We start from the raw sequence: 72089 nt of genomic DNA on the forward strand, positions 1-72089 counted from the left end.
GTTCATGTGTTTGTCTCTATTTCTTATGTTGTTGATGCATGTCTATGTGTATTGATGCTATAGATCTAGAGATTGTCAAGACATAGTGCTTAATGGCATGTTCTTGTGGTTTATTTGATGGTTCATACTCATTTCTTGATGGATTGTACCTCTCCCTTAGTTTAATTAGTTTAATTTCAAGTCATTAGCTTAGTTGTAGTGTAGTTATTACATGGGAGGACAATCCATGCTTGTTGTTGATGTTTTATACTTATGAAAGCAAGTAACATATATCTCTAACCTTGTGATGTGTTTGGATTCTGAGCTTAAAGAAAGGATTAATGGCTTAATTTGATATGTTGTGTTATCCACTATATTGTTTAAACAATATACACTTAATTTGTCATCCATGCTTGTTGGAACAACCATACACACACACTTTGTTGCAATACATGTTTTTCCCCTCACTAATCATTCATTAAGGGTATAGAAAAGCTATGCCTAGTGGTGATCTCTAAACCCCAAGATCTCTCTCTCTCTTTTATTCTCTTTATTGCATTATTGTTTACTTTAGTTTAAATTGCATCTTAGTGTAATTCAACTACCAACCACTACTTTGATCACCCGACCTACTAACCCTAATCTTGATTCCTCAACCTAGTACGACCATCAATCCCTTGGGACGATCCCTTCTCATTCATACTACATAGTATACGTGTTAAGTGGTTTATAAATTTAAACTATGATGCTCACTTGACACTAATTTCCAAACTCAAAATGTTGTGCATTATTTTGTGCACACCCTCGGGAGTTCATCATAGTTTTTGGCACCGTTGCCGGGGATTGATTAATTGGCAACATCGTATTTGTGGAATCAATTAGGAATTAGTACTCTTTTGATCATGTTTTTACATTATTTTTAATTTTTATTACTTGTTGTGTTGGTTCTTGTTTGACTAGGAGCATTGGGCTAAGAAGGTGAGTATAGGAACATCCAAGCAAAGGAGCTAAGCAAGCAAGGAAAAAGGCTAAAATCATAAATAAAAAAAATTACTAAGCTAAAAACTAAAAATTTGGAGTTGCAGTGCTAAAGGACCTTTGTGAGCTTTTTCTTACTCAAACCCTTAGTTAAATCGTCGGCCCGCGTGGAGGCAATTTACTTTTCTTGCATACTGTTGTTAAAGCATGGGAGTATGGGAACATTGTATGTGGAGGAAGTTTATTGATTGTTGATTTGTTGTGAAGGAGAAGTACTTGCTTATTTTATTGTGATTCGTGTGTTGCTAGAAGTCTTAGGTAGTCCTTGTCATATCATTCGTCCTAGGCATTCACATGGAAAATCTAGAGGGTAATCTTGGGTACTTAGATCCACGTGTCATACAAAACCCACCTCTTAATCAACATGGCCCCGGAGTTCAAGCTCCAATTCCTCCAATGGTCCTCCATGATCATTACAATCTTCATGCATATCATGCACCTACTTGTATTGTGTTGCCTAATTTTGAAGCAAATCAAGATGAAATCAAGCCCGAGACTATTCAAATGTGTCCACTCTTTTATGGCTTAGATGATGAGGAACCCTACAAACATCTTAATGAATTCTTTGAAATATGTTCCACTGTAAGATATATAGATGTCCCGGAGGAAGTTCTTAGGCTACTTCTCTTCCCTTTCACACTCAAAAAAAAAAAGCAAAGCATTGGTTTAATACTTTGGGGGCAAAGTCAATAACACCTTGGGCACAAATGCAAAATGAATTTTTAAAAAAAATTTACTCCATAAGTTTAACTAATGTAATGCATGCTTCAATTAGAGAATTTTCTCAAACGGAAGGGAAGTGGTTATATGAGGCTTGGAAAAGATTGAATGACTTGCTAAGCAAATGTCCACATCATAGCATTCCGAAATAGCAAGTGGTTCAATATTTTTATGAGAGCCTATCTGACATTCATAAAGATATAGTCGATACATCATGTGGAGGATCATATTTTGGAAAACATGAGGATGACATATGGAACCTCTTTGAGAAAATGAGCGAAAACTCATTGCAAAAATATTATACTTCTCAGTTTGACCATAGTTCAAAGGAAAAGAAAAGAGATCTACAAGTATGTCAAGTAGAAAGTCCATTAGAGATTGTAGCTGAGGTTAAGACTCTCTCTCAAAAACATGATTAATTCTTGTTGAGTCAAAAACCGGTTATAAAATCACTTTCTTTTCATCATACTTCTCATCTTAGTGAGCCATGCATGACATGTTCAAGTGTTTTACATACCACTTTCGCTTGTCCCCATGGACATGCATTTAATGAGCACTTTGAACAAGTCAATGCTACGTTCGCTCACCCTTACTCAAGTGCATATGTTCTAATGTGGAATGAAAATCCGAATTTCTATTAAGCTAAAAAGTTTCAAGGCAAATATATTCCACCTCATAAAAGGGAAGGAGGTCACCAAGGATTTGTTTCTTCTTCATCTCATCAAAGAACTAATCACTTTTCACATCCTCAAATGTATGATTCGCAAATTTGCTCTCATTATCCTCATGCACTTTCTAGCAATTATACATTTGAAGATAAGGTTTTGGTAGCTTTGGGTAGCTTAGAGATGAATACCAACTTGTTGCATTCCTATTCTAATTCCATATCAAAGCTAGAATCCCAAATAGGGACCATAGCTAATGCATTGAATGCAAGAGAAATTGGGAAATTACCTAGTCAACCCAAGAGGAATCCAAAAGCCCAATTTGAAGTGGAAGCAAACCCTACATCGGGGTGTTCTTCCCAAGCTTAAGTGCAAGCCATCACTATTTTGAGAAGTGGTAAACAAGTGGACAATAGGGTTGAACTACCAAAGAAAGATAGTGAATTGGTACAACCTAAAGTTGTCACCCATCCAATTCCCAATTCCCAATTCCCAATTCTATTCCTACTTCCTTGAATGAAAATGTTCCTAACCAGAATTCTCAATCATCTCCATCATCTCCTCAAATTGCAAAGTCTTATGAGCCAAAAGCTCCATTCCCTTATGCTTTAAAAGAAACCTCGCCTTATGGGAGGCAAGAAGGGAAAATACATGACATGATGGAAGTTTTTAAGCAAGTAAACATCAATCTTCCTCTTTTGGATGCCATTAAGCAAATTCCACCTTATGCAAAATTCTTGAAAGACCTTTGCACACAAAAGAGGAAGAGCAAGGAACCAAGCCCTAAAAAAGTGTTCCTCACGGAGCAAGTGAGCTCCATTATTCAACAAAACACTCCACCTAAGTTCAAAGATCTCGATGCTCCGACCATTTCATGTGTCATTGGGAACCATGAAGTTCGTAGAGCTCTTCTTGACTTAGGAGCGAGTGTTAATTTGATTCCTTACTCCGTGTATATCCAACTAGGTTTGAATGAGTTAAAGCCAACCTCAGTGGTACTTTAACTGGCCAATAGATCCATCAAAACACTTAAGGGCATGGTTGAGGACATCCTCGTCAAAGTTGATAAGTTTTACTTCCCGGTTGATTTTGTAGTTCTTGATGCCAAACTGGTTGCCAATCCCACCAACCACATCCCAATCATCTTGGGAAGGCCATTCCTTGCCACTACAAATACAACCATCAATTATAGATCCGGGGTTATGGACCTTTCATTTAGTAACATGATGGTCAAGCCTAATGTTTTCAATGCAAGTCGACATCCCGTAGATGAAAACGAGTGTTGTCTTGTAGATGTGTTGGATAAGATTGTTGAGGGATTAATTCTTACCATGGTCATGAAACAAACAATTGAGGATAACCTTTTATCTCTCCTATCCGATGATCCTCTTGCTTCTTGTCTTCTTGAAATGTATAGAAATTATGGGTTTGATGATGAAAAATCAGTGGATGAAGTAAGTAATCTCACGGAATCTATTGCAAGCTTGGATTTTCCATCATGGAAAACTCCAATGGAACCTCTTCCTCCACTCTCTAGCACACCACTGGTCTCATCTTTAGTTTCTCCACCAACTCTTAAGCTTAAAACTCTACCTTTTAATCTCAAGTATGCATTCTTAGGACCAAAAAAGACTCTTCCGGTTATCATTTCTTCAAGTCTTGAAAAAGACCAAGAAGACGCTCTCTTAAATATGCTTAAAGAAAATAAGGAAGCCATAGGATGGAGTGTGGCGGATCTTAAGGGAATTGACCCTTCTATTTGTATGCATCGCATACTTATGGAAGAGGATGCAAACCCCTTTAGGGATGCCCAAAGGAAACTTAACCCTAACATGCAAGAGGTAGTCAAAAAGGAAATAGTCAAGCTCTTAGATGCCTGGATCATTTACCCAATCTCCGATAGCAAATGGGTGAGTCCAACTCAAGTAGTTCCTAAGAAATCAGGGATTACTATGGTTGAGAATGCAGAGGGTGAGGAAATGTGATACCCCCGGATTTCCGGATGCGGGTTGGCCAGGCCCACGCCTGATTACCCGAGGATATCAAAACAATTAGCAATTTAATGAACACAGAATACAATATAGAAAACAAGAATGAATAAAATTTTGCTGAAAAGAACCTAGAATGATAATCCAATAATTGAAAACCTCAGAATAAATAATTTCATTGATAATTAAAACTATTTTGATACAACTGATCCACCACGAATGGAAATCGTTCTCCAATTTATACAACTCGGGAATCCATCTAGTGGACCCCTAAAATATCCAATGGTACTCAAAAGACTGGAACAAAACCCAAGTCTTAACATGAAATAAAATCCTACGCCATCAGTAGAGTGAATAACTGTATCTGCCCAGCACGATCAGGCTCTACAGCCTAGAACTGACGAACACCTGAAAAAAATAATAAAAGGGTGGGTCAGGCCCACGAGCAAGTTCTAATCTAACTGCAATCCATACAGTGACCCGATACGCAGATACACCATAGATACCTCACAATATCTATCTAGTATATACATATATATATCCACACTATGGGACCTTCACTGAACTACAGTAGGGATCTCAACCTGAATAGAAGGCAACATGCGAATACGCACCCAAAGGTGGGCATGAGTACCTAGACCTAACAAGGTACACCCAACCTACTATAACCAGCTACACATCCACTGCATATACGCACCCTAACCAACAAGTTTGAGACTCAAGCTCAACTCGTGGTACCATAAACATATATATCTAAACTCCGTTCCTAACCATTCACAAGAAATCCAATAAGTCATTCGGCGTATTCAACCGTACCGACTTATATATATATAAGGAGGATTTATTTAACAACCCGTTCCCTTATTCTAAAATAGGTAGGACTGAGTATTTTAAATCAGTCTGTCCCTAGTATGCCACCGTCCCATACCGGTGCATACAATCCACAAAGTCCATATAATTGATAGAACCAGTCATACTGTTCACCAATTAAAATCCATAAGGTAGGAATTAGCATTTTGAGCTAAACCATACCTAGTATGCCACCGTCCCATACCGGTGCATACCATCCTCCATATCCATGTAAATTACAACATTCAAATGATAAGCAAGTAATTTACAATGCAAAACCAAACCCAGATAATTGACAGAATTTTAATGTGAGAATTCAGCAATTAAAATCCAATACATAATTCCAAATAATTGGTCAAATTTAATATAAGAATTCAACAATTATAATCCAATATATGATTCCAAATAATTGACCGAATTAAGTATAAGAATTCAACAATTATGTTCCAATACATAATTCCAGGTAAATTACAAGGCATAAATAATAAGCACGTAACTTGTAGTCCAAAACCAACCATCCATATCATTGCAAAATAGTATTTAGTATTCCAATAACTTAAATCCAAAACCATGTAAATTACAGGCTATAAATAATAGTACAATAATTTAAAATCCAAAACCAATATCCAAATAATTACAGAAGATTTTTAAGTGTTTTAGCAATTTAAATCCAAACAATTAACCATATAGTTGCAGAAGATGATTTAATAAATCAACAACTAACATCCAGAGCCTGCATAGATCACATCTAACACATCAATGACCCTGTAATATATTTAAAACCATTTTATAAATATATTAAATCCCACTAGAATGCCTAAAAATAAGCTTAAGTATTTAAAACTTCTTCTATCCACTAACCATATAAAATGTACATAAGTGTTATACAGTTTGATCCGTTAATTTAGAATTAACCTTAAATCAATTTAGGGTCTTAATAACACCCAAAAATTAACTATTTAATCCCTCCGTGAAGTCTCATTAAATTTCTAAAATTTAATCAAGCCATTTAGTTCCTTTCTTCTGTTAGTAGCATACACCGTTGTATATTTTTACACTGCTTCATCCTTTGTCTTAGAGACTTAAACCATACAACAATAAGTTTAATAATACTTAAAATTAACTACTTAGATCCTCTGTTAAGTCCCTACAGTTCATTAGCATCACTCAGAAGCTCAAACAGTGCTCAAAACACCAAACAGTGCCCTAGAAAACACTTTCTGGACGTAAAACAAATTGGAGCCGGCTCTTGGAATGGAAGAGCCGGCTCTTCCCCTATTGGAGCCGGCTCCAATTCCCTAGGAGCCGGCTCTTGCTGAAGGGGAGCCGGCTCTTGACTTTCTAGAGCCGGCTCTCTCCCTCTTGAGAGCCTCCAGTTCAGTCTCTGTTCCGTTTTTACCTATCTGCTCGTTCTCTGGTCAGTCCCTACCCTTCTGTTTATTTCTTAAACTGATCTTAAGGGTTTATTATAACTCTATTAACATCTCCAAGATTTGATAACAGTAATTTAAATCAATTACAAAGCTTAAGGTTGCTATTGAACTTACCAAGCTTTTAGTATCAAAACTGAAACTATATGCAGAAATAGAAACGGAACAGATTGCACATGTATTTAAAATAGAATAATAACATCCCTATGAGTTTTGTATAACCCCAGTAGAGTTCCTATATTTTGTCTACAAGAGTTGCAATCAAATACAGAGACTAAGGCTACGATAGAAACCACATGCTTAAAGTACAGAAAACTGAAACAACACTTACATACACTGTAACAGATATTGATTTCAACATATACAGACCAACAATATAACACATAATAAACATATCAATTCCAGTTCCTGCTTGATTAAACCCTAGAGATTATCTAGGTGCACAGAACACGGCCCAAAGGGAAAGAGGAAGACAGAACTTGCCTGAATAGGTTTGCAAACAAACCCTTGTTGCCGTTGGTCTCAGTTTTTTCCGACATCCACTGAAACTTGTCTAACCTCCTAGAACCTCTGCTCCTTCCTTCTCCTTGGTTAAACCTTGGAACCCCAGTCGAAATTCTCACAAACTGCTCTGTTCTCACCAAAACTCCCTCTGTAACTCTCTCTATTTGGCAGACTTTTCCGTGTAAAAGCTACGACAATATGTAATCCTAGGTTTAACATATACTGAGGTATTTATAAGTGCAAGATTAAAACCCTAATCCATAGAGCCCTAACTTCGTCGGCCCACAAAGTAACCCAGTTTAGTTACATATCAGATGCTTATGAGACGGCTCCAAAAAAACCCTAACTAAAACGTATCTAAAACCCCAGTTAATGGAAATTACATAATTACCCTGTTCAAAAATTTAAATACTTAATAAATAATTAATTTAATAGAACCCATTAATTAAATCAAATAAGCAAGCAACGAATCACTTAAAACACATAAAATAAATAAAACAATTAATTAAAATAAACAAACAAATAAAGAATTACACCCTTAATTAAAATAAACAAACAATTAAAAAAAAAATAACACAATGAATTAAAATAAACAAACAATTGGACACATAAGCATATAGATACAAAATCAATTTAAAATGCACAAAAATAAAATTTAAATTCCATTTTTATCCCTTTTGAAATTAGGGGTATTACAGGAAATCTCTAAGCGTACCACCAATTCATGGCGTGTATGCATTGATTATTGCAAATTAAATGCTGTCACTAGAAAAGATCACTTCCCCTTGCCATTCATTGATCAAATTCTAGAAAGATTGGCCGGACAACAGTATTATTGCTTCCTTGATGGCTATTCGGGTTACAATCAAGTAGCCCTTGACCCATTGGACCAAGAGAAAACCACATTTACTTGTCCATTCGGCACATTTGCTTATAGACAAATGTCTTTTGGTTTGTGCAATGCCCCTGCCACATTCCAAAGGTGTATGATGTCAATTTTCTCGGACATGGTGGAAGAGTATCTAAAAGTGTTTATGGATGATTTTTCTGTCTTTGGGTCCTCATTTGATGCATGCCTTAAAATTTTGAATCTCGTGCTTAAGAGATGTCGTGAAACAAACCTTGCTCTTTGTTGGGAAAAGAGCCATTTTATGGTTCAAGAGGGTATCGTTTTGGGTCACGTCATCTTAAGGAGGGGGATTGAGGTAGATAAAGAGAAAGTGGAGCTTATTGCTGAATTGCCACCACCTTCAACTGTGAGAGAGGTTCACTCCTTTCTAGGTCATGTTGGCTTCTATCGCCGATTCATACAAGACTTTAGCAAAATTGCTCGACCCTTGTGCAATCTCCTTGCCAAGGAAACTCCTTTTGTCTTTGATCAAGCATGCCTAGACGCTTTTCATAAATTGCGTGATTTATTGTCATCTGCTTTTATCATGTAACCTCCCAATTATCATTGCCATTTGAAATTATGTGTGATGCTTCTGATTATGCCATGGGAGTTGTTTTGGGCCAAAGAGTAGGAAAGCTTCCTTGCGCCATATACTATGCAAGTAAAACTTTCACGGGAGCTCAATTGAATTACTCCACTACCGAGAAAGAATTACTTGCCGTAGTGAATGCTCTTGATAAATTTCGATCCTATCTTTTAGGTTCTAAGGTTGTTGTTTACTCTGATCACGCTGCCTTAAGACATCTTTTGACAAAGAGAGAAACAAAACCTAGATTGATTAGATCAATTTTGCTTCTTCAGGAATTCAATTTTGAGATCAAGGATAAGAAGGGCACCGAAAATGTGGTTGCCGGTCATCTCTCTAGGTTATCAATAGAACCTTTCCCTAGTCCACCAATTCATGATTATTTTCAGGATGAACAACTTTTTCAAGTCTCTAATGGACAAATGCCTTGGTTTGCCGACATTGTGAATTATTTGGCAATAGGCAAACTTCTAACTTCTTGGTCAAAGAACGAAAAGAATCATTTCTTTGGCACTATCTGAAATTACTATTAGGAAGATCCTGTCTTGTACCGTTATTATTTGGATCAAATTATGAGGAGATGTATTCCAGAGAGCGAGATTCCAAGTGTTCTAGTGTTTTGTCACACACTTGCATGTGGTGGGCATTTTAGTGCAAAGAAGACCGCCTTGAAGGTTCTTTAAAGTGGGCTCTTTTGGCCCACTATCCATAGAGATGCCTACAACTTTTGCAAGTCGTGTGAGAGATGTCAAAAGATGGGGCCCATGTCAAGAAGAGATATAATGCCCTTGACCAATATACTTGTCGTTGAAATCTTTGACATTTGGGGCATTGATTTTATGGGTCCATTTCCTATGTCCTATGGTTTTCAATAGATTCTTCTTACCATAGATTATGTTTCCAAGTGGGTGGAAGCATGTGCTACCAAAACAAATGACCATTCCGTGATTATTCAATTCATCAAATCCAATATCTTTGCTTGTTTTGGTATGCCTAGGGCTATGATAAGTGACAGAGGAAAGCATTTTTGTAATCAATTCCTAAGGCATTTAATTCTTAAGTACCCCGTTACTCATAAAGTGACCACTCCCTACCATCCTCAAACAAGTGGGCAAGTAGAAGTGTCGAACTGGGAAATTAAGTATATTCTTGAGAAGACGGTTTACACCACCCGGAAAGATTGGTCACGGAAGTTAAATGACGTTTTGTGGGCTTAACGGACGGCATATAAGACTCCCATTGGCATGTCTCCGTATAGACTTGTATATGGAAAGCCTTACCATCTTCTAGTTGAGTTGGAATATAAAGCCTTGTGGGAGGTTAAAAAGCTCAATCTTGACCTTAATAAGGCCGGAGAGAACCGGTTGTTACAATTGAGTGAGTTGGAGGAGTTGAGACATAATGCTTATGATAATGCCATACTCTACAAAGAAAGAACTAAAGTTTTTTATGATAAGCATATTGTGAAGAAGTCTTTCGAACCCGGTCAAAAAGTTTGGCTCTTCAACTCTAGACTAAAACTCTTTTCGGGGAAGTTGAGAACCAAATGGGAAGGTCCTTATGAAGTCATCTCTGTTGCACCGCATGGGGCAGTTAAAATTCAAAATTTGAAAAAGGGGAACATTTTCAAGGTTAATGGACAAAGACTAAAACCCTACATTGAGGGACAGGTCTTCCAAAGACATTTGGAAGCTGCACATCTAATAGACCCTGTGTATGAAGATATCTAGGGATGCAATGCAAATGGAAGAGTTTTTGCCCGTTCGATCTATCTCAATGGAAGTTCGATCGATCGAACATCATGCCTGCATCAAACCTGCATCCAAGTCCCTCTCTGTCCAATCGTTTGAACAAAACCTACATATTTTAGCTATCTGTCCCATCATTCAAACTTGTTCCTAGATCAATCTAAACTTCTTCGATCGATCCAACTTCATCTTGGATCGATCTGAAGTTCCAACACTAAGAAAAATATTGGACTTGCATCCACCTGCATCCAAAGACCTCTTTGTCTTATCGTTCAAACTTATCTGCAGGTTCATGCATGTTCGATTGATCGAAAAAATTTTGCGATCGATCTGAACTTGATCGATCTGAGCATCTTGGGTTGGACCTTTTTCTTCCCTTTTTGGATTTCAAATTTATTCAAAGCAACATTACATCTAGCTAGAGATGTTAAACTTAGTAATCATTGTTCATACTTTCTTGAATTCCTTTTTGTTTATTCAAAAATAAATAAATAAATAATATCTCTCTTGTGCCCTTATGTGTAGTCATGCTACTTTTCTATCGGGTTTGATCTCATATCTCTCTTTCATCTTATGTTGTATTACTTTAAAATGCATAATTTGATCATTCTTATCCCGCTTGAGATTTAATGTGAGTTTGCTAGTGTGGTTATTCAAATAGGTTGTTGATTCCAAGTTTGGGGGAGACATCTTTCGAATTTGGTCACTGCTAGGCTTCATGTCTACATCACCACGGTAAATTCTTTCCATGTTTTCCATTGTTCTCATTGCACATTGAGGATAATGTGTAGTTTAAGCTCGGGGGTAAGGTGTCCTGTTGCATTCTACTTAAAGTTAAACTTTAATTGCATGATTGAGATTTGAAATCCATAACTAGCTATGATTTTGATCTTTTGAGGACTATATTCCTTAAAATTTAAAAATTGTTTGACTTGAGAGTCCAATACTCCTTGTATGCCTTGTGGATGCCATTTAGGAGTAAATTTTTCGAAAGATTGATATCTTGCTTGCACTTGTGGTCCACATCATCCTGATTTTGTGATTGTTTTAATTCACTCTAGGATTCTACACTAGCATAGACGTACACTAGCATTCATTTGTGGGGTACATGCTTTGTTGATTATTGAATTGGTTATATCCCAATTGGGCTAGTAGTGCATTGAAAGCTTTCATTCTTGATAAAGGTGGAAAACAACCCCTTTTCAATAAGTAGCTGGGATTCTAGCCTCATCAAGCACTGAACTTCTCACGCCAAAAGATGGAGGGCCCAAACTCTAGGTTAATAATTGAAAAAAAAAAAAAATTGTTGCAAAAGCAGTAAAAAAAGTGAGGACTTCTCCCAAAAAGGTGAGAAGTGGGAAATGATTAAATGGAGGTTGTCTTGATTTGTAGCCTAGTTGATTTGAGTTTGTAAGTCCTTAGGGATGTTTGAACACCTAGTGCACTAAAGCCGTCTAGTTTGGGAGTCATTGACCTAACGCTCGACCTCATGGATCGCTAGAAAGCTTAATAGATTAACACATTGCACTATGCTTCCATCTTTGATCCTATAAAAAAAAAAAAATTATCGAGTGAAAAGAATAAGCACACCTAGAATAATAAAGCTTTAATAAAAGGTTCACTTTTTGTCTTGATGATCGGTACTAGATTTGTGTGCTAGTTTGAGGGTAAGAATGTGATTAATTCTTTAGTTAGTTTAGATAGAAACGCATTTAATGATGATCCACTCAAAAGGATTCTACAGTTGTTTTGATTTTTATGATCATTTTCTTGATGTGTAGAGGACCATATTTGCTTGCTTGATGTTGAAATTTTGGGAGATTGCTTGGAAAGGGTTGAAAATTTGCATACTTGAGGTAGTTTTCTCCCAAAGCTTGTTTGCAATATTGGTAACACTTTTGTGATAATGAGCTTAATGTTTGTGGGTATCATTTCTGGAAACCCTCATGAGACTTCACTTGTCCACTAGGGGTAACCTAGGGGTTTAAAAGGCCTGTTGCATATGCTAAATGCAATCGTGTTCCCTACGAAAGTAGCGTTATCCATTTATTGCTTTCTAGTTCGTAGTTGTATAGTTGTTCATTTCATTCATTTACTTTCTAGTTCATTGCTAGGGACTAGCAATATTTAAGTTTGGGGGTGTGATGAGCGCTGAAAAGTGCGCATTTAAACCCCCTAAGGGAGGGTATTTTAGTCCATTCATCTATCTTATTTTCCTACTTTAGATTGATTTCATGTTATTTCCATTTTCAGGTATTTATCCCTAAAATAAGCTAACTCAACCAAATAAGAGCAGAAACGAAACAATTCTGGGATGAATCAAAGAAAGGAGCAAAGTATAGCAAAAGGAAGCAAAGGGTGGAATTTTAGCAACTTCGATTGATCCAACTTTCATCGATCTCAGCACCTCAAGATAGATCCAGGCCATGATGTCATCTTCAGAGATCCCAAAAGTTCGATCGATCCAACATCATTCTTTGATCGATCGAACTTTCTTGTCCTTATCCACATGCCAGATCTTATCCAGCTGTAGCACTCTACCAACCACTTTTGTCCTTTTCCCAAAAATATATTCAAAATATCTCAAATTTGTTTTTATCCGAAAAGGCGCTGCCATTGAGGATCGATCCAGCTTCAATTCGATAGATCTCAGCCATATTCGATTGATCGCACCTCAAATTCGATCAATCAAACTTCCCAAATCCCGAGAAAAATCCAAATTCCAGCTCATTAAAAGTTGTCTCATATCCAATCATTAGAGGATTATTGGTGTACGAGCCCAGCTCATTTGGGGTGATTTTTAACCTACCTATATAAGGAATATGAGCCACTTTTACATATATACACATACTTAAAAAAGATAATACTTAGTGAGGAAGCAAAGGAGAGGATGAGGCTAGAGGCACCATTGGAGACTCTTCATCAACCAAGGAGCAGATTTCTTCCATGGAGCTTGCCCTTGAGGGTTGGAGGACATCATCTATAAGTGGCTAGACATCCTCTTGGGGCTAGAGTTAGCCCTAAGCATGCTTTCTACTTCTTGATTTATGTATTTTTAAGGGGATTTGTATTGTGATACATGTCTTGACACTTTCATATATATAGATCTTGTTTATTCAATGATTTGTATGGTTTAATGTTTCCAATTGATCATTTCATTCTATCCATATGTCTATGTATGCTAGAATAGATGTTCATGTGTTTATCTCTATTTCTTGTGTTATTGATGCATGTCTATGTGTATTGATGCTAGAAATCTAGAGATTGTCAAGACATAGTGCTTAATGGCATGTTCTTATGGTTTATTTGATGGTTCATACTCATTTCTTGATGGATTGTACCTCTCCCTTAGTTTAATTAGTTTAATTTCTTGTCATTAACTTAGTTGTAGTGTAGTTGTTAAATGGGAGGACAATCCATGCTTGTTGTTGATGTTCCATACTTATGAAAGCAAGTAACATATATCTCTAACCTTGTGATGTATTTGGAATGTGAGCTTAAAGAAATGATTAATGGCTTAATTTGATATGTTGTGCTATCCACCATGTTGTTTAGACAATATATGCTTAATCTGTCATCCATGCTTGTTGGAACAACCACATACACACACTTTGTTACAATACATGTTTTTCCCCTCACTAATCATTCATTAAGGGTGTAGAAAAGCTATGCCTAGTGGTGATCTCTAAAGCCCAAGATCTCTCTCTCTCTTTTATTCTCTTTATTGCATTATTGTTTACTTTAGTTTAAATTGCATCTTAGTGTAATTCAACCACAAACCACTACTTTGATCACTCGACCTACTAACCCTAATCTTGATTCCTCAACCTAGTACGACCCTCAATCCCTTGGGACGATCCATTCTCATTCATATTACATAATATAGATGTTAAGCGGTTTATAAATTTAAACTATAATGCCCACTTGACACTAATTTCCAAACTCAAAGTGTTGTGCATTATTTTGTGCACACCCTCGGGAGTTCATTAGCATGCTTGATCAAAGACAAATGGGGTCTCCGTGGCAGGAAGATTGTCTAGCAATTTTGCTAAAGTCTTTGATGAAACGGCGATAAAAGCCGACATGACCTAGAAAATAGCGGATTTCTCTCACCGTAGAAGATGGAGGCAATTCAGAAATAAGCTCAACTTTTGCTTTATCAACCTCAATACCCCTTTTTAAGATGACATGTCCCAAAACAATCCCCTCTTGAACCATGAAATGGCTCTTTTTCCAACTAAGAACGAGGTTTGTTTCATGACATCTTTTAAGCACCAAAAATAGATTTTTAAGGTATGCATCAAATGAACACCCAAAGACTGAAAAATCATCCATAAAAACTTCCAGATACTTTTCCACCATATCCGAGAAAATTGATATCATACACCTTTGGAATGTGACGAGGGCATTGCACAAACCAAATAGCATCCGTCTATAAGCAAATGTGCCAAAAGGATAAGTAAAGGTGGTTTTCTTTTGTTCTAAGGGGTCGAGGGCTACTTGATTATACCCCAAATAGCCATCAAGAAAGCAGTAATTTTGTTGCCCGGCAAATCTTTCTAGAATTTGATCAATGAATGGCAAATGAAAGTGATTTTTTCTAGTGGCGGCATTTAACTTTCAATAGTCAATCCATACACGCCATGAATTGGCGGTACGCTGAGAAATTGCTTCACCTTTTGAATTTTCAACCACCGTAATCGCCGAATTATTGGGAACTACTTGGGTTGGACTTACCCATTTGCTATTAGAGATTGGATAAATGATACCCGCATCTAAAAGCTTAACAACTTCCTTCTTAACCACCTCTTTCATGTTTGGATTCGATCTCCTTTAGGCATCTCCAAAGGGTTTCTCATCCTCTTCCTTAAGAATGTGGTGCATACAAATGGGAGGGTCAATTCCCTTTAAATTAGCCACACTCCATCCAACCGCTTCTTTATTTTCTTTAAGCACATTCAAAAAATTATTCTCTTGGTCTTCTTCAAGACTTGAAGAAATGATGACCGGAAGAGTCTCTCTCAGGCCTAAGAAGACATACTTAAGATTGGAAAGAAGAGTTTTAAGCTTAAGAGTGGGCGGGGAGATTAAAGATGGAACCGGTGGAGTGCTAGAGAGTGGAGGAAGAGGTTCTTTTGGAGTTTTCTAAGGTGGAAAATCCAAGCTTGTAACGGATTTCATTAAATTGCTTACCTCATTCATTGATCCCTCATTGTCGAACCCACAATTCTCATACATTTCAAGGAGACAAGTCGACAAGATGCAAGAGGATCATCAAAAAGGAGAGATAAAAGATTATCCTCGGTTGGTTTTTTCAAAATCATGGAAGGAATGGACTCCTGAACAACTTCATCTAAGATATCTATAAGACAACACTCATCTTCATCGATAGGATGTCGACTTGTATTGAAGACATTAAGCCTAACCATCATGTTACCAAAAGAAAGGTCCATAATCCTGGATCTACAATTGATGGTTGCATTTGTAGTGGTAAGGAATGGCCTTCCTAAGATGATTGGGATATGGTTGCTAGGTTTGGCAACTAGTTTAGTATCGAGAACCACAAAATCAATCGAAAAATAGAACTTGTCAACCTTGATGAGTATGTCCTCAACCATGCCCCTAGGTGTTTTGATGGATCTATCGGCTAATTGAAGCACCACCGAGGATGGCTTCAAATCATTCAAACCTAGTTGGACATGCATGGAGTAGGGAATCAAATTGACACTCACTCCTAAGTCAAGAAAAGCTCTACGAACTTTATGGTTTCCAATTACACATGAGATGGTCGGAGCACTGGGATCTTTGAACTTAGGTAGAATGTTATGTTGAATGATGGAACTCACTTACTCTGTGAGAAACACTTTTTTAGGGCTTTGTCCCTTATTCTTTTTCTTTTGTGTGCAAAAGTCTTTCAAAAATTTTGCATAAGCCGAAATTTGCCTAATTGCATCTAAGAGAGGAAGATTTATATTAACTTGTTTAAACACCTCCATCATATCATGGATTTTTCCTTCTTACCTCCCAAAAAGTGAAGTCTCTCTCAAAGCATATGGAAATGGAGCTTTTGGTTCAAAGGATTTTGTAACTTGAGGAGATGAGGAAGAAGATTGAGAATTCTCATTAGGACCATTTGTCATCCAAGGAAGTAGGAATAGGATTGGAAACTGGACGGGTGCTAACTTTGGGTTGCACCGGTTCACTATCTTCACTTGGTTTTTTAACCCTATTATCAATTTGCCTACCACTTCTCAAAGTGGTAATTGCTTGCACTTGCTCTGGGAAGGGTATCCCGATGTAGGATTTGTTTTCACTATATATTGGGTTTTTGGGTTTCTTTTGGGTTGGCTAGGTAGTTTACTAATTTCTCTTTCATTTAAGGAATTAGCTATCATCCCAATTTGGGATTTAAGCTTTGATATCAATTCAGAATAAGAATGTAACAATTTATTGTTCACTTCCAAACTATCCAAAGCCACCAAAACCTTATCTTTAAATGTGGAATTACTAGAAAGTGATTGAGGATGATAAAAGCAATTTTGAGAATTATAAACTTAAGGGTGAGAATAATGGTTCATTCTTGGGTGATAAGAAAAAATAAATCCTTGAGTACCTTCATGTCTTTTATGAGGAGGAACATACCGACTTTGAAAATTTCTAACTTGAAAAGGACTTGAATTTTCACTCCACACCAGAACATAAGCATTTGAATAAGGGTGAGCAAATATGGCATTGACTTATTCATAAAGTTCATTAAGCGAATATCCATGGGGACAATTGGAAGTAGTATACAACACGCTTAAACATGTCATGCAAGGCTCACAAGAATGATGAGGATGATGAAAAGGAGATGATTGGGTAGCCAGTTTTTGACTCAATAGAAATTGATCAAGTCTTTTAGTGAGAGTTTTGACCTCGGCTACAATCTCCATTAGATTTTCAACTTGACACACCTTTAAATTTTTTTTTTTTTCAAAAGAATGATGACTCACCCGAGAAGTTTGAAATTTATGCAATGAATTTTCACTCATTTTCTCAAAAATATGCCTAACGTCATCTTCATGTTTCCCAAAATATGAACCTCCACATGAAGTATCACCTATGTCCTTATGAGTGTCGGATAAGCTTTCATAGAAATATTGAACCACTTGCCATTTTGGAATGTCATGGTGTGGACATTTCCGTAGCAAGTCATTCAATCTCTCCCAAGCCTCATGCAAAAGCTTTCCCTCCCCATAAGGAAATTCTCTAATGGCGGTTCTCATTGAATTGGTCAAGCTCGCGGGGTAAAAAATTTTCAAAAATTCATTTTTCATATATATCCAAGATGTTATTGAATTTGCCCCCAAATTGTTGAACCAATGTTTTACCTTATTTTTTAAAGTGAAAGGGAAAAGAAGTAACCTAAGGACTTCTTCTGGGACATTCATGTATCTTACGATGGAGCATATTTCAAGAAATTCATCAAGATGTTTATATGGTTCCTCATCATCTAAGCAATAGAAAAGTGGACACATTTGAATAGTCTCAGGCTTAATTTCATATTGATCAGCCCCAAAATTAGGGAGCACGATACAATTCGGTGCATGGTACTCATAGAAATTATAATGATCACGAAGGATCATTGGAGGAATTGGAGCAGGAACTCTAGGAGGAAATTAGCCGAAGGGAGGATGTTCCATGAAATTTGGGTCTAGATAACCAAGATTACCCTCTAGATTTTCCATTTGAGTGGCTAAGATGAAGGGTATGGAAAGGACCACACAAAACTCAAGCAATGCACCAACAAAAACAACAAAAACAAGCACTCCTCCTTCACAACACAAAGCAATCAACAACAAACATCCACATACATTGATCCCATACTCCCATGCTTTCAACAAATGCAAGAAATAAATTGCCTCCGCGCGGGCCGACGATTTAACTTAGCAAATAAGAATTGTCTCCACGCGAGCCGACGATTTAACTAAGCAAAGAGAGTTAGAAAGCTCACAAAAGGTTCTTAAGCAACTTCAAATTATTTTTTTTTTAGCTTTTTGCCTTGCTTTGCAAATTATTTTTATTTTTGTTTTTTATGTTTTGCTTAGCTTAGCTTGCTTCTTTGCTTTAAAGTTCCTTTGTTTTGCTTCCTTGGCTCCAAGTACCTAGTTAATCAAAAAGAAACACAATAAGTAAAACAAGTAAAATAAAGTAAAGACAAGATTAAAGGACTACAAATTCCTAATTAATTCCAAATAAGGTGTTGCTCATCCCTGGCAACGGCGCCAAAACTTGGTGTCCTTGAGCTTGGTGTGTGATAAAATGTAGCCAAGTTTAAATTTTTAAAATGCCACTACCACTACTAACTATTAAAGTAGCAAGAGTGAGTAGGGATCGTCCCAAGGGATGAGAAATGTATTTCAGAATCAATGTTGGATTAATAGGTCGAATGATCAAAAGAGAGTTTTGTTGGTTGAATTATATACTACAATGTAAGCTAAAATAGTGCAATGTAAAACAACTAAAACAAGTGAGATGCAGAGAATGAGAGAGGGTTCTTGGAACATAGAGTTCACCACTAAACATTGTCTTCCTAGACATTTAACATTTGACAAATTAGGGGGATTATATGTTGTAAACAAAGTGTGCAATTAATTGAAATATTAAACTTGGATGGCTAAGCAAGCATACATTATCTAATCAATCTAGTGAATAGCACAGCATATCAAATTAAGCCATTAATCTTTCCATAAGCCCACAATCAATGCACACTCAAGAATCTAGCGAAATATACTACTTGTACTCATAAGCATGGATCATCAAAAAATAAGAATGGATTGTCCACCTATCTAGGAAATTAAAGTAATTATACTACAACTATGCTAATGACATGGAATTTAAACTAATTGAACTAAGGAAGTAGCACAATCTATCAAGACATAAGTATGAACCATCAAATAAACCACAAGAGTAATCCATTAAGCACCATGCCTTGACCCACACTAGACTCATCAACTTAACACACATAGACATGCATCAAGTGTAAAGCACATAACCATTCATTCTAACATACATAGACATACGAATAGAATTAAAAAAAAAAAAAAAAAAAAAAAAAAAAAAAAAAAAAAAACAGTTAGAAGTATTGAACAACACAAATCATGTAGAAACAAGATGTATATATATATAAGGTCAAAACAAAAATTACAACACAAATCTCCATTAATTACAAACATCAAAGTCTGTGAGGCATGCTTAGGGCTATCTCTAGCCTCAAGAGACTAGTCTAGCCACTCATGATTGGTGTCATCCAACCCTCAAGGGCTTTCTCTATGATTGTATTCATCCTCCTCCTTTGGTGTTCTTGGTAGAAACCCTAGAAGAATGGAAGACCTTTCCCAAAATATATTTTCTCTCTCTAATCTCTAGTCAATTCTCTCTTTAACTAACCAACCTCTTTGCTAAAAATAGCCAAATTCCTTATCTCGGTAGCTCAAATGCCATACCCAATGGTCAGACCTGGTGCACTAGGACCTCCAAATGATTGTACCACGAGTACACCTTCAATTCAGCTTGAAATATGTTTTGCACGCATTTTGAGGCAGTTGATCGATCACATGGTTGCTCTGATCAATCGAAGTAAGGCAGCACATTTATTTGAATAAGGACAAAGGCTGAGATTTTTTAGGAAAAGGACAAAAGTAGTTATGAGGATAAGATTAAAAGGTTCGCATAATCGAATGAAAGGTTTAATCGATCGAATAGGAAATTTTTCTAAAGATAAGGACAAGGGGTTCGATCCATCATGGCATGGTTGGAACAATCGCAATGTGATCGATCATAGCTTGGTTCGATTGATCGAAGAGGACTTTTTCACACTTTGCTTCCACTTTGCTCCTTTCTTCCACTAGACTTTGGATTGCTTCCTCTAATGTTCTAACTCAGCTGATTTGACATGTTTTGAAGATAAGTGCCTGAAAAGGGGAATAACACAAAATTAGACTAAAACAGGAAAATAAGATAAAATAAGGTTCTAGAACATTCAAGATTAAGGGGTTTAAATATGCACTTTTTAGCACTTATCAAAATCATTGCCTTAATAGATACAAGTGTAGATCTTACTTGCATCCAAGAAGGACTCATACCAACCAAATATTATAAGAAAACTTCTGAATAATTAAATTCAGCAAATGGAAGTAAAATGGAAATAAAATACAAATTGTCAAAAGCACATATCTGTCAAAATAATGTGTGCTTTAAAACATCATTTGTCTTAGTAAAAAATGTGACTAATAAAGTTTTCCTAGGTGTACCATTTATCTATCTCCTATACCCATTCACGACGGATAGAGAGTGTTTAGTCCCTCGACCCTTTGGACAAAAAGTCCAATTCAAATTTCTAAGTCAACCTTCTCGAAAAGAATTGAAATCTGTCATTGATTTCTCTATCTCCAAATCCATAAATTTGCTCCATGGTAAAGTCGAGCAATTACAATTTCTAAAAGAAGAAGTAAACTTTAAAAGAATAGAAACTTAGTTAGCAGATTCCGTACTCCAAAAAAAAATTAAAAATTTTGAAGAACAAATCAAAAGTAAAGTTTGTTCTAATGTCCCTACAGCATTTTGGCATAGAAAAAAACATTCAGTTAAATTACCATATGTCAAGGGGTTTAATGAAAAAGATATCCCTACTAAAGCAAGGCCAATCCAAATGAGTCCTGAAATAATGGAATTCTGTAAAAGTGAGATCATTGATCTTCTCAAAAAAAAAAAAAATGATCATTTGGAAGGGCAAGCCACCATGGTCATGCCCAACTTTTTACATTCCAAAAAATTCTGAAATAGAAAGAGGTATTCCAAGGCTAGTTATCAATTATAAACCATTAAATAAAGTATTAAAATGGATTAGGTATCCCATTCCTAACAAAAAAAGTCCTAATCAGTAGGTTAAGCCAAGCAGTCGTCTTCTCTAAGTTTGATATGAAATCAGGATTTTGGCAAATCCAGCTTAGAAAAAAGGACAGGTATAAAACTGCATTTACCACACCCTTTGGCCATTATGAGTGGAAAGTCATGCCTTTTGGACTAAAAAATGCCCCTCGTAAGTTTCAAAATATCATAAATGATATTTTTAATCCTTTCAGTCATTTCTCAATTGCCTATATTGACGATGTACTTATATTTTCTAAGTCAATTGATGAACACTAGAAACATTTAAAATCATTTCTGGCAATCATAAGAAAAAGCAGCCTTGTAATATCTGCCTCCAAGATACAGTTATTCCAAACGAAGGTCCAGTTTCTTAGTTATTATATTTATCAAGGTCAAATACATCCAATAGATAGGTCACTCTAATTTGCAAACAAGTTTCCTGATGAAATACTAGATAAAACCCAACTCCAAAGATTCATAGGATCCCTCAATTACATTGCTGATTTTTATCAAAATCTTCGAAAACAATGCAAAACCTTATTTGATTGCCTTCAGAGTAATCCTCCACCTTGGTCTCCTTTCCATACGGATGTTGTTAAATCAATTAAACAATATATCAAGTCTTTACCTTGCCTTGGTATTCCTACAGCCAATTCGTTCAAAATCAGTGAAATGGATGCCTCTGACATTGGTTATGGTGGCAGTTTAAAGCAAAAAGTCAGCCCAAACTCTCCTGAGCAACTGGTTCGTTTCCATTTCGGTGTCTGAAACAAAGTGCAAAGTAATTATAGTACTATTAAAAAAGAAATTCTATTTATTGTTTTATGTATTACTAAATTTCAAGATGATATTTTAAATCAAAAGTTTTTGGTCATAGTTAATTGTCAAAGTGCTAAATATGTTTTAGAAAAAGATGTTCAAAATATTGCTTCTAAACAAATTTTTGCTAGATGGAAAGCTATTTTAAGTATATTTGATTTTGATATAGGATATATCAAAGGCGGTAATAATTCTATCCCAGACTTTCTTACCAGAGAATTCTTACAGAAAACTGATGGTAAGTAGGCAATCCAACAACAAGGCTCCCCAAGGGAGACAACAAATTCAACCTTTTGATATATGCCCAGGAGCTTCACTCCCAGTAAAACAAGAACAGTTTTCCCCTACTCTTACAGTAGTCAACAAGTTCCAAGCTCTTGCCCAGCTCCCACATTCAAGTCTGCCTTGGTCTCACCTCGTCCAAATCCATTCCAAGTCACCTCCTCTACCCTCAAGAACCTCCAACAACTGCCACCCAAAAAGTCATTATCTGAATATGTCCAGATGCCTTTTACTTCCAACCTATTTTACATTGAACCCCATCAGAGTCACTTAAAAGACCCCATCACTTTAATCAACACCTATTTTCTAAGAAATTGGAATTTCTGCCCAGTCCATCCTAGTAAATCCCATACATTCTACAGAGACATCCTCTATCACATTGAGTCAATTATTATTAAACCAATCATGGACCGTAATGATTCCTCCAAAGTTATTTACCATTCATTGTACATCCAAAATATCATCTCCATGTCTGAATGAGGTGCTCATCCCTCCCTGCTCAAAACCTTGCCTGAATATAATATTCAATATAATTATTATGATTATATAGAGTCATGGACAAAAATCCTTTTGTATCAAAATGAGTCATTTTCTCATTTATGGTTCCTCAATTTTGATAATAAATTCAAAAGTTAGTTACCAACCTGGTTCTTGAAATGGTGGTCCCAATATGGATCCATCCTTGAGATTCTTCCTTCTACCCTTGCAAACCAAGTGAAATACTTCTTTACAGTCTATAAAGTCAACCAACATAATTCTTAATTTCCTGCGCTACTTCTCTTTCCTAGTAAATACAAAGTGCCATGGATATTCAAATAGCAATATGAAATCCAAAGTAACACAGTCATTAGGCGCCATTTTGTTAAATGGTGGGACTCTTTTAAATTTGACAGGATCATTGGTTATGTAGAAGATGAATTCCCAAGACAGCTCTAATCCCAATCTAATGCTTAGCCCCTGAAATAGTTAAGTCAGCCTACTTCTGTCGACCCAGTCCAAAATCAGGTCCACAAACAAGTTAAACTAGAGAAGTCTTCTTCAATAGAGACATCTCGCACCAAAACAACTTTCAAGTCAAAAGTAGCAGAACTCAAGGAGCTTGCAGCTGACCTCATTGGTCAGATATAACATTTATCCGAAGAAGAACAAGAAGAAGATGATAAAACATCCCCTGCCAGATCCAGCTATCAGGCTACTCATGCAATGGATCCTTATTCCAGTCAATTATTTCAAGATGGCTATATATCATAAATAGATGCATATTTGACATTTTATTTCTAAATGTTCGTGGGTATAGAATACTGTTAAAGACTAGTATCTGTTGGTAAACAATTAGGTGTCCCTTATCATCCTTATGCTTATTGTTTCCAATTCATACATATATGGGATTAAGTGCAAAAAAAACCGTTCTACTATTCATGTAGTGTAAAAAAGTCCATGTGTAGTATAAAACCCCCCTATATTATCAATTTGGTGCAAATACCCCCCTGTTCACATAAAAATACATTAATACCCTCTTATCAATAAAATAAAATAATAATTAAAAATTCAAGCAGTGTAAAATTATCATTTTAGATAAATTCCAAACTCACCCACAAACTTAGAACCACAACAGACGCAATCATCTCTTCGCCACTAGCAACCCGAACCAGAGAAAACTAACCACAAATGTTCCAACCTTGCTCGTCGGCATCATCATCACCGTCGTGAGCCATTAATCATGAACTTATCGTCGTCGAACTGACCTGTAGTGGTGGTGGCCACTGATTCGTCGGAGCTGAAATTGAAAGTAAGGTGAGTCCGTAGCTGAGTCAACTCAGACTCGGCATGAGTGAACTTCTTCTCTACAACCATCCTGATAAGAAAGGTGTAAAGCCCTAAGCCCGGGGGTCTTGATCGCTACCCCAGTCCTTACCCGAACCCGATGTCACATAAGGGTACTATAGTCATTTCACATCATTATAATAATTATATAGTCCCCGGGGGAATAATAGTCATTTACCGTGGTCAAATATTAGGTTAGAACCCAAAAAGGGTAAAATAATCCTTTTCCATGATCATTCTATGCTTTGGTTGAAGTCTGGAAGTCGTTAGGTGATTATACAAAAAAATTGGGGTCAAACAGTAATTAACAGTTCATCTAACCGAGTAGATGAATTCTTCAAACCGGTTAGATAACTAGTCCAGTGTGTGTCTCAAAATGGATAGATTTTTTAATCAGGTAGATAGGGTCATCTAACCGGATAGATAGCCCATTAACCGGTTAGATGGTCCTTTTCCAACCGGTTAGATAGAAGAACCCATCTAACCCCTTAACTGTCCCATTCATCTAACTGCTTAGATGAATGAATTCCATCAAACCCTCATTCTACCCATTCATCTAACCTGTTAGATGATGCCTCATGGGTGAAAGTGTTGAAATATTTGCTTCCCAAACCTATTCAAATTTAACCCCAAAGCATCTAAACATGTAAATACAGCCCCATGGACATCATTAACCTCAAAACATCGCATTAAAACACCAAAATAAGCTCATACATTCATCATTGATAATTGAAGCATCATTTAAACTTTTATACATCTTTGATATGGTGAAATGTAATCAAAAGAATAGGGTTACATGCCAAACCCTTCGTGACCACAAATACAACGGTTTCGCTTGAAACAGGCAAAGGAATAAGGTCATTCACATGTCATAATATCCAAAAGAATGCCTTTACATAATGATTACAAAAGATAATATCAAGCTAGAACTAAGCTTATGGTGGCACATCATCTATCACGTCCTTGCCATTCCCAGAAAAATATTAAATCTCGGGTGAGCACAACGGCTCAATAGAAATAGCCTAAAATATGCCTCTTGAAGCCTCGTGAATCGTACACAAGCATATAGTACAAGAAAAAAGGGATCATATGTAGTTTGGGAGGAAGTAACAATCACGCCTAAACATTAAAATTCCATGCTTATCAATGACGGGATGGATGCTATGAATGCACTCTCACCATTTCCCTAAAACCATTTCCATCATAACATAACCCACACCAAAAATGTTAACACAACCCGACCATAGGCATCTCCTAGGCATCACGAAGGGAATTAACTAGCTATCCCTAACCTAGGGCATCTCCTTAGCGTCATTCAGGGCTCAGGTAGTTCAATTATACACGTTCAAGCCATCTCGTGCCCCCTTTTAGGTTGGCTAATCCCGGATCACATGGCAATTCCATTGCATATGTTTTCTCAAAACCATTTCCAAATCTTTATTAAAATTTTCAAAATCAACATTTGAAATCGTTGGAAACAATAAAACATCATTTCCAACCCAACCCAAACAATGGCCATGATATACATGTTATGCATCATTCATCATCATTTCCTCAAGAATTTAATAAGCATCAACATCATCATTATTGAAATTCTCAAGAAACTCAACATATAATATCATAACATTTCTTGAGGAAAATTACATATACATATCATTAACATCACATTAGCATGCTTTTCCACACAGTCACATACATCTTCACATATACATATAGCATGAACTTGTGTGAAGCAAAACAAATCTCATGTAAATAGAACACATTTTCTACATAGCATGCTATTCACAAAATCATGTAAGGAAAACTCACAAAAACTCAAGACCTTTTAGCTTAGACTTCCCTACCTCAAATGAAGACTCCTAGCCCAAGAGCCAAACTCAAAATTCACCCAAAACCTTGCAAGACCAGTGCCAAAATGATCCTCTTGCCAAGATCTACAACTTTCCCAACTATGGCCTCTCAAGAATCTCCCTCTCACTTGAAGATTTTCTAGAGAGGAGGAGGAGAAAAAGAAAAGAAGAAATGAAGGAGAAGAAAGAGAGAGAGAATGGCGCAAAAGTGAGGGAGGAAAAGATGAAAAGTGGTGGGGTGATGAGGTTGGTGAGTGGTTAGTCAAAGGGCCACTCCTAGCCACTCATTTGTGTGGCTCACAATGTGTCTTACAACTTTGACCAATCAAAGTACCAACTAGTCCTCCCCTCTTTACAACAATTATGTGTCCCATAAATATCCTCCTCCACCAACCTCTAGTAACACATACACACACACACACACACATATATATAACACCACATATGTTTATATACAACATCTAAATGCCATGCATTGAATAAAATAATGCAATAAAATGTACCGACCCCACATGAAATAAAAATAATGCCGATAAAATAAATAAAATAAAATAAATAAAATACTGAAAAATCCGGGACACTACAAAGGGTTAATGTAATGACCCTGTCATTTTTTTCCTTTTCTGATTTTTCGTCATTTAATTTTATTTTTATTTTTATTTTTATATTTTATTTTATTTATTTATTTGATTTATTCTTTTTCCGCGTTGCCTTAGGGTTTTGTTGCACCCAAGGTAGGCTTCGGTGTTTGGAAACGATTTCCAGCAATACGTGCATTACATTATTTTGTCTTTTACAACCCGCGTATGTCTTAATTTCGTAGAAATGCATGTTCGTTTATTTACATTTTCTAGGGGTATGGATGCATGGTTTATTCGAAAACATTTTTGTTTTGTGGGGTACTTTGTGTAATTATGTTTTTGAGATATTTTGCCTTAGGGACTTTTATGCAGTTATTTTATTGAGATATTTAGAATAGGGACTAAGTTGCAAATAGGAAAAAAAATTAAAAAATTAAAAAATTAAAAAAATTAAAAAAAGTGACAAGTGTCACTCATTCATTGGGCAACATGTTGACTAACCATTGGTACACTTGTCAGCTTGGATTGGTAACAAGTGTAGGCTTATGATTAAGCCTTGTTAGGAGGCCTAGATGGGTGACAAATGGAGGGTGGATGTGTGTGTGAGAGAGAGGTGGTGTTGGGGTGTGTGTGTATGTGTTTAGCCAACAAAAGGGTGAGAGTTAGTGGGAAAAGTTATAAAACTTGTCTTCCACACTTAGCCACCATTGAAGCACCTTGAAACCCTAGCCGCCATTTTCATAATTAGAACCCCTTCCTTAAAGAATTTGGTCTTCCACTTTAAAAATCAAATCTTCCTCTCTTCCATATCCAGAACACATTTTTTCAGTTTCTCCATTTGTCCTTGTTTGCCTTGGATTTTAGAGGGACAATCCTCTAGTGAAGCAGTTTGCGAAAACCTAAAACCCTAGTTGCCATTTTTGAAATTTGACCTCCTTCCCTTCAGAATTTGATCTTCCACTTTGACGATCAAATCTTCCTCTCTTCTTTCTCTAGAATACATTTTCACAGTTTTTCAATTTGAGTTCGTTTGCCTTGGATTTTAGAGGAACAATCCTCTAGTGAGGTAGGGGTTGTCTTATGTTTATCCTCTTGTTGTTTCTTGTTTTCTTTGTTGTTAATATGCATTGTATGCATGTAATATGATGTTCTAGGGTTGTATTAAATGAATATTGATTATATCTAACCTAGGGTGTCATTTTTATACAAGCTTATTATATGATTATTTTCTTGTATTGTTGTGGGCTTACTTAGTAGATAATGAAATTATAGCACTTCTTGTTGTTGTTACTAAGTTGTTCTAGGATTATTATTGTCATTATTTGTATTGTGATATTTGACTATGTCATTGTTAAGTTAGGGATTTAATAAATACCATGATAGCATGACTAAAATCTCTACATTGATTACCTTGTAATTGTGCTGTATTAATCTTGTTTTATTTGGTGTTGATTTGAAATCACATGATTTGGTTAGTGTAATTTTAGAGATTTTATCTAATTAGTGCCAATGATTTAATTGTGTAATTAACATTATGTGTTGTTAAATTCATGGATTTGAAACTCACTTCATACTAGCTTGAATTGATTTCATATATTGATAATGTTGTAGTAACTTGAAATGATATTCATTGAGAACTTGACATTGTGTATGCCATCAAAGCTTGAGGACTTAGGGTATATCTTGTGTGAGGTTCAAATTTTGGATGTGTGTGGAAGGTGACTGCATGCATTATATGACTATGTTGTAGTTGTAATGTTCTTGATTGATTTTCGAAATACTTGGGGCATAGAAAATATTGAAATTGCTAGGGTAAGGTTCTAGTGTGGGAGGTACGAGTTCTTCCCAAATTAAAGTGCGCACTTTGGTGGTTCTATGAGGGTTAATAGCCCAAAATAACCAATTGTCTTGCGTTGTGATGTTCACAACAGGATGTCGTGTCCAAGTTTTCCACATTGTTTGATTTTGCGTTCATTTACAAGTTGACGTTACTTTTGAAGTTGTAGCTTGCTATTTTGATTGAAAGTTCCAATATGTTATACAATATACCTTTGTGGATTGTTTTTAAATTGTCTCAATTATGGCTTAGGATGATCCTTTAGCTCTCCCATTGAATATAAACGTTAGGTGGCATGAACCACATGTAACCATTTATATTACGTTGCAATGAATCGTTGAAACTTTAAGGTATACGCATATGCTTCTTCCTTTGAGTAATGCAAGTTACTCACCCTAGTTGTTTGGGTCTTTTTCAAGAAAGGAGACCTTGTTCTTGGATGCTCAACATCCATAGTTGTCTTTGTAGCAATTGGATATCTTTTTGTGTACATTTATCATGCAAGTGTTAGCATGCTTAGTTAATTTCTATGTTGTAAAGTATAACCTATTTAGAAGCATGGCATGCTTCCTTTTGTGTTGTAATATGAACTTAAGTAAAGTATTTTGACTTTACTTCAACATATATGTAATGAGGCCAAGGGCCAATCCCTATTGATGAATGTATTTGAATGTATGCAAGTTGCAACATGTTTTAGCTTTTATGACATTGTATTAAATTAGGGGAATTTTTGTCATTTTGCTTTGCTTTCCAATTGCGGTTTGGACCATGGTTGATCAGAAAAACATGATTTTGGAGGGGGGGTTACTTAGCTAACTTTTTCCAAAATAGTTCATCTTTAGCCTTAAAAACCAGCATCTTCCAAAACGAAACAAAAACTCTTCTTTTGAAATTTAGGGCATGATTACTATTTATCGACTTTTTTTTGAAAACCGAACCAACCATTCTAGGACTTTCGGAGGTCTTGTGGATGTATTTGGACATTGCAAATTAAATTTAGACATTTTAAAAACCATCCCGAGACCCTATTTCATCACTTTAGCAGCACCTCAAAATTTTGGCGTTCGCCCGCAAGTTTTGGCTTCCCCCATAATGCAAAGGTGGAGGACGCCCACAGGTCTTGGGGTCCGCAATGTAGGTTTAAGGATAAAATTTGGCAGCTTTGCAACCTGATTTTGTTTCGGCCATAACTTCTTCATCCGGATTCCGAATCAAGTGATTCTTGAGTCTAACTTTATTAATTTTTCGTTGTCAATCCAATGGTATGCACGGTAGCATCTATTTCTGTGTGAAATGACCATATTTCACCTAGTGGTTCATTTTGTCCATTTTAAAACCCTATTTTCCACTTTTATTTTCTTTTGAGTTTCGTAACTTCATGGGAAGTCACTTTGTCGTCTTAGGGATGATATACTTCTCTGGAGACTTTGTTCTTTTATTCGCTTCCGCATTTGGGATCCGTTATTGGGTCAGTTTCAGGTCCTCGCTGACGCACCGAGTTTTGAAAACTTGGGCCGTCACAGTCCAAATCTGACGCTGGAGTTGTCAAAGATTGAACAAGCGAAGAAGTTGGCGTTGGACTTGTTAGAGAAAAAACTGGCTAAGATGATGGTGGAGAGAGGACCGATCCTCTGGTGTGTTGCTGTCATCGAAAGGGAGGTATACGGTAAGGAAGACGAATAGGATTACCCCACAAGACCAGATATCGGCATTAGCGCTATTGTAGCCTTTTCAGGTGAAAACCTCTGGTGCGGTGTACGTCGAAGTTCTGCAAGCAATGTTAAGGAGGTCATTTTTGAACTGATCCGAGAGGGCAGAAGGCCAAAGTCAGAGATCTTAATGGTGGTGAGGATGGTGATGTACAACAGTGATGATGGTGAGGATGGTTATGTATGACGTGAAGGTTGTTGGGATCACTGTGAGCACAAGATGGTGGACTAACAGCGGATTGACAGTGGTGAGGAAGATGGAGGATCAGCGAGGGCGATTTCACCACCATAGAGAGAAAGAGGTGGGTTACATTTGTAGCGCTTGCAGATCATGAAGCACCGGTTGGCGCGTCTGATGAGTAGGATGGTCTGAACGTAGAGGACAGTTTGTTATGGATGTTGCTGGAGTTGGTTTCACCGATGTCTGAATCTCCACCGATGACTAACTTACTAAATCGGTCTCTAGTTTCTACCAAAGGGTAGGAAAAAAAAAAAAAAAAAAAAAAAAGGCCAAATTAGGGTTTTTAAATTTATTTATGTCAATTTTGACTAAAAAGTGGTCAGATGGACTTATTTGCACATTTTTCTGAATTTTATGGACTAAAATGCACATTTTCAAAAAGAATGGTCTATTTGTGCACAAAACCTATATTACAGGGGTGTTTTATGCACTTAACCCTTCATAGATGTCACTTAAAAGATGTGATATTTTTTATAAAAAAAAATTACACCTAAGGATCATTATTTCCCAACATATATTGGTCATATTTATAATTTAAAACTAAAATTTTATTATTATTTTTTTTAGCATGAAATATAAATGAACAATTGCAAGAAAAAGAATGAAAGATACATACATAAAAAATGCAAAACAGTCTATCTGCATGCGAAACCTAGTTAGTAAATTAAATTATATGTGTATGTACGCTCCCAGGGATATAACAGTGTCGGCAAGGATTCGAGAGGTAAGTCCTTGAGGTCTTTCTTACTCTAAAAAAAAATAATAATAAATAAAAATATAAATAAATAAATTATATGTGTACATACAAATTTTAGGAAAATACTTCCTTTTGTCATTCAGGTTTAATGACATGGTAAAATATAATTTTACCACCAACCCGAATGAAACGATTTTAAATAATTTGTGTATATATCAGTAAATTTTTGATCCCAAATTTTTAATTCATACTACGTATTATACACGTACATATCAATATTCGAATTTTTATGTTTTTCTTTTTTCTATAGAATTTTTATAACATATTAAAAAAATAAAAAATTGGTCGTTTGTTTCTGAATCCTTTTTTTATTCGTACCATATTTTACTATTTATGAAAGTAAAATTACGTATATTTAATCCTCCTCAAACCTTGTAACATCGGAGTCTTGTGTACTCATTAGGGATATCAATTCTTACCACCCCGTCGGGGCCCCGCCTCGTCCCGCTTCGTTAATAACGGATATGGGAACACTTTTTATACCGTTGGGGTGAGCATGGATACAAATTTTGTACCCGTCGCGGGTCACAGGGCGGGTAAGGGTTTAGTATACATATCCTAGGGGCCCCGCCCCGCCCCGCTAAGCATATAACTATATTTAATATATATATATATAATATTAATAACTTATTTTAGCGGCTTACCCAATTACCCATCTCTTACCATCCTAATTTGGGATGTAAACTTGGTATTAAATTTGCTTTTGTTTTGGTTATGGTGGAAGTTGGGATTAGAATTTCTTGTGATTTGGTTGTATTAAACTTTTATTTTTGTTTATTATATTATCTGAATTATGTTATGTGCATGTTATTTTTTTATGTTTATTGGGATACATAATTTCATTTATATTGTGCCATTCCTAAACTTTTCACATTTAAATAGCAAGAGCTTAAGTTCCAAAAAGTGGGAGAAAAAAATTTGTTAGCGGGGCGGGCACAAGGCACAGTATTTTCTAATGGGGCGGGGCTGGACATGAAAATCTAACCCGTCGCGGGTCTCGGGACGGGTATGGACTTGACAAAAATTAAAAGGAGCGGGGCAAAATTTAAAGAAATTCACTCCAAACCTGCCCGTTACCATCCTAATACTCATCTAACCATTTTTTACAATAAAAAAATTGTAGAATATCCTCTCTATTTTTTTTCTTTTTTTTTTTCATGTATTGGTAGTGTTTTATTTTTCTACTACACTTTGTCAGTGTCCATGTTGTGTCAGAGTGTCCATATTTTTTAAATTACATTTGATCCTTGACTTATTATTATTTATTATTATTATTATATTGCTCCTATCATTAGCTGTCAACATAGTTCTATCATTTTTCGTAGATTTCCTTCACAACAAAATGGGATATTGCTTTAAAGAAAGACCAATTATGCTGTCACTATTATATCTTTTTCCAACTGTTTAAAGTTAAATGCAAATAATAGACTAAAATACCTGCTTTTCTGTCCACCATTTTTGCAGCAGACAGAGAGACAGCCCAACAAATTAAATTGACCTTATGGAATCATATCACACACTAATCAATATTATGTGTCAATTTAATAATTTATGCTACACAAACAGTGTTTTGTCCAAAGGATGATTCTGTTTGTTGGGAGACTTTCTCATATCTATATAACCACATGTTCAGGCCAGTTGAGCTGTTTTCTGTTTTGTTCTTTTCACCACAATCAACTACAAAATTAATATGTTTGTATAAACACATATACAAACATTATATAATACAGATGTTCTATTTTTATTGGTAAAGAATATAACTTATCATGTGACACAATACATGATATGTACGTATGTACGTTGGATTTTAGTTTTTCATTTAATAGGGGTGGGTGAAGGTGGGGTCCCAAAAAAAAAAAAAAAAACAATTTTACCATACTACTTTAAGCCCATCCTAAAAAAATTAATAAAAAAAAATATTAATAGTAGCCCACCCCAAATTAACCCAATGCAAAGGTAGTTCACCCCATTCAGAAATGCTGGATTCGCCCTTCCACGTATGTGTGTGTGTGTATATAATTCTTATAAGTCCAAGATCTCCATTCAGATTCGATGTTGGACAAGAATTCTTTACAACTAACAAGACTCGTGTATCTATACCAATAACTATTACTATTTTTAATTCAATAAATAATTTATATTTTTTTGAAGGTTACAGTAACATTGTTCTTTTGTCATTTGGAACTCAGGAATTCAAAACGAAAAATAATCTTTTCACATGTATAAATAATAATGAATTTTAATCATTTTGTGACTTTAAAATAATGAATTCATTCTTACACTTTGTGCAAAATAATGTTTGAAGGTTATGTTGTATAAGTTGTATAACTAGTATATAGTACCTTAGTTGAGGTCAACACACACACCATTCAAGTCAGTGATGCGGTTCGAAAGTGAGACCTCATGAACTTACCCCCAAATGTTAGGTATTGTTTGATAAAACTGAAAATTAAGTATTAAAAATTTTAAGAGTTAAATTTTAAGTACCAAAGTTTTAAAGTGGTATTAAAAAATAAATATTTTTTTTATATCTTTTCAATGTTCAGGACGTACCTATTATTTAAATTTTACTACATTTTAAGTAAAGGTTACGGTTTTCAGTGATATTCAAATTGCATTATCAATCATACTTAACTAATTAAATAAATACTTAATTTGTTCATAACTTAATGCTGAATTGAAGATTGAGTAATGAAACACTACCTTTAGCCTTCATTCTTCATTCTTCATTCTTCTTTCTATCTTGCACTTATTTGGCATTGGTTTTGTATTGCTTTCATAGTATCATAGCCTTGGTTAAGGTATGATTTGTTCCCTATGTGGCTAAGGAATGATTCATTTCCTAGTAGATTGAACTTTGGGTAATCAATAGTCTAGACAACATAGTCTCTGTTCAATAATCATTTCTTCATGAAGTTGCCATGTATAAAGTTCAAATGAAAATCCCACAATTGATTTCTTTTTTCTTTTTTCTTTTTTTTTATCAATCATATGGAGTGAAAAGCTAAAATAATGGGCATATACGGCTAATGCTTTTACTTCATATTTTTTGCTTTTGCTTGTATACTATAGCGAAATAAAAGAACAAAACATGTTTAGTAACATTTACTGTTATTTAAATAGTACCGAAACGCTTTCGAAAAATAGGCCAAAATCGGAAGAATAAAAATAATATTTTTGTTTGCTTCCGCATTGTAGCATAGCACTGTTCAAAAAAACCAAAAAAAAAAATATATATCCTTTCTAAAATGACATTTTTAAGTAGCCATTCAAATTTTCAAACTTGCAAAACTTCTTACCAAACATGTTTTCATATTTTTGTTTTTAAAAATCTTGCAACAAATTTACTTTACCAAACAAGTTTCAAAATAGTATTGAACATTCTAAAGCAGAAACATTACGCTTTGGGTCGAAACAAAGACAATTGCCAAATGGACCCCTAGTCTATCAGAAAGCAATGAACTTACAAGTTGAACATCAACGAAAGTGGCACTAGATTAAAAATAAAAAATAAAAAAAAAAGGCATGTTTGCCTTCTCTTTAATTAAATTCATACAAGCACAAGCTCAGTAGCTAAGATAACCTTTGGTGGTGAAATGGTTCATAAAACTAAATAAGAGCTTCTTCACAGGAACTCTCAAGTTCACTCCATCATAGGAATTGACCCACCAGCTTCCACAATTTGTTGCTCCATCTACAACCAACAAAAATAGATATGACTTATGCATGCTTACATCTACTAATCAAGAGAGTAAGGGCCTATTTGGTTTAATTTTCTATTATCAAAAACTTAGAAAATAGAAAATTATTTTCAGAAAATTATAAAATACCGTTAAATGAAAACAAACATTTCTTAAATTGGGTTTTCAGAAACCATCAGCCAAGTAAATTTTTGTACGGCTTTTAGATTTGGAAAATAGAAAATTGGTTTTAGGGACTTGTAGACTTATAAAAGACAGTCTCTGAAATTTCAGCGGCATCTTCTTAAGTGAGTTTTCCAAAAACAACTTTTTTAAAATAAAAAAAAACTATCACTCAAGCAAAATTTTGTACAGTTTTCAGATTTTCAGTTCATAAAAACCGAAACCCTATTCTCAAAAAATTGAACCAAACATGCCCTAAGGCTCCAAATACAAAGCATGTTGTGCACAACAAAAGTTCATTGTTCTCACCCTGAATAAAGCTTCAAGCTTGTTCTTCACAAGCAAGTACTCTTGTTTTACTTGTTGCAGGCATCTCATGCACCTAAATATACATACACCAAATTCTCCCTTTCAATTCCAATTTCCAGATTAATTTAGCATATGATTGGTTTGGAAAATTAGAAATACAAAATACTTCAGCTTTGAGGTTGAGAGAATAAAATTACTCACAATTCGACGTTTTGTTCCTCACAGAAGTTGCGGAAGGCAATGCAACCATTTTTAACTCTCTGTGCACCTATGCTGTTAACCACAAGATTCCGCATATTTTTCATCAGAAATAGTAATGTAGCGTTTGGAAGCACTGAATCAGTGCTTTGGATTGGAAGAAATCTAATTCAAGCATAACATAAATTTAATATAAAGAACGACCAATTTGTACTCCCTTCTTTTTTTTCAAAATTTGTATTTCCTTGACATAATTACAGATCTGAATTAGCTGTTACTTTTGAGAGTTCGGAATATATAGATGTCAACATTGGTTAAAACTTTTTTTTTTTTAATGGGCTAAATACAAGTTGGAGGAAAATTTAAAGAATTTTACAGAAGCTAAAAATGAGTCCATGGTAGTCTTTAAACACATCAGAACAGCAAAGCAGGAAAATGAAGCACATACTGAAAGGGTCTGTGTGTGTACCTGGAGCTGCTACCCTTGAATTGGTGTACATGTGCATCAACCTTTTTGAAATCTACAAATTGCTGATCTCTACACAGATATACATACATCATATATATATTATTAAAAAATTCAAAGAAGATAGAAGAAAAAATTTTGACATCCTAAACTTCACCATCATAACATCCTAAACTTCACCCTACCCAGAAAAATATACACACACAGACACACAGTAGGATACTTACAGAGCTGTAGTGAGATCATTGAGAAGCCTTTCAGAATCTTCAAAGAAGAGAGAGACCACTTCAACCACAAAATCAGGGTTGCTCTCATCTTGCAGTTGCTGAAGCTGTGTAAACTGACCATCCAAAAACCCCTTCAAAATCAACAAAGTCCAACCAATCAAAGAAATAAAAAATTAAAATTAAAATAAAAACAACCCAACTGACAAATACATATACCAAATATACAATACATTTGTTTTTTTTAATTTTTTATTATTATTTATGTTAGTTTCCACACTTTTACATTGTGTTCATTACCTCATGAAACAAAGAAGTTGTGTATTCAACAAACCGCCTCTGCAACTGATCCACATCCATGCTTTTGCTTGCTTGGTTTCTTCTCTCTCTCTCTCACACACACACACACAAACACACACCTAGGGCTGTTAGCTGTCACACCAATAAAAATACGAAAGCTTGCTGGTTGATACTGCAGATCTTGTGGAATAATTGTGGAGTCTAAGGATATAAATGCTTGAAATGGATTTGGTGAATTCAATGTGCAGAATGTGCAGAGAGAGAGAGAGATCCAAATTTTGGCCTGCTTTTGATGAGTACAATTTGGAGTCTGCCCTTTATTTACTTTCCTTCTCTGGATTTGTGCTCTCTGTTTTGTCACAGAATCACTGCACCTAAAAGCTATCTCTCTCTCTCTCTCCAACTTTTTTTCCCTTAACCTAACATTTTACTTCAATGATATTATTAGCTTCCTTCATTTATTTTCTATTTTGGGTGATTGTGTTTTTCAAAATATTTGGTTCTGTTTGAGAAGCTACACATGGACTTTTGGACTTAGTGGTGACTTTAAGTCATTGGTTCACAGATGATTATGATTTTTATTTTTATTTTTTATTTTTATTTTATACATAATCCTCCTTTAATTTATATAGTTTTAGGTGTGCATGTATATTGAGTTCTTTGACCTGTGTGAGTGGTGTTCAATGAGTTGTAAGGTTAATATTCTTTCCTTATTATAGTGATGTAATTGGATTTGGAAGATTGCATTCCTCATGTTGGATGCAATAAATATTCTTATCATATGGAAAGGTTGAACTAAAAAATATTGTGAAAGATTGGTCATTGAAATACAAAGATTCTCAAATATTAAATTAGTATAGCATGTGATATATGGCATTTGAAATGAGGATTAAGTTTATAATATTACCTCAGAACTTTTTAGTCGGTTGAATCATCCATCAAGTGTACTCAGATTTTCAAGAATTAAGTATTTCCAAGTATTATAGTCTTTCAACTCAGCATTAGCTCAACCATTATCTGTTGGTTCAAAAGATTGACATCAACTTTTCTCAATTCAATGGATGAGAGCTAAGAACTTACCTCATCATAATCTTTTCCATTTCAAGGTGAAGCATGAAATTTAATTGACTTCAAACTTATCTAACTAGAAAGAGTAGAACTTAGCTTGCAGCAAGATTCTCTTATCTTTTGTGGTTGAAAGGCATCATATCATAAAGGGCCTCCTATTTTTTTATCCTCTCTCTTTTTGTTAAAGCGAATTTATAACAACAAATCAAACATGTTCACGAATAGTAACTATAACTCATTTATGAGGTTTTTTATATTTATTTTTTTTACAATAAAAGAAAAAAAAAAAAATTGAATGGGCTCCACTCATTTTGGGTGGAGCTCCGGTTGTATGTAAAAGTGATCAAACCCCAACTTAGATTTTAGTGTCTCATGAAACATTAAGTTAAAAAAAGTTAAAGCCATCAATGTGAATTAAGCAAAAGACACTCAATATAATACCGATAATCATTGAGAATAGCAAATTGTTAGTGGTCTCACCTTAAGGGGTAGTTTAGGATGGCAATTTCTCTCGACCCGGCGGGTTTCTATCCTGCCCCACTCCTAATGGGATGAATTTGGTAGTTCCCTAAGTGAAGTTGAGACGGGAATGGTAAAATAATTGAAAACCCGAAACGGGTAGGGAGTGGGGTGGATTTAATGATGAACCTGCCCAGCCCCCGCCCCGATTATATATATACATTTAAAAATTTAATATAAATATATATTTAATATTTTTTAAACCCTTGTTACTTTGCCGAAAGTATGAGTTAATATATTACTATTCAATATTTAGTAATTTAAAAGTTGAGTTAGCTTATTTATCAGCCCATTGGGGTTAGTTTACTAAATAATAAAAGTGGCATAACGTACCCGCCCCGCCCCACAATTAAACAAGTACGTGAGGCAGAGTCGGTACTTCGTTACTAGAGTAGGGACGGTGATGGCATAACAATCACAAACTTGTTCTAAAGTTGAGGCGAAGTTAGGGCGGGTTTGGCTGAACCCTACCCCGCTCCGTTGCCATTCCTAGGTAGCATAGCGGTAGCTCAAACTCAAAAATAACAAAAAATGAGTTCGGAATTGGCTAAATATATCAAACTAACCGAACTCAACCTTGACTAGCAATGTCCAAGCTGAGCTCGGACACTCATAGCTTGAGCTCTAGTTTGATTGTCAAGCACAATCTCCAATAATAAAAAAAACTCGACTCCACTCGTTTGCAGTGTGGTAGTCCTATCACACGTGACAAAGCTTCGAGCCTGTCTCTTATTTGTTGGGCTTGTTCTCCAACCTTTAGGGTTATTTCGGCCATCAATTCAAAATTGGCTAAATATATCAAACGGTTAACTTGAGCTCATAATCAGACACTCATAACTTGAGCTCGAGTTTGATTGTCAAGCACAATCTCAAATAATCAAAAACTCGACTTGACTGGTAGTCACACGTGACAAAGCTTCGAGCCCCTCTCTTAATTGTTGGCCTTGCTGTCCAAGCTTTTGGGTTATTTCGGCCTAAAGCCCTCATTGTAATTATTCAGTTGCTTAAATTCCAAAAAAAAAATAAAAAAATAAAAAAATAAAAAACTTTTAACCATTTTAATGGGTATTACATGGTTAGAATTATAGTTTATACATTGGAGTAAAATATGAAAAAAGCATCACATACATAAGATGAAGGTGGATCGGCCAAACTTGTGCTTCCTTTTCTTTGATTTAATATGATGGGAAATGTGAGTGTGGTCCCTCAGAAAATTGTCATTTAGTTTCATCAATCTGTTTCACCACCACTGGAAGGCAGCAACAAGGATGCATGTGTCTCTAGCCAAATCATCAACTAAAAGGACTCCACAAGATTCTCTAATGTATGCAATCCAGCCTCCTCTACAAGAAAGAAAATGCTCTCTCTCTCTCTCTCTCTCTATATATATATATATATGTGTGTGTGTGTGTGTGTGTCTGTATGTATGTACGTATGTATGTGATCTTGACTAATATCAGAAAACAGGTCTCAGAATGGCAATGCTTCCAAAAAAATACAAAAAAAAAAATCTTGCATAGAATCAGAATTTGAACCAAGGATTATAATATGAAAAACGATTCTTAATGGGCTGCATGGTGCATATATAGATGTGTAGTGTGGATAACAGAATAAACACTTGAACACAAGAAAAATAGATTGCCCTCTGCAAAAAGATCAGGTAGCAACTGTTAAAATGTCACAACTCAGCAAAACCTGAGAGACAAAACCATCTTTATCTTCGAAAATATCGCAACCATCTGATCCTTTTTTAGCATGTACAATGGAATGTAAAACTTCTCATGTGACCGCATATAACCCAAACGAATGATTTTCATTTTGCAACAGGAAGTTTACACATGAAACAACAAAAATTCACTCAATGCCGCTGTTGCCAACACGGGGGTGCACGCCTTTATGCTTCTCTGCTCAAACTTTTAACCAATGCACCAAGTAACGAATAAACATAATTCTAGTCGAATTCAGGTGTTTTAAGGTATTTTTTCTGGTCGGTCAGTGAAGGAAAAAAAAATGACTGGCCAAAAAAGAGAGGATATGGAAAATAGGGCATAGACTCTCAAGCTCTGCATGTGCTGAGAAAACATTTTAATATCACATTTCCCAAGTTCTGGCTGTTTTAGCTAGATGATGGTTTAGGTAATGTTTTGGATACAATGTAATCGAACCTTATGTGTATCCGCATTTCATGTCAAAAATTTCTGCACTGGAACTAACATGCTTACTGCCAAAAATGCTTAGTATTGCAAGAGGGGAATAATAACACAACTGAAAAAGAGGGGAAACTGTGGTACAATACAACACAAGGATGACAGTAAGTGGAAAACATAAATTTAAATGTCAACATAACTTACAACTCTTCCTACAGTATCCTGGAAGGTCTGAAGTTCCGACCATATATTCAGGGTTCCTGGTGCATTCCCCCACAGCAGCCCATCTTTCACAACTCTCATTCTCATCTGTGCAACTCCCACCAATATCCAAGATGGTGTCAAAAGAATCTACATGAATCCACTTTGTTGCCGACCACTTCTCACCTTCTATCACTGGGCAACCCCCATGGAGACTGCTAGTGTCCGGAATAGCACAAGGATGGAGACTGAAGAAAAGAAGTGCATCCCCTTTTCGCGGTTTTACTGGGTAATCAAATATGCATTAGGTAAATTTTCATTGAAGTACTTGCCAAAAGAAAAAATATATATATCATAAAAGCAATGATGATTTTTTCAAGTGGCTCACCTGCAATACCTTTCCTTGCACACTCTGACAAATCATCATCCAATGCAGAAGTTCTATGATGTGGAGACTCCTGCCAACAGTTCTTTATTTATTAAAAAGTACCAGCAAAAACTAAAAAGCACTGACCAACTCAATCGTATATACATAGAAACAGAAACATATCATTTTTATCATAAGCCATCCGGTTTCTCCAAAGTATTTGGTTCAGACTTCAGAGTGATTGACATTGCCTCCTAAATCTTGACAGTTTGATGGTATTCCAATCCTTCTCGGTTGTCTTTGCTAGGACAAGTATTATTGTACTTCTTAGTCTAGCCCAGAAGTCCGATGTAATTAGATAATGCAAATCTTTCAGTGTGATAATTATCCTGCCAACTGTTCTTCCAGCAATAAGTAGATTTTGATTAACTTGCTGAGTGTCATGCCATTTTTCACTATAATTTATTAAAACATTCTTATTATTAAAAGTGATCAAACAATATGAACTCTAATTGGATGTAGTAGTTAGGCCGTTGGTCATGCAAGAGACAATTTATGGATAAGGAAAGTAGACAGACTTTCAGGATATATGGAACACTGGGCACAAAAAAGAAATTATTATTATTATAATGATTGAATTGTGAAAATATAAAGAATTATAAAAGTGTAACCTTGCGAAAGTGAAAAAGATACTTGGACTAACCTCTGCTGAGGGAAACGCTGTTTCACCACCTTTTATCACATCAGTTAGATACATAAGTACAGTTGCCATACGGTGCCCACCCTCAGCAATATTAACCTTGTCAACAAAGTAATCATAGTGTGGGTCATATTTCTGCCCAGGCTCATATCTCAACACTTGTATGGCTTCCCCATTTTCTGAAATAAGAAACAATCATTAGAACTTGCAGATTCTTCATCATTCAATAAATTTTGAAGTTGACACCATTTTACAAACTTTGAACATTTGAGTGTGACCTTACTACTTTAATAATGTTGTTTTCCATCTTGAAGAAATTTTTAACACTGAAAGGAATAAAAAGAAGTGCATGATGGCAAGAGTTATTGCAACTGCCATTCTAATGAACACATCAGCTGATGACAATTAATTTGTTAGCTAATTCCGATGTATGGTTTCATTTTGTGCCAGTTCGTTACTTCGGTAATTTACCACTCTTAAAAGGAATCAAATTGACTCACAGAAGTTCGATGGGAAATTTCTAATCAATTTAACTTAAATAATATCTGACCTTCCATAAAAGATGAAATCAGAAACTGTGTTGGAAGGCAGGACAGATTCCAAAAATCTCTGTTTCTCTCTCTCACACACACGCATCATTCCCTCATAAGAGTTCTGCGAGCAACAATCGTCGATCTCTCTCTCTCTCTCTCACACACACACACACATCATTCCTTTGCAAGAGTTCTTCAAGCGACAATCGCCGATCAAGATATCTCTCTCTCTCTCTCTCTCTCTCTCTCTCTCTCTCTCTTCCTTGTTGTGAAACCCTAGTTTGGCTGCAACACCACCGAAACCCTAGATAGACACTACCCAAACCAAAATTAACATGGGATAAAGTTATTAGAAATTATTTTAAAAAGTTAAATATTATAGGTGGGATGATTTGTAATAAAAAAGAATGAAAAAAGAGAAATTATATGGCCAACCCCATTTATATGATGCATATCTGACCTCCCATAATGCATTACATGATTTTATTTTTTTGCACCTTCACCATCAGGATTTGGGAGCACAATTTATCACCAGCTTATAAATTCAAATGCACAGGAAAATCCTGTTATTAATCCAAGACTGTCACTAACTTCAGGGTTCTCAAATTCAGTACTGTTTATTTCTATAAATTATGATTATTGTTTCAAACATATTTTATCTGGTTATTCCAGTTTTGGGATTTTATCCATAGGGTTATCATTTATTCTAACTTGTCAAGCCATCGTTTGTTGCATAACAGCGGGACACTATTTCAGGATGCAAGTATGATAGGCCATTACCCGGTGTCAATCTTCATTCTGCTCTTACTATCCCAAACATCTATAATTCCAACTTAGAGGACATTGCTCCCTTTTTTATCTACATTTCCATGTTATATACACAAGGCATGTGAAATAATTGTACACCCAAGTAATATGTTAATTTCTCCTTCAAGGAAGAACTGGCTCCATCTTGCTCATAAAGTCTCTCTTTCTTGCTGTGTCTACATGATCTGGAAAGAGAGACATGATAGAAGACATTCTAATTCCTTCCCTACTGAATCCTCTTTGGCCCCTCAGATTTACAACTATATTAGACTCGGAATGATTTCCTTGAATCCTGGTAGATTTCATGGCAGTTCTGTTAGGTTTCTTCCATATTGGAATTTTTTAGTTCATTTGTACCCTGTTGTTCTCAGTCCAGCAGTAGGACTTCTCTGTCGCTATCTTTCTTTTGGTCTGTGTTTGTCCCTGCTTGCCTTTGTGTTTTCTTAGGTCTGTAGCAGGGCTGGCTTTGTTCTTGTTAGGGGTATGCCTCTCTTTGCTTGTATTTGTTTTTTCTCTTGAATAAAGTGATTATTTATCCCGAAAAAAAAATTTTGTACACCCAAGTATCTCCAGGGGATATAGGTTCTGCCATTTGACAGAGATGTGCTGTATTATATGAATATGCCAAAACCAGCAGGCAATCACAGGGCACAATTTTATGATCATAATGAAGTATTCACTCTGTTAAAGCCACTCTAGCTAAAGAAATCAAAGTGTGAATAATACCAAAAAACAAAATGTACATTAAACGATACATGACAAAGACTAGTTGTACATGGTGATGATTATCACTGATATTTGTTCTTGTACAAAAGTATTTAATTCCTATGTTACATGGATTCAGCTACATCTATTGGGTATGGGTATGTCTAAATGTGGGACCTTCTTGAATTGCAGATCTTATAATACGGGGACTTGGCTTGAAATGTGTCCATGGGTTAGGATGGACACGTCTTGCATGTTTAAGTACACAATACTCTATATATAATAGTGTGATGTCTAATGCTATTATAATTTAAATTTGATAGAATATGGTGAAAATGAAAATTTTCATCTATCTCACAAGTAAGAAACCCTTCTTTGCTATCAAATTTGAACTTTGTCTCTTCTTGCATTAGATCTGGGTGTCCAATCTAGTAGTACTCGTACCCATGTCGTGTGGTCAACATGGGTACGTTAAAGGGAAGAAGAGAGTCTATGAAACACAGCTTTATTATAAGATGGACTATGAAAATATCTTATTAAATAGTGTAAAAAGCTATTAATACGGAACTATAGATATAAGAATTTGCAATCCAAAAGATATTACTTTTGGACCAGCATCCATTATGTGCACGTCATGCAAATCCACTGGTTGAGTGACTGAAATTTTGGGATATTTTATTTACGCATATTTAAAATTAGAACCCATGAGTAGCCACCTTAGCAAACGTTACCCAAGCTATATGGACCTTCTCTTTAACTAAGTACAGAAGAATACCTCGCTTGTTTCTGGTAGGCTTTCAGGTGCAGGTGATGACTTTTCAGCAGCAAGAGGAGTGATTGTCACTGAAACTACAAAACCTTCAATTTAACCTCCTTAAGCAGAAAGAACCTTTATTTCAATACACTTACTTGGATTTAGTTAGATTTCTTTTTGTATTCTTCAGTGACAAAATCCTGGATTGTAGCAGCCTTTATTTCTAACTAAATAACTAGTTATTTTATTTATAAAGAAAAAGAACTGCAATTGTTCACAGTGGAAGGATAAATGAATACCAGGAAAATTTGTAATGAGTAAAATGTTCTTCAGCATGTGGCATACCTTTAGGTAGGAAGGTCCAGGTTGCAATCTTGTCCTCTATACCAGCAACAATAGGATCCTACATTAAGAAGAAAAATTAGGGGAGAGATAGAGATCATGTAATCAAATTTGAAACAAGTATTTGCCAAGTATGAAGCTAGTGCTATATTCCTGATACACTAGGTAAGAGTCGAATCAATCAAACAAAACTCTTCTACATGTCATCATTTATAATCACTTTCAGTTGGAATTCCTCAACAGCATTGTCCGATTCCTCAGGCGAAAATGCTTTTTTAAATGAAAGAACAACTAAAAGAATCATAGAGTGTGTTTATTTATAAAACCTATCACCTATGAAAAGATAAAGTTCATCATACTAAATGAAGCCAAAAAATTTCACCATACACATTCATTATAAATGCAGTCATGGAGTAACAAGAATTGTTCAGACTGATAACATGAAAGCAGGAGGATTCCATAAATCCATGGAGAGTTCCTATCTGCTTGAAAGAACCAACACAAATGTAAATATATGGAGTCCAGTTGCTGTATGCACCTAAAATTTGTAGTCTGCATATGAGTTAAATGAGAAACATATTTTGAAATTTTAAATTTGTGCATGATTCTGGCCCAATTCAGATTCTGAAATGCACTAAAATTCAGGTGATAAATGTGATACCCCCGGATTCCCGAATGCGGGTTGGCCAGGCCCACGCCCGAATACCCGAGGATATCAAAAACAAAATCGGCAATAAACGAACACAGAGTACAAAAGAATAAAGAAGAATAAATAAAATGCTGACAAGAAACTAAAATGATAATCTAATAATAAACCTCAGAATATATTTCCATTAATTAATAAACTCTTCTGATACAACTGATTCTCCAAAATACAACTCGGGAATCCATACTATGTGGACCCCTAGAAAATCTAAACTAAACAAATGACAGCAATAACTGTCTAAATTAGGAAACTGAATCATAAAGGAACTCCTATGTAGCATCGGAAGAATGAAGTAGACTGATCCCCGCTCAGCACGAACAACCTCTACTCCTGACGAACACCTGAAAAATAATGGTGGGTCAGGCCCACAAACAAGTTTTACTCTACTACAGTCCAAGCAGAGATCCGATACACGTATACATCCTAGTCAATCCAACAGTAACTAGAAGTCCGTATATATATATATATATATATATATATATATATATACACACACACTAAAGGAACCTCACTAGACTATAGGGTTGTCTCAACCTGAATAGTAGGCAACATGCAAAACGCACATATAGTGGGCATGAGTACCTAAACCTACCAGGGTACACAACTACACTATATCTAACTACACATCCCTGATGATATACGCGCCCTAACCACTGATCGTGAGACTCAAACTCATATCATGGCACCATACTTATATTTATAAAATCTAGTAACCATCCTATCCAGTATAAATTAATCCTCCATAAGTCATTCAACTTGTTCAGCTGACCTGACTTGAATATAAGTAGGACTTAACATTTTAGTTAATCCATTCCCTTATATAATAAATTAATCCTCCATAAGTCATTCAACTTGTTCAGCTGACCTGACTTGAATATAAGTAGGACTTAACATTTTAGTTAATCCATTCCCTTATATAAAATAGGTAGGACTTAACTGATAAGTTAATCCGTCCCTAGAATGCCACCGTCCCATACCGGTGCATTAAACCACACAATCCAACAATTGATGTAACAATTAAGTAAATACATCAAACATTCCAGAAATAACTATGATAATATGATATCAAGTTATCACATAATAGGAATGACTTATTATTTATTTAAGTTTCTTATATTATATGTCCTACACAAACTGATTCTTATACATAATGATATTTTATTATACCGTTAAATAAGCATTCTCCATATCCAATTCATTCTACACATTTAATCTCAATTACTAAAACATTTTAAAATATTAAATCCATTCGTTTGTTTAAAACATTCAAATAGCAAGCATCATTATGATTGAGTCTATTTAAATTTATTTAAACCCAAACCTAGTCCCTATTTAATGTTCCGGAATCCTAGGCATGTTTCTACGTTCCATCATTCCACAAATATGAAAAATACATAATTTAAACATGTAAAAATTCACACCAGAAATCAAATCAAAATCATGCATTTATCAATTCATAACACAAGAACAAATATGAACCAATTTCATAAAACCTATGTTCTAATCCAATTAAACATGCATAATTATTTAATTTTATGTGTTTAATAAATCCTGAAATTTCCTAGGCATGTATAAAAACACGAATCAAAGGGAAAGAGATAGAAGAAGAACTTGCCTTAAACTTTCGGATCGAAAGTTAAACTTCTTCTTCCTTCATTTTCTCTCTACAGGGTTTTTCTCCTCCTTCCTTCTTTTTCCTCCTTCCCTCTCTAACTCTCTTTCTCTAGAATATATCACGTGAATATTTTTAATCCCCTTTTATAACCTATAGCTATATATTTATAGGCTAAATAAAATAACCCTAACCCTTTTCCCAATCCAAGTCAACTTAAAAAAATATATATTAAAATATTAAAAAGGTAAGTAAAATATGTTACGTATATAATTTATGTATATCTTTATTAAATAAATAAACTATACACATCCCATTATTTATTAATGGATTATCCAATAATACCTAAGTTACCATATAATATTATAAAGTAACTTAAAACGTAACACATATCAAATCTATGTATATTTTTATTATTTAAATATAAAACATATACATCAAATTAAATATTATTACCCAAGTTACCAATAAAAGTAATTAATACATTACCCATTATTTATTAATGGATTATCCAATAATACTTAAGTTACCATAATATTATAAAATAACTTAAAACATAACACGTATCAAATCTATATATATTTTTATTATTTAAATATAAAATATATACATCAGATTAAATATTACTACCCAATTTACCATAAAAAAAATTAATAAATTACTTTTCCTTTTATATATGTATATAATATATATTTATATATATATATACACACAACTATCCATGGATAATAATCCATACTCATCCAACCTCCTATCCAAGTAGCCCATGAGACCCAATTAGTTGGCCCATTACCACTAACCATAACCATAAAAGAAAAATAAAATAAAATAATAAAATAAAATAAAATATTTAATTTACAATTAATCAAAACACTATTTAAGTACATAATCTAATTAAACAATTAACACATAGACAAATACAAATAATACATAAACACATAATCAAATACTCAAGTAACACTTAATTCAATTAAACTCATAAGCAATTAGTCAAATAATCAATTAAATAATTAAAAATACAATTAAAACAAATAAATAAATACCGAGACTATCCTTTTAAAATTAGGGGTATTACAATAAATATCAGCCACACAAATATTTGGAAACGTAGCCAAAATTTAGAATCATCTGGGAAAGAAAAAAAAAATGAATGTTTTACCATTATGATATTATCCATTTAACAACATTCTAATCGATAATTCAGTAAATTCAAACTTAGCTAAATAATGTAAAAAGTTCCGACCAGCAAAACCTCCTTTCTTTAAACTCTACTAGGTATGTTTTAAGGTGAAACATTTCTTTTTCTATTTTTCTCCTATACAACTTTTGACTTTGAACTGTTTGTAACTTTAAATTTTCAAGTTGCGGGTTTAACATTAATTTCGTTATGTATAAAATGAAGAAATTGTAAATTTTATATACTTAATTCAGCAACATTAACAATTAACAGTGCAATATAATAGCAGAAATATATATAGGAAAAGGAAAGATTATGGCGAGGCACGTGTTGAACACGCTGGCCTAAAGCTGTTATTTCCTCCTATGCAGGTGGTGATAGCTATAGCAGCTCCAAGATAAAACCCTAATTGCTGACTGCCACTGACTCTCCTCTGTCAGCACGTTGACAGGATGTCCACTACCAAGCCGACGATCAATTGCCCCAAAAACTAGTTAAACTACGATGAAAGTAGGAAATTGACAATGAAATTGAAAGGAAAGAAGCAGTAGCAGTCTAGCAGAAGTATATGGAAATAATGTTTCTCTTGTTTTGTGTACTCCTCTTGACTATTGGACTTCCTAGTATTTATAAACATGGAATACAACAGTAAAAAATTAAGTATGAGAAAAATAAGCAAATAACTCTGTAATCCAATAACATCGCATAAAATCAGGATTCCAAAGGAATCGTTCAAAGAAGTTTGAGAAATCTTTAAATTACATTAACAATCCTCCACAAAATTTCCAAACTTAAAATTATTATAAAAATAAAAAATAAAAATAAAAAGAAGAAGAAGTTACGGCAACTATATACCATGTAATAGGGGTAGGTACTTTTTGGGTTTAAACCCTCACTTAGTGTTGAGAATTTTCATTTGAAGGTCTTAAGTGAACTATGTCTTCAACTCAGACCCTTTAACCAAACTTCAACATATCACACACATAGCATTGATGATTGACTTAGTTTTGCAAGTTAGCACTATTAATGGCCATGCACTTGTATCTTGATTCTCATGAGTTACTAGAGAGTAGCACAATTGTTATGTTTGCGGCCTCACAACAGCTCTCACTAGGTGAGACCTCCAAGGGTACATGTGACCTATACATTGCAAAAATGAGTAACTCGGGCTCATTTAGGTCAATACCCTTCCTAATGTTACATTACTCAGCACTACTAACATAGAGATGAGCAAGAGAGTGTCTCTTGAAGATAGTGCTAAAATGAGTCACATATTGTGATTGTTTCTACCCACTGAACCTTCTTCATGGAATCTCCAATCACAAAGGTTGGGCTACCTCCATAAGTGGCTCCCTTATGGGCTTAAGCCCATCCCCCTCGACAAGTCTAGGACTGCACTCCCAGATAGACCGCAAACTGATGAGCGATATTCTTTTCAGATTTAACATAATCCAATGAAATAATATTCTTAATGAACTCTTTGCAGACTTATATCTGATTTTTATATATTTATTTATCTTTTTATTTGTACGAGATTGTTTTACTAGGTCTATAACTATCTAACAATAAGCTCTTAATCCAATCGGCTTCAATACAAGTTGCGTCCAATGCTATAAGCTCGAACTCTATTGGACTTTTAAATATTATAGTTTGTTTCTTCGAACCCCAAGATATTGCAGCTCCACCTAGAAAAATATATAACCACTGGTAGATTTTATGTCTATATTATCAGTTATCTATATTATCAGTTATCTAATTTGCTCACTATATCCTTTAATACATTAGGAAATCCTGGCAACATAGTGATTTCTCTATAGTTCCCTTAAGAGATTTAAAAAACCCTCTCTAATGCAATCCGATGATTATTACTAGGGTTATGTCTATATCTACCAAGTCTCCCAACGCATATGCATATACTAGTTTTATTTGCAATATACAATTAGGATCCAATCAACTGTGAGTATTTTAGTTGAGAAATGGGTTATCAATTATTTTTCTTTTGGTGTACACTAGGATCATAAGGAGTCAACACTGGCCGCTTTCTATCAAAGTACTTAAATTTCCTCAATTGTACTCAAATGGTCTGAAGTGAAGCCCTTTGATGTTCCCTCTAATTTCATATCCAATATCATATGTGCTTTTCCTAAGTCCTTCATTTCAAAATTTCTAGATAAAGAGGTTGAGGGTCTATCAACCACTTGATTTTGTATTCTTGATTTAAAAGGAAAGATATTTTCAAAGTATGTGGCGTCGTTAGATTCTATTATTATATTGTTTGATATTTCATTTATTCTGGAATGTACCACTAAAAACTTGTTAACACTACTGTATTGGGTTTTTCTCTAGTAACTCATGAGAATCAAGATATTAGTGCATGACCATTAATAGTGTTAACCTATTAAACCAAGTCAATCATTAATACTATGTGTGTCATATGTGTGTGATATGTTGAAATTTGGTTAAAGGGTTTGAGTTCAAGACATAGTTCACTCAAGACCTTCAAATGGAAATTGTCAACATTAAGGCTCCGTTTGTTTCAACGTAAAATATTTTATGAGGAAAATATTTTCTTTTTTTAGGTAAAATATTTCTTTTATTTTTATTTTTCAGTGTTTGGCAAAGGTATAGGTCGAGGTTGAATCTATCAGGTGGGACGTATAAAATAGCTTGCCAAAAATTGATGAATAAGTTAATTTTTTTAGATTTTAATATTTTTTTCTTCGTAAATATTTTACAATAACCAAACACCAAAAAACACATAAAATATTTTCCGAAAAATATTTTACGCTCAAACAAATGGAGCCTAAGTGTAGATTCAAATCCGGAAGGTACCTAAACCTATTACATGGTATATAGTTGCCCTAACATTTCTTTATATATGTACAATAATTTTAAGAAGCTTGGAAATCTTGTGGGGGAATGTTTACATATTCTAACGATTTCTCGAACTTCTTTGAATGATTCTTTTGGAATCCTGGTTTTATGGGATTTTATTAACATTTATAAGAATTATAGATTATTGTAATTTTTTAACATTATTTGCTAATTTTTCTCATACTCAGTTTTTTAACATTGGACTCCATGTCCATAAATACTAGGAGTCCAATAGTCAAGAGGATTACACACAACAAGAGAAACATTCTTTCCATATACTTCTTCTTCTATACACTTCTTCTTCCTCCTCTTTCATTACAATTTTCATCGTCAATTTCATGCTAGAGCTTTCCTCCTACTATATATTTATGCTATTATAATAAATTGTTTAATGTTAATTATTTATATTGATAAATTAAGTATAAAGTTTCTTCATTTTATACATAACAAATTTATCATTATTAGATGCTCTTTCATTAAGTGAACATTTTATGGTATAATAGTGAGCAATATATCCTTGTAATATCAGGTGTTGTTTGATAATTTAATTCAGCGCTTAATTCTAAACGGATTAAGCAATAATCCAATTAAGTGCATTTGATAGCGCAATTTGAATGCCACTAACAACAATAAGCGTAACGTAGCGGAAACGATAAAGAACGGGGTTAAACCCTTGATTTCACAAAGAACACACTCACAAGAGAGAAACTGAAATTATATTGATAATGATGATGTCTGTAGACTTGCATCTCTTGCCTTTATATAGGCAAGTGAAAATAATAATAAAAATAAAAAATAAAAAGCATGCATGAAATAATATTAAAGGGGAAATCTGAGATTTGATGGAGCAGAATCCTCCTTCAATCTTGCGATGGAGAATAATATCCTCAATTATTGGCAACCACACCAAATCTTCTTATTTATTTTCTGAATTCTCCTTAATTCTTGCAATGAAGAATAATATCTTCTATTGTTGGAAACTACACCAAATCTCCTTTTGACTTTTCATTATTTATTTATTTTTTTCTTCTATTCTCCTTACCTTTTCAGCCTCCCTGATTTGCGATGATCTTGTATGCTCAGATAATTGCGAACGAGTTGTTCTACATCAGTCTCCCCTGCGTAAAAAGAATTTGTCCCCGAGTTACCCGAATTTGGCCGATAATATTCATGTATGTCAGCCACATTGAAGGTAGAAGAAATGGCCATGAATCAATCACATAGGCATTGTCATTGATTCTCTTTAGAATCTGGTATGGACCATATTTCTTGGCCTTCAGCTTCTTGTATGTTCCCACTGGTCCCCTTCTTCAAATACTCTTTTCCTTCATCTCTTGTAAGTTACAGCCTTGTATTCGGCGTAAGTTTCCTCTAGATGCTTCTTGACACTCTCCTGAATGGTCTTTAATGTGTTCAGCCATTTTCTCTGCAGCAACACTCTTCCCCGACAACTTTGATAAGGATACCAAATCCAAAGCAACTTTTAGAGGACAGCAATACACGACCGCAATCGGGGATTTGCCAGTGGACCTGTTAACCATGCAATTGTAAGCAAATTCTGCCTGGGCAAGAGCAAGATCCCACTGTTTTGGTTTCTCTCCTAAAATACAACGAATTAGATTTCCAAGGGTCCTATTCACCACCTCTATTTGGCCATCAGTCTGAGGGTGACTGGTGCTACTAAAATTAAAAGAGGTATCGAATCTCTTCCATAAAGTCCGCCAAAAGTGAGACAAGAACTTGGTGTCACGATTAGACTGTGGCACCCCATGTAAATGAACCACCTCCTCAAAGAACAGAATGGCCATTTGGACTGCATCGTTCGTCTTCTTGCATGCAATAAAATGGTTCATCTTGGAAAATCGATCGACCACCACAAAAACAGAGTTTGCTCCTCGATACATCCTCAGCAACCCTAGAACAAATCTATGGATAAATCCTCCCATGGAGCATCTGGAATAGGCAGCGGTGTGTAAAGACCAGCTGAGATTGGCCTTACTAGTTTGGCAAATTGAGCACCACCACACATGGTTCTCCACGTCACACTTGAGTTGCGGCCAATAATACCGTTCTTCTACCAGCTCTCGCGTCTTATCACGCCCCAAATGTCCTCCTAATCCTCCTCCATACAATTCACGAACCACTTGCTCCCGCAAAGAACTCCGTGGAATACACAACTGATTGCCATTAAAGATAAGTACTTCCTGCATGTGCAACCCTTTAAAGGATTGGCTAGTTTTACACGCTTCCCAAGCTTAGCCAAAATCTTCGTCGGCCTCATATAACTCCTTCAGGCACTCGAACCTGTGATTTCAGCCCTTATAATCACTAAGAAATCTACTCTCCGACTTAGTGCATTTGTAACTTTGTTATGTTGGCCTGACTTGTGTTTTAGCAAAAAGGTGAATCGCTAGATATAAGCCGCCCATCTCGCATACATCCGATTAACACTGTTTTGATTGTTAATGGATTTCAATGCTTGGTGATCTGTAAACAACACAAACTCTCACTAGATAAGATAATGCTCTCACATACGCAATGTTTGCACCACCGCATAGAATTCCAACTCATAGGTAGTCCACTTCTTGCGTGCTTCACTCAGCTTCTCACTGTAAAACGCTACTGGCCTTCCTTCTTGTGATAGAACTGCTCCGATTCCCACTATTGAGGCATCACAATCCACCTGGAATAGCTTCTTAAAATATGGAAGGACTAAGATTAGGGTTGTTGACAGTTTTTTCTTGATTAAGGCAAAACTCATCTTAGCTTCCTCTCCCTATTGGAATTTTCCTTGCTTCATGCATTCTGTGATAGGAGCCACAATACTACTAAAGTTCTTGATGAACCTTCGGTAGAACGTGGCTAAGCCATGGAAACTGCATACTTCTCCCACATTCTTCGGCATAGGCTGCTGCGGAATGGCCCTCACCTTCTCCTCATCTACCCGAATGCCATCACTACAAACCACATAGCCGAGGAATACTAGGCTTGGGGTCACAAAGCTACACTTCTTCAGATTAATGAACAGTTTATTCTTCTGCAAAGCTGTTAATACCTCTCTCAAGTGCAAAAGGTGTTATGCCTCTGTTTAACTATAAACCAGAATATCGTCGAAATAAATAACTACAAATCAACCGATAAATGGTTTGAGTACCTGATTCATCAACTACATGAAAGTACTTGGCGCGTTAGATAATCCGAATGGAATGGTTAACCACTCGTACAGTCCTCATTTTGTCTTGAACGCCGTTTTCCACTCATCCCCAGGACGGATTCTGATCTGATGGTATCCACTCTTGAGGTCCACTTTGGTGAAGACTTTCGATCCCGCCAACATATCCAGCATATCATCCAACCGTGGAATGGAAAATCTGTACTTGACAGTGATTCTGTTATTGTGCGACTATCAATGCACATTCTCCAACTGCCATCTTTCTTCGGTACTGGCAAGGTCAGAACAACACATGGGCTCATGCTCTTCTTCCACTTGCTCTTGTAAGATCTAACTCTCGTTGGGACTCATTCGGTAATGTGGTAGATTTGGCAGGCTCGCCCCAGGCACCAAGTCAATGTGGTGTTGAATGTCCCTCATGGGAGGGAGACTATCAGGCAAGTCTTCCGGCACCAACTCACTAAACTCCTGTAATAATGGTTGCACTATTAATGGTACTGTAAAAAGGGGTTGTTCAACTACTTCCCCTTTGCACATAACAACAAAGATTTCAGGGGCAGTTGTTACTTCACCCAAAAATTCCTCACTGTTGATCAACATAACTAAATTTCCTTTAGGAAATTTAGATTCTTTCGGCAGACCCAAAACAATCTCATAACCATTCTTGTGTAGAATGTACACATTATCTCTACCACGGTGAGTGGCATCGACATCAAATTGCCATGGTCTGTCCAATATCATATGACATGCATCCATGTCGATTACATCACAACACACCTCCTCTACATATGTTTTCCCAATTGAGAATGGAACGGTGCAAATTTCAGTTACTCGCGATTCTGAGCCTTTCTTGATCCATCTAATTTTGTATGGAAGGAGATCTCTCTCTGTTTTAAGTCACAATTTTCAAACCATTGTTAAGGAAATATTGTTCTCACTACAGCCGCTATCAATAATAACATCACATACCTTATAGTTGGCAGTGCAACATGTACAGAACACATTATGACGTTGCGGGTGCTCCTCCTTCTTTGGCGTGAACATAAACCTCCTCACAACTAAAGAGTGGGACAACAACTCGCCATTGTCTCCTTCAGTCACCTCTTCTTCTTCAAAGGTAAGGAACTCACCTTCCTCACCCTCGTCTTCCTCACGCTCCACCGAATTTACTGTCGGTCACTTGGGGCAATTCTTGGATTTATTGCCAGGTTCTCCACATCGAAAACACTTGCCCATACTTGTGTGTGCATAGGGATTTTCTCTCACAGCTGGGGCTCCCCTTCCAGCAGGGCCTAGGGTTTGGCCTTTATTGGACCATCTCTAATGCCTCGCCATGTCATTGGAACAGGGACTACCGCGGTCTGTTTACCCATGTCATGTGTAGGACGTGGGGTATTATATGAACCACGAGACCGATTCTTTGACTTCTACAATAAAGATTTTGTTCTCTCTGCCGCCGTGACAATCTCAGACAATTTGAATAGCAGTTGCAATGCCACTTTCTCTTCAATATCCCATCGTAACCCGCCTTTGAAACAAGTCACCGTGCTAAATTCGGGTTCCACCAGGTTATTACAGAATGACAACCGATAAAATTATTCAGTAATCGTTCTACTTCCCTTCGCACAGGACTGATATTTCTGATAACGAACTTGTTCGTAATCAGGGGGTAAAAATCGAGCTTTCATCAACTTCTTCATCTTAACCTATGTACGTACCGGATCTTTACCCTCACGTGCGCGGGTAGTTTGCACTTGATCCCACCATGTTAATATGCCGCCTTTCAACTTAAAGGCCGCGAGTTTGACTTGCTTCTCCTCCTGGATTTTCATATAGTCAAAGAAACATTCAACTTCATTAATCCAGCCCAAGAATTCTTCAATACGAAGATGACCTTGAAAGGTGGGTAAATCAATCTTCATACGAAAATCCCCGAAATCATCAATTTCCCACGATTATCTCCAAACACATGTACGGCTTGGTTGTTACCAAAACCGACATATTCCTCATAGGCTGGTTGCCTATTCGGTGGGTTTGGGTTGCGATTACCAGCAGGACGTTCATGATCACCGTCGTTGGGCAACTTGTTGTTCTCGTGGTTAAGTTCTACCGTTGTCAATCTCACCAATACTTGACACATAGTATCAAGTAAGGTTCGATTAACGTTCATGCATATCAAGTAAGGTTCGATTAACGTTGGCCTGGAACTCAGTAAACTCAGCCCTCAAAAGAGCTACTGCATCACGATCACCATCACTGGAGGGGTTGCTTCCATCTTGTGAACCGGCTACCAACTAACGTAGCAGAAACGATAAAGAACAGGGTTAAACCCTTGATTTCACAAAGAACACACTCATAAGAGAGAAACTGAAATTAAATTGATAGTGATGATGTCTGTAGACTTATATCTCTTGCCTTTATATAGATAAGTTAAAAATAAAATTAAAAAAGAAAGTATGCGTGAAATAATATTAAAGGGGAAATGTGAGATTTGATGGAACAGAATCTTCCTTAAATCTTGCAATGGAAACTAATATCTTCTATTGTTGACAACTATACCAAATCTTCTTATTTATTTTTTAAATCTTCCTTAATTCTTGCAATGGAGACTAATTCCTTCTATTGTTGGCAATTACACCAAATCTCCTTTTGACTTTTCCTTATTTATTTATTTTTTTCTTCTATTCTCCTTACCTTTTCACCTTCTGATTTGCAATGATCTTGTACGCTCGGATAATCACAAGCGAGCTATTATACATTAAAGCGCCACTTAAAATGAAGTAAAATTTTAAGTGACACGGAAATCACTTATCACTGAATGCTAAAAATTCAAAATGGTATCAAAAATATTTATTTTTTAATTACCACTTAAAAGCTTCCGCACTTAAAATTCAGCTCTTAAATTTTTTAGTACTTAATATTTAGTTTTATCAACCAGCACCTTAGTATTGGAAAGTTCAATAATGTTCTGACATTCTCAAATGATATTACATGGGGGCTGAGCCATGAATTTTGCCATATTGTTAGATATAGGCCTCCATAGAGGAAGTGTTAGAACTTACAAATTGATAATTGAAAGATTTAATAAAATAGACACTCTTATTCCAAGGTGTCCTTATTGGTACTTATTTTTTCTATGTCGCAAATTCCAATGCCTGATAAAAAATTTAAAAAAAGAGTTGCACAAAATTTCATTCATCTCTATTTTAGGAGTTCTTTAATCAGCCATACATAATACCATTGGTGCATTGCTCATGTTAACCGATTCTTTTTATTTAAAGAGTGGACATTTATATCTCAGGAGAGGCTTCGAGTGCCCAGGAACAATTCCGTTCAAGTCTTAGAAGAAGCCAAAACATGGACTAATCATAAGATGCAATTAACAATATATATTTGCACAAACAATTACACACATATATATTAACAATAAGATCAAAGTGTTTTAAGAACAAACCTTTTGCCTTATTGCACAAACAATTACAAACACATATATATATTAACAATATGATCAAAGTGCTTTAAGAACAAACCTTTGCCTTATTGATAAACGTCCCGGAGCTAGTTCGGACCTCGCTGAGCTTGCTCTGTCCAGACACATCATCTGCAACAGCAGATCTCTTGAGCTCAGATTTCGCCTGCAACATATTCCAAAGTCCAAAACCAATTCAACTACAATAAATTTACACAAACACGCATGAATAGTTTCTAATAAATTGAAAAGATTGAAATTACACTGACCAGAGATATCAAATGATTGCATTCATCGTCCGTAAGAAAACCTCTATAGACAAAAGCTCTGCGAATTATTACATTTTGATGAGTGGTGGAATTACATAACAAAATATGATATTCAAATATAAATTTCATTTATTTTCCTGCATTTTCTGAGTAGCCAAACAGAAGGTAAAAGAAGGATTGGAGGAAGAAGCACCTGGGTTTCCATGAAATCTGTTCGACTTTGGCGGGATTGACGACTGCTGAGCACGACGATTCATAGAGGATGGACGAGATCGAAAACAAGAAGACTAGTGAAAGTGGAGAAGACATGATAATGAGTACTGGTTGGATCGTTTGGATGAGAAAATTGAAGATAAATTTTCCGAGAAAACTGTTTGTTCAGTTTCTTGTGCAAGTTTGTGCATCTGAATCTCGTCTTGACCGTCAGAGGGAGTGACGGAATCGTCATGGTTTGAGGCCACTGCATGGGCGTTCTTGTGACAAAGAGACCGAGTCTGAAGGAAGAGAAAGGGGTAAAGGAGAAAGGAAGAGGAAATATCATGGAATAATTACATTTATCTCCCTGTTAGATTGTCTAAATAATAAGAAACTCACTAATAAATTTAAAAATAACATTTTTTCCTCCATTAATGCTGACTTTGGCTAAAATTGTTAAATAACAACCATGCTCATTGTCCTCTAAATTTGTTTTTATTGCTTACATATTAAACTAGTTAAAAAATAAACAAATAAATAATAAAATAAAATAAAATTTTAAACATTCCCTCAAATTTGACTAATTTTTGCCTCATAACATAAGTGAGTCAAATGTCAAGTAATATAAAAAAAGATATATTACACTCATACCTCAAGTTTGGGTTAAAATCAAAGACAAACATCTAAATCTTAGACGCTTTTTAACAATGACACATTCCAAATTTGATAAATTGAACAATGACACCCAAACTAAGAGAAAAGTACATTATTCCCCTTTGACTTGCGAATTAACTTATTTTAATTATAAATTTACCATTTTGACTTTCTTAATGCAATTTAATGGGCAAAATTAATCTACTCATTTCCAAACTACAAAATTTGAAACCCAAACTCACAATCACTGCCACTGACGCCAATACCACTCCAACACCTACCATCGAGAACAAAATTGCCGCCGCCAAGTCCTCGAGCTTTGCATGATTGAGTCCCACTCCAACACCCAATCTTCGAAACTGATCCATAACTGCAAATCCTGTTAATAAAGTTAATATTATGTAGAACTTTATGATATTTTTATTGCATGCAACAAAAGCATCTAAGTTCCATCACATCGAACATCCGCAGAGTTTCATTTAGAGGTTACAACAAATATAAGCATAGTGAATCTGTGCTAATATGCAGAACCATCTAACCACTGGTTCTGCTACCTTTTGCGCATGTGCACAATTATTTAAGAGCCACAAATAACCTTTCTCTTAGAAAAGTACATTCATATCATTAAAGAACAACCACAATTAAAGGTATCAACAATTGTGGTAGCAAACTTCATGCTTAAGGACTTGCAAGGGCGGAGCCAATTAAAGCCGGAGCCCCCCCCACTTTGTTCCACATATTTTTGGTATATACATATACTTTTATGGTAATTTTAAATAGTGCCACTCCTAAAAATTTCTAATTCTTCTAATTTTCTTTTGAAAAAAAAAAATTATATATATCTTTTCTTCAAGTATATAATATATTTTTCCTTTTAAAATTTTTGTTTACTTTTTCAAAAAATTTCTTTTTTTACTTATGTATAATTAGGTATTTTTCTTTTTCTTTTTTTAACTTATTTCTTTTTATTGATGACATTTGTGATTGTATTTAATTAAAATATTATTAATTAATATTTTGATTCTTGTATTTGTAACTGTATTTTTTTTACAGTATTTATTTAGCATATTATTTTACAACTATTTTTTTCTTATTTGCTTTTTTATTTAAAAAAATTATACTTCCTATTTGTCATATTTGTTGATTTTTTTTTTTTTTTTTTCCAACAAGTGCATTGTGCCCCTCTGAACTAAAATTCTTGCTCCACCCCCGGGGACTTGTAGATGCAATCAAGGAGAAATTAAATTGAGGGGACACAGTTTAATTTTTTTTTTTTAATAATCACGACAATAAATATAAATTCTATAAATCAAGAGATAAAGAAAAATAATTACTCAAATTAATATATTAATCAATGAATAGTTTAAGAAAGATAAATAGTTTACAAAAAATTTAAAAAGGAAAGAAAAATGAGAGAATTTTAAAAGGAAAAAAATTGAAGTTTGATTCAAAAAGAAAATTAAACGAGTTTAAAGAGTAAAAAAGATAAGAAATATAAAAATTTAAGAGATAATTTTAAAAAATAAAAATTTTAGAAGGCATTATATGAATTTTTTTATATGTACATGTGAAATATATAAATTTAATATATATATTATAGTAAACGGGGCCAGACCAGAGGGTGCACGTGCCCCCCTAGGTGCAATCTTCAACCGATATTCCTGCCACCCTTACAAGACAAATACTACAACTCTGTCAAACATTTACTATTAACACTCTAAAAGGAACCGTAAATCCTTTTCAAATCACTTACTCTTTCCGAAATTGTAAATCCCAAATATTGATTTAAATGGATGCAAGATATATGCGTAATATTGTTTTATTGTTAATAAATTACTGAGTGAAGATAAATTTTAGAGTTAATATCTGGTTAACGTAAAGAAACAATGGCGCAAAGCCCGGGGATTTGGCGGCGGTTATTTTGCTCTCGACGGTGGGTGTTGGAGTGATATTGGTGTCAACGGTGGTGGTTTAGGGTGTCGGTGGTAATGAACTTGGGTGTGTCATTGTTACAAAGGTGCCTAAGTTATATAATATTACTTTGTGACCCCCTAAAAATTAGTTTTCTTTCTAAAACACCTCTGATCGAGCATGAAATTTTTATAAGTATATAATTTATAAATTATTACTTTGTACCCTTAGAAATTAAATTCCGACCCGTACCACAAGCATGGTATATAAATATAGGCTAAAGCTATCTATGACATCTTCAAAGCTAGACGCATATATAAACCTTCAGGCTCAGTTTGGTATAATGGAAATGGGGGAAAAGAAAAAAAAGAAAATGGAAGAAAATAAAAAGTTGTGGTTGGTATAAAATGTTGGATGAAAAGGGAAGGGAGTGAAGGAGTTTGAAAGGAAAGACTATAGATTAAATAGTAACTTTTGTTAGGAAATAAAAGAAAAGTTAATATTTTTAATGAAATTTTGTTAAAACCAAATTTGTCCTTATATCTATAAGAGAATTTTTTTAATAAAAAAGAGTATAAATTTATTACATTAGTTTCGTTTCCTTTCTTTTTTAAACATGATTACTATCATTTTTTTTCTTTTCATTTATTAATCAACCAAACACAACAAATAACTAACACTATTATCTCATTTTTTTTCTTTTCCTTCTTAACTAATACTATCATTTCTTTTCTTTTCTTTTTTTTTTTTTTTTATGTATCAAACATACCTAAAAGAATCTTCACATAAACTTTTTAGTTTTAATTTTATATTTGTTCCCTTTTCTAAGGTTGTTTCCACTAACTATTATAAAAGTAAAGACAAGAGTGAATTATTATTATTATTTTTTTGGGGGTAAGGTAGACTAGTGCATTATTGCATCTTTGTAATTCGTCTTTTATAAAGAGGTTCATAGGACCCCACGTTCTTTAAAAGTTTCATAGATTTCCTCCCTTCTTTTATTATATTTTCCCATTTTTTAAGGGAAAATTCATTAAAAACAGGGTAGGACCCAATTTTTGAGCTCCACCCAATTTTTTTTTTGGGTTAATGATTAAAGTGATTTCTTCATCTTATAATTATTTTCAAATTACGATTATATATATATATATATAAGAAATAATCTCTTGTATACCAAAAAAATTCTTTAACTAACTGTAAAAAAATATAACAATTATATTCAATCATCACTACACTTATTATAACAATTATATTCAATCATCACTAATGTGTCTAATTTTCTTATTAGATCATTTTTGTGTATATTTATTGGTTAGATAAATTACCCACCCCCACACTCAAGTACCCAGACTCAAATCCTTGACATTGCTTTTGAAGGAGGACAAACTATACCGATTGGAGTAATGACCAAGTGGGTATTATGATTATTGATTTCATAAAAAGAAAAAAAAATTGCACACATTTTAGTTATTTAAAACAATAAAATGTAATGAAAGTTCTCTTTTATTATTATTTTTTTTTTTTGGCAAAACTTAGGCGTGCAACTTGGGTTGGGAAATCCTAACCCAACCCGAACCTAAATTATAATATTATTTTTCTATAACTTTTTACTTCAAAATATATTATATATAATATTTAAACTATAATTACCTTTTTTCGTTTTAATATCCTTTGTTAAATCTTAACTAATTGTATGTTAACATTTAGGAAACTTAATTTTCTAAAAATTTGTTTGTAATTTATTAAAAATTTACAAAAAGTATTTGAACTTTTTTTTGTTTAAGAGTCATTTAATCTAAAACTAATTCAAGATCATATTAAAATTTTGGAATGAAGATTAGTCACATGAGTAGCCCGAATTAACTCAAAGTTTTAACACGAAATCTAAGTCCGAGTTGTAAACCCGAATTTAAAAGTAGAATGATGGGTTGGGCTCAGGTTTAGTAGTTAGTGTTGAGAATAAGGTTAAGGTTGGACTTGGGTTTAGCATTTTATATGGTGGGTTGGGCTCAAGTTATGCCTCAAACTCGCCCAACTCTCCCGAGTTACAACCCTAAGCGAAAGTGCGAAAAAAAATCCTCTCAAGTTTCGTCGAGTGAGTAAAATACCTCATTTGATATAAAAGTGAACAAGTCATTACCTATAGTTTTAAAAGTGAACAAACTGCCCCTTATATTTAATCGTCGATTTGTCATATTGTCCAAATCCAATTTTCAAGCGCGGGTTAATAAAGTTCTCGCCCAACGATCGAGAGATATCAAATAATTAATATTTAAAACAAGTACATAATATAAGAGGATAAATAGTAAAATAAATAATAACGCTGAAAAGAAAACTAAAATAATTTGTAATAATCTTTAACTCCTTTGATACCAAAACTCCAATAAATCCAATAATAAATAAATCTTTATAATACAATTCGGGAATCCGTATATAATGGACCCCTAATAAATATCCCATAATTGAAATACTCAAATGCCTAAGTTTGAACAATAAAGACATGAAATGAAATCCTACGTCGATAAATACGGAAGAATGACTACGGATGTTTTTTTAGCTGCACGAACATTCTCTAGGTCTGGAATTGACGTAGACTTGAAAAATTAAAGTGTGGGTCAAATTTACGAACAAGTTCTTTCTACAACAATCCAATCAAAGAACCGATAAACTATACACTCCCAACCAATTCATGCAATATCTACATTGTCGATACATATATATACACACTAAAACGGTCACTAGACTATAGGGCAGTCTCAACCGGATAGTGGGTATCTAAAAAAAAATTGTACACCAGGTAGTCAAAAGTGCCCCTCTACTAGGCCCGCACATCTCCTATATCTAGCCACTCATCTCTACCGACAATATACGTCTCAGTCCTGACCACTAATCTAGAGACATCAAGCTCGTATCAAGGTACACACACACACACACACACATATATATATATCATAGTCATATCCCAATAATGGCAAAACACAGAATGAGTAATAGCCATATCCCGACAATGACACAACATAGAATAAGTAATAGCTATATCTCGACAATAACATAACATAAAATGAGTCTAAACTTATTAACCACCTCACCCACACTACACGCGTTACGTAGCCATATCCCAACAATGGAATAAAATAGAATGAACCTAACTTATTAGCTAGTCCACCTAAGGATGTGTATAGGTGGGCTAGCTAATAAGTTTAGTCTCACTTATTTTTGTGCCATTGTTGGGATATAACTTTAATGTATGAACGTGTGGGTGAGCTGACTAATAAGTTTAGTCACACTTCTGTTGTGCTATTGTTAGATATGACTATGTTATTGTTTATTTATATATATGTGTGTGTGTGTGTGTGTGTGTGTGTGTGTGTATGCATTGATACGAGCTTGAGATCTTGGTATCAGTGTTTAGGACAGGGGCATATATTACTGGAGATGAGTAGCTATATATAGGAGATGTGTGAGCCTTGGTAGAAAGGGGATTCTTGACCACTTAGTATGCGATTTTTCATAAGATACCCTATATCTAGTTGAGACTGCCTTATATTTCAGTGAACGTCTATAGTGTGTATATGTATGTATCGACTATATAGCTATTGCATGAGTTTTAGTTAGAATTGTTTTGTTTATCAGTTTCCATGGACTTTGTAGATAAAACTTGCTCGTGGGTCTACACACTTATTTTTCATGATCTCATTAGCTCCAGTATTAGAGTTTGGATTCATGCTAACCAGTGATAGTCTTCATTATTCCTTTAGAGTCGTTGACGTAGTACATTACCGTATTTATTAATGCTTTAGACTCAGAGTATTTATTTCAGATTTCAGTTTCATTTTAGGGGTCCTTGATTTATGAATTCCTAAGTTGTATACATTAGAGATTAGTGTTATTGAGGGATTATAATCTTGGAGGTTTTATTATTAATTAATGATTATTCATTATTTAGTTTTTCCATTCAGCCTATTATTATTCTTTCTTATTTATCTATTTGTATTATATGCTTGTCTGCTTTCGATTGTTTTAAAATTCCTGGGTTTTCGGGCGTGGCCCGACCAACCTATACATAGAAATTCAAGGGGTATCACAGAATAAATTTTAGTTGTGCTTGGAAAAGGTTCCACAAGGAGTATTTGACTCTGAAGTACCGCATATCGGTTATGAAGGTCCTGTAGAAACTCCATTGTTATATCTTGCTAGAGTCGTTCCACAATAACTTTTCCATTCTCATAAGTGCACGGTTGGATAGTGACAAGGGAATTAAGCTCATTCCACAATTATTAGAGCTTTGTGAAATAAGCGAAACAGACAAGTCTTTTTTTTTTTTTTTTAAGAGAGGAAATTAATTATTTCAACTGATAAATTTGTGGAGCATTGAATTGAGAAAAACGCTCCAAAAGATCCAACTAAATCTCCCTCCCGTTGTCAGCATACAAGATACTACTGGGAATCTCACTTGTAACAGAGTTGAGAATCCACAAACCAACTAAATCATTGCATCTTTCCCATTGAGAGTGTTCACTGGGTGTAGTCGGTTTTTTTAAGGTGCTATCCACAAAATAAAGCTTGTTTTTGGCATGTAATGTTGTGGTAATGGCACAAATCCAAGTGCCATAATTATCTCCAGGAGGCGCAACAAACACCATGGTCGGACTATTGAAATGATGAACATAAAGAGAATCATTAGTTGATCCTTGCAATTCATTATCAAACAAAGTGCTTAAATCAGTTTGTGTTTTAGCCATTGAAAAAAGTGTTGGAGAAAAGAAAGAACAAAAGAGGAACGAATTAAGGAAGAGGGTTTGAGGAATTAGGCTCTAATACCATGTAAAACAGGAAAACAGATTCGACCCTGGGCATAGGTGACCTAGGCGGCGGTTGCCTAGAGCCTCCAATTTGGAAGGGCCTCAAAATTTTAAATTTCCTTATATATGTTATATTATAATTATTTCCTAATATTTTTAGAAATATAATCAATATAGAAATTTAATACTGGACTTCAAAAATATATATACTAAAATAACTTTTTATTTTCTCTCTTTTCTCTCTCCTCCTCATTTACGTTTTTGAATTAAACTCTAACCAACACAGAAATATTAGGCCCTAAATATTTATATCCATAAAAGAATTTTTTTGTTTTTATTTTTTATTATCTATCTCTCTACTCCTCATACAGAATTTTAATATTGGTCTCAAATATATATATTCTTAACTAACTTCTTTTTCTTTTTTCTATGTCCTTTTTCTTGCTTTTATCTTTTATTCATTTATTTATTTTCTTATTCATCACATACTTTCTCTTCTCTCTCTCAACAAGTTGTCTCCCTCCTCTCTCATTAGAAATTCATAGTTCTTTTTCTCCTCCACTTAATACTCATTACTCTCGATTTGAACCCATTTTTATCCTATTAAAGAATTTTAAAAGTATTGGATTGGAGTTTTCTAAATCAGGTTCTAATATTCTTTTTCTTTAATTATTTTTTAGTTTTATTAACTTTTATTATTATAAATTTACTTGTATATATATTTAATATATTTATATATTTTAACCAAACTTAAATACAATAATCTAATTAGTAATTTTTAATTTCACAAAAGTAAGAATGATGATTTTTAAATAAATATTATCTAATATTAATATATTATTAAAAGGTCACTTTTTATATATTGCCTAAGGCACCAAATTATTAAGGTAGACTCCTAGTTTATTTTAATAAAAATTTCGCACTTTTATAAAATTTAAAAAAATTCGCCTAAGGCCCCAAATTATTTTGAGCTGCCTTTGGTGCTTATCGTTCATTTTAATGAAAAATCTACACTCTTATATATATATATAAAAATTCGACTAAGGCGTCAAATTATTTTGAGCTATTCTTGGTGCTTATAGTTCATTTTAATGAAAATTTTGCACTCTTATAATTTTTTTTTGCATTTGAAACCTTATATATAAATGCCTCGAATTTGAAAGTTCGCATAGGGCCTCACAAATTTTTGAGAATCTCAGGGCCGATCCTGTGCATCATGTACATTGCAAAGGGTGAGAGTTCAAGTCCGTGTAAAATAAAAAAAATAAATGTATAATATTCATTTGCATGAAAAATAAAAAATAAAAAAAGTGAAGAAAATTTATTAAAAAAATAAGAAGAAAGAAGGAAAGAAAGAATCTAGGCATCTCAGTGTCGCCCTCTTACGTACAGTATATGACAAAATCTTTGGAAAAGATTTAAGTAAGATATGAATAATATAATTGTAAAAAACGAAAAAAGAAAAATTGTTTACATGTCGCATTTTAAGTAGCATGTTGTAGATGTTCCAAATCCTTGACTCAATCACACATATAATATAACACATAAAAATATTTATAGAGAGAGAAAAAATTAGCCTTATAATATTGTCATGTTCAATGATTTCTTGCTTTTATAAGTTGGAGTCATCTTTACTCTTTAATTATTGGCCTTGAAATATGGTATAAATATGCATGTGGGGTTTGACTGTAGTTGATTAAAAAATAAGTGTAATGCAAGTGGCCAGTCTGTGATGAGGCGTGAAGCATAACAATATTGGCCTTCTAAGAAAGAGGCCTTGGGTTCTATGTTTTGTTTTTTTTACTCTTGCTTGTACTTTTTCATGGGTAATCTTATAAAAACTCAAGCTAGGACATGGTATTGAGTACTGTATTAGCAACTCTTACATTAGGATAAATTTAACACAATTTGTAATTTTTGTTGAATAATTAAGTTGCTAATATATTAGTAGTACTTCCTCGCAAAATTTTTGGGTTGTTTGGAGAATTTAACTTTTTATGGTTGTGTTTTTAATACTTTATATATATATATATATATATATATATATATATATTTTGTATTGATAAGAATAAAATTTCAAACTTATCATAAAATAATATCTTGTAATTAGTGCACCTGTATAGATAAAAGAATAGTTTGAAAATGATATAAAAAAATGGGATGAATGGAGTGTATACATATATATTTTGGTCTCTTTCACTTTCAAAGAAAGAGAAGTATAAATAAACCACGAAATTGTTATGTTTTGCCATAAGGTTGATATGGTAACTTATTGTACTTAACAGAAATTCTTGTCGATCAACCCATCAGTAAAGAGAGAAAGTGATAATTATAGAAGAAAAAGTGAATTGAGTTTATACAAAGAAAAAAAAAATGTTTAAAATCTTAACATAAATTTTAATTTATAATTTAGAAACTAAAAGACCAAGTGATATTATTATGATGTCATTAATATCAGTTCATACTCACATTTTGAGTTATGAATACATTGTGAAATTTATAAGTTATGAATACATTGTGGAATTTTGACATCATTATTTAGTGTCCACCTCCTCATTCACTGTTTTTTCTACAAATTAGATTTGTAATGTTTTGCAAATCAAATTTAAATATGGGATGCTTGGTGCCTATTAATTGAAGGAGAGAGGGCTTAGGTGTACTGAGTTAAATGGATGTGCAAGCTATTGGTTTAATATAAATTTTATTTTTGGTTTATTGCATTTATATTACATCCTAGATACTTAAAAAAAAATAAAAAAATTATTTAGGTCATTAAAGTTGTATGATTCTCCTAATCTTTTCTAATGCCGTGGCAAAATATTAGTGAAAAACTTGAATTTGGTGGACACTTCTAGTGATTTTAGAATCAGAAAAGCCCAATCCACCGAAAGATGATACCATACCCACATAACCAAACAACATTTTAGTCCCCACAAAAGTAATTTCCAACTAAAGAATGAAAACGACATTTTAGTGACGCCGTTAACAAAGGCGAACGGAAAGACCAAGCCCCAACGGAAGAAATAACAGTCGCCGTCAAAAACGCAAAGAAGTGGACCCCACGGACGACCCAGTCTAGGTCAGCCACTCAAACGAGGCGGCCCCTTTCTCTCTCTCTTTCCATCCTCTTTCCTTCTCTAACCACACCTTCTTTCTCCATTGTTGACTCGCTCACTATATATTTCTCACCCATATCATAATTTTCTATCTCAAGCACAGAACAGAGCCAAGAACACGTTTTCTACATCCTCTTTCTCCTCTAACACACAGAAAAGAGAAGAGGGAGAAAAATACATCTCATTTAAACATAATTTTCCGTTCATTTTCTCTCTCTTCTTTCTCTCTCTTTCTAACCTCATCGTCATCATTGACAGATAACAACTTCCTGTTTTTAAGTTATTTATTTATTGATGGGGACGGAGGTATTACGACCGCAGGATTGTTTGATCGAACGGATCGGAGTAGCTCCGGCGGTGTTTCATCGCCGGCGGAGCTTCTATGGAAACGGGAACCCGAACCCCAGCTTCAGAAAACCGGTTTTCCGGCAAGGTCAGAAGAAGCGATTCAACTATCCATCAGAGCCGTCGATCTCGAAGAGATCGTCGGAGGATTTCAAGCAAAATTATAACCACCACCACCACCATGTGATGGGACACGTGGCTGTATTAAGAAGAGGTGAGTCGCTTGATCTGAAGATGAACGGTGAGGATTTGATAGTATATGGTACCGAGAGGTCGGGTCCGGATCCGGAAATGGTCCGGAGAGAGATCCGGGTCGGGGACCTGAGATCGGCTCTGGCCGCGGGCGGCCGGTCCGACATGTACGCCGGATCGGCGTTCGCGATGTCGCCGTCGCCGAGCTCGCTTCCTTTGCCCTCGTTCTTCAACAAGAAGCAAGTCTCGGAGATCGCCGATGACTCGGCAAGTAGAGATCTGAGACGTTTGCTTGGTCTCGCTTGAACATGGTTCTTAAAAAATTGTCTCTAATCTCACTTTGCTCGTTCTCTAGATCTGATCTTTCCGTGATTTTTTGAATGGAGAGAATAGATCTGAAAATGGAGAAGAATATTGTGGAAGAGATGGTATTTGTGAACTGGTTTTAAATATGACGGGGTAAATTATGAATTATGGAATAGTATGGGGTTAATTTGACAATTAGGTGTTTGTACTAATAAATGAGGAATTGCAAGGGGTTGTTAATTTATGGTTTGTAATACCTCTGGTGAGAAGTGCAAATAGTTTGGGATGGGATTGAGGATATGTGAATGTTCTTGTGCTCTATTGTTGTAGATGTTGAGGAGTGTTTGTAAGTTATGTGTATCTGTATGATTATCAGTAAAAATTAAGTTAAGGAAAAAGCTGGGCTGATTTGGTTTTATTTGTTTAACGTTTGAATTTTCAGTTGCAGTTCTTTTTTGTCGGAGTGTACAAATGTCGGAAGAACCCATGTTGGACCAACAACATAAATTCTTGCAAATATATATATTAAATAAATAAATGATCAAATTCTTTTAAAAGAAAAGGAGGAAGTTTAAACAAAATAAAAAAAGAAAAATGTTAAGTCTTTTAACATCAATTAACAGTTAGAAATAAGTCGAAGATATATTTATTTATTTATTTATTTATTTTAACATGATCAAACAAGTTGTATTTAGAAAATTAACAGTTAGAAATAAGTCAAAGATATTTTTATTATTTTTTATTTTTTATTTATTTTTTTTAACATGATCAAACACGTTGTATTTAAAGAAAAAGTGTAACAAAATCATCAGATATTAAACACGTTGCGATCTCGGGTCGAGTAAGCTCCCTTACTATTATTGACTTTCTTCATTATTATCATTTAAATTCAGCAATAATTAATAAACTTTATTTTTAATACCAAAAATTCATGCAATAATTAGTAAACTTACTTTTAATATTTGATTCTACTAAAGTTTACTTTTAATCTCAGATTCTATGTGCCATATTCTTAATAAATAATCTCCTTGTTTGGATACCTCTTTTTTCTATACCTAGGTGGCTCTCTCTCTCAACAGTAATCTCTCTCTTGTGTACTGTCTCAAATTCTTTAAGAATGCTATTCTAAAAAATTTGCAGTAGAAGAATGTTGCTACGATCACTTTTGAGACTGGTTACACTTTCCTTGATATGTGCGGGCTTGTTTCCTTATTAAGAAATTATTTTCCCAAAGGCTTATACTTGTATGGCAAATTGTTTCTTATAATTAAGAAATTATTTTCCCAGAGGCTTATACTTGTATGGCAAATTGTTTCTTATAATTAAGGAAGTAGTCGCTTATTAGGAATCTATTTTAGAGTTGAACACGGAGTTGATAACTTTTTGTCAGAAAAAATATGGAAATCCTTGTTCAAAAAAGAATGTGTTGGAGTTAGGCAAGGGCGGATCCAGAAATGCATAATGGGAGGGGTAATACCATAGTTAGTAAAATACGGTACGAGTACGAAAACGTACTAGTATAATTCAATTTTTTTTTTTTTAAATATGTTTAAAAAATTCGGGAAAAAAATACGGTAACGTAAAAATACGAATACGGATACGTACGTATATAATACGTTATATACACTAAAAATTCGGAATAAAAAATTCGACTATATACATCTTATTATTTTCTTATATATATGATTTATTTATAAGGACAATAAAGAATATGTAACAAATAATAAAATAAATATATTACAATTGACACTATCACAATAATCATAAAAAAAAATCATAAGTATATAATGTGATACTTTACTAAAACATCTGAAGAGTGTGGTGATCTACAAATTTCTAAAATAATAATAATAAAGATATTAACAAAATTTAGAAGATCTCACAATAAAACAAAAAATCTATAAATATCTACAAATATCAATAAAAACTTCCGATTCTTCAAGATTATAGTGTTTCATAATTATAGTGTTCCACAAATATATATATATATATATATATATATATATATATATATTTCATTACTTTGATTAAAGATCATAATTGGAGTGACAACAATAAGAGATTGCATAACAAATAACATTATTTTAATTACTTAAAAGATAATGGTTATACCAAGCAAAAGATGGTAGAAAATACAATAATTTGTGTTTCAGAAAAAGACGCTATTAGAAACGTGAATTTCGTGAACGAAAAAAAAAAAAAAAAAATTAGGTTACGAATTAAACGGAGCAACAAAACGAATAAACGCGTTAGATACGGAGTGATGGAAAAAAACGCGTATTTTACCGTATCTTTCAACTCTGATCGCAAACGCAAATATTTTTCCAAAATTCGTACGTATGCGTTTAATTCGCGTATCATACGCGAATTAACTAACTAGGGGTAATACTACTAAAACATTTTATTTTATTTTTTGGGATTAGGCTACCTCTAATAAAAAAAAAAAAAATTGTTTTTTTTGGGGTGGGCTCAAGCCCACCAAGGCCTACCATTGGATATGCCTTTGGAGTTAAGTGATAAAGGTAGGGAAGAAAAAAGGTTTGGTGAGTGTTGTGGAGAAATGATAAAGTGTATGT

The 72089-nt window shown here is 34.6% G+C and overlaps 3 protein-coding genes across 4 annotated transcripts; 1 reads left to right on the forward strand and 2 right to left on the reverse strand.

Moving 5' to 3' along the window:
• Positions 1–34634: 34634 nt before the first annotated feature.
• LOC132295069 (histidine-containing phosphotransfer protein 1-like) lies at positions 34635–37090 on the reverse strand. 2 transcript variants are annotated; one of them, XM_059793147.1, is made up of 6 exons: positions 36571–37083; positions 36274–36404; positions 36050–36118; positions 35584–35655; positions 35383–35455; positions 34635–34904 (listed from the first exon to the last, which is right to left on the reverse strand). In XM_059793147.1, exons 1-6 carry the CDS (start codon positions 36628–36630, stop codon positions 34854–34856), a joined length of 456 nt encoding a protein of 151 aa, XP_059649130.1. In that variant the 5' UTR covers positions 36631–37083; the 3' UTR covers positions 34635–34853. The 2 variants fall into 2 exon arrangements, with proteins under 2 accessions (XP_059649130.1, XP_059649137.1); XM_059793154.1 differs by lacking the exon at positions 35383–35455 and having other exon boundaries at positions 36571–37090.
• Positions 37091–39013: 1923 nt separating this feature from the next.
• LOC132295084 (probable prolyl 4-hydroxylase 4) lies at positions 39014–58522 on the reverse strand. Its single transcript, XM_059793163.1, has 7 exons — positions 58186–58522; positions 57993–58050; positions 57785–57889; positions 44717–44774; positions 41576–41751; positions 40894–40963; positions 39014–40790 (listed from the first exon to the last, which is right to left on the reverse strand). Exons 1-7 carry the CDS (start codon positions 58299–58301, stop codon positions 40495–40497), a joined length of 879 nt encoding a protein of 292 aa, XP_059649146.1. The 5' UTR covers positions 58302–58522; the 3' UTR covers positions 39014–40494.
• Positions 58523–68686: 10164 nt separating this feature from the next.
• Positions 68687–69931, forward strand: LOC132295094 (uncharacterized). Its single transcript, XM_059793176.1, has one exon. It carries the CDS (start codon positions 68965–68967, stop codon positions 69511–69513), a length of 549 nt encoding a protein of 182 aa, XP_059649159.1. The 5' UTR covers positions 68687–68964; the 3' UTR covers positions 69514–69931.
• The last annotated feature ends 2158 nt before the right edge of the window (positions 69932–72089 follow it).

The sequence above is a fragment of the Cornus florida genome, unplaced genomic scaffold, assembly GCF_030987335.1.
Source record: "Cornus florida cultivar Cherokee Brave unplaced genomic scaffold, ASM3098733v1 CherokeeBrave_3.0.0_Hap2_Chr01, whole genome shotgun sequence".
NCBI classification, from domain to species: domain Eukaryota; kingdom Viridiplantae; phylum Streptophyta; class Magnoliopsida; order Cornales; family Cornaceae; genus Cornus; species Cornus florida.

Excerpts from the sequence above, each read along its gene's own strand:
- LOC132295069 (XM_059793147.1), bottom strand. The coding sequence starts at position 36,630 with ATGGATGTGGATCAGTTGCAGAGGCGGTTTGTTGAATACACAACTTCT. Across the intron at positions 35,456-35,583 it reads GAGGAACAAAACGTCGAATT|GTGCATGAGATGCCTGCAAC; the intron begins GTGAGTAATTTT and ends ATGTATATTTAG. Across the intron at positions 34,905-35,382 it reads AGCTTGAAGCTTTATTCAGG|ATGGAGCAACAAATTGTGGA; the intron begins GTGAGAACAATG and ends TGTTGGTTGTAG.
- LOC132295084 (XM_059793163.1), bottom strand. The coding sequence starts at position 58,301 with ATGTCTTCTCCACTTTCACTAGTCTTCTTGTTTTCGATCTCGTCCATC. Across the intron at positions 40,964-41,575 it reads CAGCGTTTCCCTCAGCAGAG|GAGTCTCCACATCATAGAAC; the intron begins GTTAGTCCAAGT and ends AACTGTTGGCAG. Across the intron at positions 40,791-40,893 it reads TGCAAGGAAAGGTATTGCAG|TAAAACCGCGAAAAGGGGAT; the intron begins GTGAGCCACTTG and ends TTGATTACCCAG.
- LOC132295094 (XM_059793176.1), top strand. The coding sequence starts at position 68,965 with ATGGGGACGGAGGTATTACGACCGCAGGATTGTTTGATCGAACGGATC.